General features: G+C 51.7%; 2 protein-coding genes, 1 long non-coding RNA gene and 2 pseudogenes across 4 annotated transcripts; 2 read left to right on the top strand and 3 right to left on the bottom strand.

Moving 5' to 3' along the window:
- Positions 1 to 411: 411 nt before the first annotated feature.
- On the bottom strand, positions 412 to 2,767 carry LOC138723295 (cell division cycle protein 20 homolog). Its single transcript, XM_069862241.1, has 6 exons — positions 2,678 to 2,767; positions 2,370 to 2,464; positions 1,937 to 2,168; positions 1,702 to 1,827; positions 1,425 to 1,542; positions 412 to 771 (listed from the first exon to the last, which is right to left on the bottom strand). The coding sequence occupies exons 1-6, from the start codon at positions 2,765 to 2,767 to the stop codon at positions 572 to 574; spliced, it is 861 nt and encodes a 286-aa protein (XP_069718342.1). The 3' UTR covers positions 412 to 571.
- An 11,773-nt stretch (positions 2,768 to 14,540) lies between these two features.
- On the top strand, positions 14,541 to 16,903 carry LOC138723413 (uncharacterized). Of its 2 annotated transcripts, none has more exons than XR_011337865.1 (3): positions 14,541 to 14,653; positions 15,165 to 15,709; positions 16,200 to 16,903. XR_011337865.1 is itself a non-coding variant. In XM_069862365.1 (3 exons), the coding sequence occupies exons 1-3, from the start codon at positions 14,551 to 14,553 to the stop codon at positions 16,615 to 16,617; spliced, it is 663 nt and encodes a 220-aa protein (XP_069718466.1). In that variant the 5' UTR covers positions 14,541 to 14,550; the 3' UTR covers positions 16,618 to 16,903. The 2 variants fall into 2 exon arrangements, 1 of the variants encoding a protein (XP_069718466.1); XM_069862365.1 differs by having other exon boundaries at positions 15,165 to 15,306.
- An 85-nt stretch (positions 16,904 to 16,988) lies between these two features.
- On the top strand, positions 16,989 to 36,578 carry LOC138723294 (serine/threonine-protein kinase PAK 6-like; annotated as a pseudogene).
- Positions 36,579 to 40,725: 4,147 nt separating this feature from the next.
- Positions 40,726 to 55,782, bottom strand: LOC138723291 (1-phosphatidylinositol 4,5-bisphosphate phosphodiesterase beta-2-like; annotated as a pseudogene).
- On the bottom strand, positions 48,248 to 49,697 carry LOC138723136 (uncharacterized). Its single transcript, XR_011337820.1, has 3 exons — positions 49,617 to 49,697; positions 49,437 to 49,533; positions 48,248 to 48,301 (listed from the first exon to the last, which is right to left on the bottom strand). It is a non-coding gene; the product is annotated as an uncharacterized lncRNA (long non-coding RNA).
- Positions 55,783 to 69,285: the final 13,503 nt, after the last annotated feature.

Genomic DNA, 69,285 nt, shown 5'->3' with positions numbered 1-69,285 from the left:
AACTGCAGGATTTCTTCTTGGTGCTTGACAGGGGATCCTCGTGCAGTTAACAGTCCTCTTCCTTTCCATATTGCCCCATGGGCATGGACCACCCCAAAGCATATTTAGAGGCCATCCATATATCTACCTTATGAAGGCTGTCCCGATTCAATGATTCCTCTGTTACCTTTATCCCTAGAAAGGCAGCTGCATTTCCTCCCGTAGCTGTTTTGAGCTCCTTCAATCAGGAGCACTGGTGTCACCCCTGCCCGCAGGCCCTGGCTACCCCAACTCACATTATTCAGTTCCTTAGAAAAGGACCCCACCAGCCTTTTCCCATCTCCTGCTCTCTGGGCTAAGACCCTCAAAGCTCGATGCTGTCTTTCCTGCACAAACAACTCTTGGCTTTGAACGCTCTCCTTGAGTCCCCACACGAGCAGCCCTTCCCCAGAGGCCTTAAGGGCCTTCTAGAGATGCTTTACCACAAGTCCATCAGGAGGTATCCCCAGGCAACATCATCAGCCATTCCTATGAGGTCTCTCAGCTCCCACACTGCTCTGGGCTCAGCAGTTCTGCAGATGCTTCCCTGTGATCACTCCCAAGTCGCTGACATCCCAGTCGTCGCCCCAGGGCTGTCTCTGTGACCAGCGCGCAGGGTGCTGCAACCTCCTCGGCATGCAGGAAGGCAGGGGACCCAGGCTTGGAGACTGTCCTGCTGTGACAATGCAGGACTTGTCCACTGCATCCACACTGGGCTTGCTTCTATCAGCCATGGCCTTCTCTTCCAGCAGACTCCATAAAAAAGACAAATTAAAGCACTTCGTTAATTTTAAAATGTTAATTAACATTTAATTACATTTAAACTATGTACAGGGTAAACCAGGTTTCCCCGCTCCTCCCACCACCCCCATGCCCTTATTGTATGGCCCGGCGAATGAAGCTGCTTTTGACTCTGTCTGCCTTCTCTTTCTCCTTATTCCTGATCGGATCCATTGCAAAACAGTGCCAGAGTCGCAGCATTTCATCACCAGCAGCCATGGCCACTGTTTCGCCATCAGGGCTCAGAGCCATGCTCAAGACTCTCGCTGTGTGACCTGAAGAGGAGGTGTGCGCTCAGGGATGGGCCACTCGACGAACGCCCTGGTCCCTCTGCTTCTGCCACCATGCTTACATTTACTCTGTGGGCCCCATGAACTCTACTAGCTCACAGAGCTGTCCCTGCACTGTGCTGCAGCAGCAGGAATTCACAGCCCAGGTGGGCATTTGGAGCAACAGCATTCCTTCAGCAGCCGCCAGGAGGGCCTCCCTCGAGCAGCACACGCCTCTGCTCACCATCCTGCACCAGCCGTGCTGCAGTTTGGGCCACCCCTCTGCTCAACCCAAGGATCACATCTGCCTTCAGCTGCCAGAAGCCCTCCCTTCCCCAGGCAAAGGGCCCTGCCTACCTTGCAGCTCAGTGACCTTGGACATCGCTGGATACTTCCAGATCACGAGACGATTCTCTCCAGAGCCATAGCCTGAAATGAGCTCCTCGTAGTTTGTTGACCGCAGGATGGAACCGATCTGGGAGGAGGCAGGAATGCAGGGGAGACGAGCTGCTTGTGCACTCAGAGAGGAGCACGGCCCCCTCCTTTTCCCTGCCTCTGGGCCTCAGGAGCCAGCAACTCTGCTCAGGTGTCCCACCAGAAGCTGTTTACGTCCAAGCCGACGGTCATGTCTCACCTGGGAATGGGCATCAATATTGCTGAGGCAGATGCCAGAACACACGTTCCAGAGGTGGAGGCGTTTGTCACCGGCTCCGCCTCCAGTGGCCAGAACGCTGGGCTGCCACGGACACCATGCCACAGCCTGCCAGAAGAGGGTTCATCCTAAGGTGTGCAACAAGCAACCTGTGCACAGGCAGTGCTGCACAACTGCCTCGCACACAAACGCATGCCCACAGCTGCCCCGTGCTCACCTTGACAGCACCCTGGTGCTGATGGAAGGTCTGGACTGGAACAAATCCTCCACGGCCCCCCTGGCTGCTCGGCCAGATGTTCACCAAGTGGTCGTCACCACCACTGGTGAGGAAGCAGCTGTTTGGAGACCACTTGAGTCCACACACCTCCTGCGTACGACCAGCAAGCATGGCCACGTGGTGCTGAGCGACTCTGACATCATGGAGCTGGATGCAGCCGCTGCATGCCCCACTGCAGAGAGAAGGCTTACAGGGTCAGGCTGCACACATTGCTGGGAAAAGCCACCCTGGAGCTGAGGCAGGACTGCTGGACCTGCCGCAGGTTTCACACCAGTGCTACCAGCAGATCCAGGCTGTTGGGGTGAGCCAAGCAGATCCAGAAGAATCTGTAGCAGCTCCACTCCGCTCTTCCCACCCCCACCCACTGCTTTACCTGGACAGGACGTGGCTGTTCCAGCTGAGACACCCCACACGGGACACATGGCTGGTCATAGTGCAGAGACGTTTCTGATGCTGGATGTCCCACAGCTAGAGAAGCAAAGCAACAAGTTCTCCAGCATACCAGGAAATGCCAGCCCCATTGCTTTGCCCTAAAGACCTCACCACGCAGGCTCTGGCATTCAGCCTGGTCACTCTTGGAGCAGGGATCAATTTGTATCTCGTGCCCACAGAACAGAAGGAGAACATGAGGGGTCAGAAACCCCAATCCCTAACAGCTTCCAGTTTGACTCCTGCACTCACCTGGACCTCACCGTTGCTCAAGCCAACAGCGAGGAAGTTGCCTCCATTACCCCACGACACAGAGGAACCATAATCAGCTATGTGCTCCATCTCCATGAAGTTGATGATCTCCCCAGAGATGTGGTGCCACAGGTAGACAGTAGTGTCCAGAGCCAGTGCCAGGAGGTTTTGAGGGCTCCAGTGCCAGGAGGTTTTGAGGGCTCCAGTCCAGGAGATTCAGATCTACAGTTTGGAAGAGCAACGCGATGCAGGCCACACTGTGCTGCCCTGGAGGGCCCTGCCCTTCACCGGTGCTGATGCTGCACCTTCCACTGCCACCAGGTGTGTGTGTGCACACGCACAGACACACAGGCAGGGAAGGGGCAGCCTTCTGGGTGTCACTATGCCCAGCTCAGGGGCCCCTACCCCCCATCCAAGTCACCTGCACAGCACTTGGGACCACTCTTCCTACAAGGCTTCACCCCAGAAGTGGCCCATGCCAGCCCAAGGGCAGAAGAGACTGAAACAGCCAGGCAGAGCTCCAGCTCCTCGCACCATGCTGGCCTAGGAACTGCACTGCGCTACACAACGATCTCAATGCCCAGCACTCACCATTGCAGCCCACTTAACAACAGTCATCACGGATGTCTGCGGTATCCAGGATCTGCTCTGCCGCGGAGCGAATGTGTCTGCCCTTCCTCATGATGGACCCAGGCATCACCTCATGCCTGTAGAGCGCTTTGAGGTTGTTTTGAAAGCCTGTATGCAGAGAAACACTTCTGTTGACCTGAGTTCCCGTTTCCTCCCAGCTAAGCCCATCTCACCTAAGGAGAAATCCCTCCCAGAGGAAATGCAGCCCTGAGAGTAAAGCCACGCTTAGAAGAGTGCAGCGCCCTAACAGCACTGGTGGGGCTGACAGCTGAACCAGGGGCAGCTCCAGAGCTAGAACTCAAAGGAATGAGTGTAACTGACCAGCCCGTGGTTTTCTGTGTCCTGTTACGTTTAGAGACAGTTAAAGGTATAAAAGGAACAGCAGGGAGTTGGAAGCTTGTGCCGCCATCGGGAAGGTTTGCCACATGTAGTACCAGGAAGCACCCAGCAGCTTTTGTAAATCAGTTCACTGGAGCTGTCACACAGCCCCTCAGCTGCTGGACACCTAAGGATTAGGGAGACCCCAGTGTGCACAACAACTCCCAGAAGCCAGTCGATGCCTCCAAATGCGGAGCCTCTGTGCCGCTGTTCCCCTGCCCAGGGCTCTCCAGCTGAGTCGACTCACCCAGACCCTGTCCCTCACCTGCCGCAGGGCTCTGAGCCTTTCCACTGAGGCTCAGGATCTTTGCCTCTTCCACATCAAAGCCGTTCAGCCTCACTGTGTAGGCTTTCTGGTGCTCCTACAGAAACAATCCACCCTCAGCGAGAGGCATTGCAAACACGAAGCCCGTGCTACACTTCAAATTGCAGCCGGCAGAGGACACGGCTCCCATTGGTTGGGGCAGGAATGGGCCCCTCCCATTGGCTGGGGCGGGGCCTGAGGGTGGGGCTAGTGGCTTCGCATATGCAGTGTTGGGGAGGCGGGGTGGGGGGTTCGTGAGATCTCGCGAGGTCTCAGGGAGTACTAGATTACGCGAGATTTTAGCAGTAGCTGAGGAGGAGCTGTTCTATGATTCTATGACACTTGAGGTGTTCAATGTCAGGTTAGATGGACCTGATCCAGTGAGAGGTTTTCTTGCCCATGGCAGGGCTTGGAACTGGATGGGCTTTGAGGTTCCTTCCAGCCCAAAGCATTCTAGGAGTCTATGAATCCAAAGTCCGTGAGGACTGTGAGTCACAGAGAGCGAGCCCCGAGCGGCAGCTCTGGCCATAGAGCGGTGTCGGCGTCGTCCAGAAAGTGCGAGCGTGGAATGCAGAGCGCCCCTGTCGGCGACCATGGAGTGTTGCCCTAGGGGGCAGAGCGGCTCTGGCGTACTGTGTCTCAGTTCCCACGGTGTCCGGTCGCGTCTTTCCCGAGCGGAGCCTGCGCACAGTGGGGATCCCGGCAAGCGGCAGCGCATGAGTCCCGGGATCGGCGCTGCCTCCCTGCCGGCCCTGTTCATCGAGGCGTTGGTACAGGGGAAGGGTTTGTCACCGTGGCTGGGTTTGTTCCTGCCCCGTTGGGCTCTTGCTGTCCGTTCTCGGCTGAGGAACTGCAGGGCGGGATGTCACCCAGAGGGACCGGGACAGGCTGGAGCAGTGGGGCTGTGCAACCTTCATGGGGTTCAACAAGACAGTGCAAGGTCCTACACCTGGGTCGAGGCAATCCGCAGTTTCAATACATGACAGGGAATGACGTGATGGAGAGCAGCCTGTGGAGAAGGACTTGGGGTGCTGGTCAATGAGAAGCTCGACATGAGCCGGCAGTGTGCACTCGCAGCCCAGAAAGCCAACCGTGTCCTGGGCTGCATCAAAAGAAGCATGGCCAGCAAGGTGAAGGGTGTGGATTCTGCCCCTCTGTTCCTCTCTTGTGAGACCTCACCTGGAGGATTGTGTTCAGTTCTGGGATCCTCAACATAAGAAGGAGATGGAGCTGTTGGAACAGGCCCAGAGGAGGCTACAAAGATGATCAGAGGGCCGGAGCACCTCCCATATAAGGATAGGCTTGTTCTGCCTGGAAAAAGGAAGGCTTTGAGGAGACCTTAGAATGACCTCCCAGTACCTGAAGGGGTGACAAGAAAGCTGGGGACTGTTTACAAAGGCTTGTGGTGATAGGATGAGGGGCAATTGCTATAAAAAAGGGTTTAGATTTAGACTAGACAAAGGAATTTCTTCACAATGGGGGTGGTGAGACACTGGCCCAGGTTGCCCAGGGAAGTTGGGGCTGCCCCATCCCTGGAGGTGTTCAAGGCCAGGTTGTACGAATGGAACCGGATGGCAAAAGTCTCACAGAACAGTCCCACTTTTTCAAAGCCTGCTATTCTTCTGTCCATCACAAGGAATAGCAGTGAGTGAGCTGGCACGGCACGGGGCGGGAGAAGGAGAATGAACTTTACCTGCTTTTCACTGGCTAAATGAAAAGGCCTCGATCTGGCTTTTGTGGGACCGTCTTCATGTGCTATTGACTAGCAAGCCCTCCTGTGGTTTCCCTTTAGCGTTTGCTTGTGCACGAGTTGATGTGTCACGGTTGCTGTGTGAAAGCCCCAGTGAAGGCGATGGCCAAGGGAAATGTGGCAGGCCAGCCGATGCAGTCCTAAGAAAGTGGTTGGATCTCTGATGAGCCTGTAGAGGCACCGCAAGGCCTAGAATCAAAGTGGAGAGAAATGCTGATGCCTGGTTACTAAAAGGAAGAGGTTCTACTGCTGAAACATGAGAATGTACTGGTGCTGGGAATGCCACGCTGTGCAGCGCAGGCTTCGATTTAGCAGTCCACTTGGGTGTATCGGCAGTCGATTGACTTCGATGGGCTCACTTGCGTGCTGAGGGAATTCACTGGAGCATGACTGCATGACTGTGTGCTATACAATTATCTCTTCTGGGCCAGAGAGCAAAATGGAGCAAGGCACAACCTGCATTCAGGAGCTAAGACGGCACATTTAGAAAGACCGTACAGAGCCAAATCTGAGCACAGTGGCAAGCCATGTTTGTGCTCTGAAGGACTGGCCATCACAGAAACAGCATTCAGGAGATATGAGGTCAAACTCCTTCTAGATGTGTTTGGAGCCTAGCATTCAATTGGAGAAGCAGCTTACAAATCGCACAATCTCCTTCCAGGGTAAAGATGACCCTCAGTGAGTATTTTTGAGCTATTATTGAACACTTATACTCTTCTTCTCTGACCCTGCACCCCCTGCACAGGCAGGGTGTCCCCAGTGCTCAGAGGTCAGCATTAAATGAGGACTTGAAAGTTCAGCTTCTTACAGAACAGAGTGAAGACAAATACAGTAATAGTAATTTAATTGCCTTCAAACTGAAACTCCCCTTTAGATTTCAGAACTGAGTCGCACAACATAGAATTAATGAATTGACTTTTTCATTTGCTTATGCTAGTGTGAATTCTAGACAAAGAATCAAAATTCCAGATTGCCTGGCCTCATATTATTTGGCTTAATTTTTTAGACGCATGTTTAACAAAAACACAAAAGACTTCTTGTTTCTCACAACCCCTTCATCTTCTGACTACTCAGCTGAAGCTATGTTAGCCATTCACCTGTGATATGTGGTGCAATCAGAATGCAGAGGAAGTAGCAGATGAGATTTGGTGACATTCTGCTCCCGTCTGTTGTCTTTTCCCACATTCATACCCTGTTGGAAAGCTCAGAAATTTGCTTTCCTGGATAGGAAGCCCTATCTGAGCCAGCCATGATGCGACTGAAGCAAATATTCTGGGGGAATATTGCAGCCACCACTTATCTGTCTGCCTGCACCAATGCCAAGGACATATTATACTCACATTGTTTGTAAGGGTGTAGTTATGGGGAGTGCCAGGGTAATCTGATGCCAGCATTTCTTTACAGGTCTGTGCAGCTGTCCAGCTAGATGACATAACGCTGTTTCACTTAGTTAGTAATTCTATGGATTAAACAAAGACATTATAAGGGGGGAACAGGATGCATTGGATATTTCCATGTATCATAGAATAGTTTGGGTTTGGGTTGGAAAGGACCTCAAAGATTCAGTTTCAACCCCCTGCCATGGGCAGGGATACCTCCCACTGGATCAGGCTGCCCAGGCACCAACCAACCTGGCCAACCAACCTGGCCAGGGATGAGGCAGCCACAACTTGCCTGGGCAACCTGTGCAAGTGCTTCACCATTCTCACAATGAAGAAATTCTTCCTTACATCTAGTCTAAATCTGCCCCTGTCCAGTTTATACCCATTGTCCCTTGTCCTATCCCTACAAGCCTTCGTAAACTGTTCCTCCCCATCTTTCTCGTAGCCCCTCCAGGGGCTTCCCTCGCTGCTCTAAGCTCGGAGCCTTCTCTTCTCCAGGCTGAACAACGCCAACTCTCTCAGCCCGTCCTCGGATGGGAGGTGCTCCAGCCCTCCAGCCTCCAGTTGTTTATACAACTGTAGGTATTATATCCCCCGGTATTACCAAGGCATGTCTGTAACCACAGAGCTTACACAAAGGACTGGTGAAGTTCAGTGTGTCTCTGGGCTGGCAGAAGGGAGTTGTGTGATCTGATTTATCTTCAATTACTACCTTATGAGGAGCCACTGAGGGAACTGGGAATGTTTAACCTGGAGAAGAGGAGTCTGAGGGATGACCTTATCACTGTCAATCATTGCCTGAAAGGAGACCATAGCGAGATGGGTGTTGGTCTCTTCTCCCAAGGGATGGGGTGAGAGGAAATGGCCTCAAGTTGCACCAGAGAGGGTTTAGATTGAATATTGGGAAAAAATTTCTTCATCGAAAGATACTGGCAGAGGTTGCTGAGGGATGTGGTTGACTCACCATTCCTGGAAGTGTTTAAAAGGTGGTCAGATGAGGTACTTAGGGATATGATTTAGTACTGGACAGGTATGGTCGGGTTTGATCCTAGAATCAAAGAATAGTTAGGGTTGGAAGAGACCTTAAAGATCATCTAGTTCCAACACCCCTGCTATGGGCAGGGACATCCCACTAGATCAGGTTACCCAAGGCCGCACCCAACCTGGCCTTAAACACCTCCAGGGATGGGGCATCCACAACTTCCCTTGGCAACCTGTTCCAGTGTCTCACCACTCTCATGGTGAAGCGATGCTGTGCTGAATGCAACCCAGGGCATGGTTGCACCCTTTGCTTGCCAGGGCACAGTTCTGGCTCATGTTCAACTTGCCATCAATCCAGACCCTCAGATCTCTATCCATGGGGCTGCTCTCCAGCCTCTCATCCCCTAGCTTGTACATGTAACATGTACATACACCCTATCCCAGGTAAAGAATCTGGTACTTGCTCCTGTTAAATGTACACTTGTTGACTGCCCAGCTCTCTGGCATACCCAGATCTCTCCACAGACCTATGCCCTTGGGGAAGTCCACAACACCTCTAGGTTCAGTATCAGGAGTGGACAGACAGTGTACATTTGATTCCTGCCTCCAATCATTTATAAAAACAGTGAGATGCCCTAGGTATGCTGCTGGTGACAGGTGACCAGCCTGGTGTGACCCCACTCACTGGAACTCTTGCAGCCCAACCTATCAGCTCATTGCTCACCCAGCATACAATGGGCTTGTCTGGTGGTGTGTGGACATTGTGTACAGGAGGATATGGGGAAAGTTGGTGTCAAAAGCTTTGCTGAAATTGAAACCAACCACATGAAGTCATGGGGTGGTTTGGATTGGGATGATTTGAGCTGGGGCTCAGGGAGAATCAAGGGGGCTTCTCAGTCCTCTGCCAGGCACAGCACAGCTGTGGAGTCCTGGCACTCTAGGAGCTCCGAGATCTCCCTTGTTTGCCAGCGGAGATTCCCAGTCAAAGGGTTTCTGGACAAATGCTTCTACCTGCTGCAGGCTCTCCTGGTGCACTCAGCTATTCTGAGCCATGCTGTGCCCCAGCACTCTGCGAAGCAAGGTTGGAACAGAGAGGCTGTGGGCTAGGACACAGTCAGACCTAGGGAATGAGGTTCCCCAGGAGCCCCCTGCACTACGGCCAACCCTGAGGGAAAAGTTTCTCCCAACCTTTAAGGAGACTGCTTGTAGCTGGCAGCCTCTGGAAGTGCCATGTTCATCCTCACCCACTGGAAGTGCCACACTCATCCCCACCTCTGCCCGAGCCAGAGGTTTTCTATTGGTTTGCACCATCATGACTTGCTTATGGAGCTGTTGCCTGTCTGGGTGCAAACCCATGACCTCTTCCACCAACCATGCAGAACTGTCACTCAGGGCTGGGGCTGCAAACTTGACTCATGCACACCTTCTCAGTACAGAACATCACATTTATTATAACAACAACAACACCACAAGCACCAACACTCACAAACAAACACGTATGACAACTCATCTAAACTCACACCCATAACCCCAGCACCCCTCCCCCACCCCCTCTAAAGGTCTGACTTTTCTTATGGAGTCTGCTAAACATCCACTCTTCAGAGCTTCACCCAGCACTGCTCCGTGGTTGGAAGGAGCCGAGGATTCTTTTCTATCCCAGTGCATCTCAAATAATGATATTTCTTCCCTTGGCTCCCTTAGGACATGTGAGGATGGTACTCTCAGTCTGTCTAGGGAGAAAGAAGAGATGAAAGTGTCTGCTGGTTTGGGCTGTATATGCGTGAAATGCCTGGGGTCTGTGAAAAAATTCTTTACAGAAAGGGTCATTGGGCACTGGAACAGGCTGCCCAGGGAGGTGGTTGAGTCACCTTCCCTGGAGGTGTTTAAGGCACGGGTGGATGAGGTGCTGAGGGATATGGTTTAGTGTTTGATGGGAGCGGTTGGACTCGATGATCCGGTGGGTCTCTTCCAACCTGGTTATTCTGTGATTCTGTGTGATTCTGTGATCTTTTCAAGCATCACTGAAATCAGAAAAAAAAATCCTGATAGATTAGATGGAAGAGCAGGAGTAATGTCATGGTGTTAATCCTCTCCAGGAGACATCCTCTGCCCAGATGCAGAGAATGGTGGTGTTTTCTAAATTAGCAAAGCTGACCTCATTGCTGTTCCAAAATCAGTGTTTCATTGCCCAGTGGGAGCTTGGCTTTCCTCTGGCTGCTCCTCAGTTTTCCAGCGATTTAAAAGCCACCTGATATTTACAATGTAGTCCAGATCCTCCTCATGTGTGCGATGGCATTTCATGTGTGCATTCAGTCCATTTTGCTTGGAAAACACCCTGGGAGTCAGAGGACAAATGGGGATCTCTTTACTCCAATAAACAATATAACACAAGCTACGTTATTTCTACTTCTGTGACTTTCTGACACATGGTGTTACAAAGTTTCATCCCTTCATTGTGCCGTACCCCTAGTCGTGGGAGATGTGAGAAGTTAAACAAGACAGATACTTGTGTTGGAAAGGGTTGTATATTTCAAAGGGGAAGGGGTAATCCTCAGCCTGCCCTAAACTCTGCTTCCACTTCCCCCAGGAAGCTTGGGAAAGTGAAATCTCTTCTAGCAGAAACCACGGTTCTTCCAAAAAAAAAATAAATGCTATCTTTCACATTCTGGACATGCAAACAGAGTCTGAGTATCTCCATTTCCCGCATGGCATGGTAGCCGGCACAGATCACTGGTTGGGCAGCTGGCGCTGCGAGGTCTATTCTTGAGAACTCTCTGATGTGCATCTGGGCTCCCCTCCCACACATGCCAGCCCGATTTCCTGGGTCCACAAACAGACTTTAAAGCTTTAGGAAAATAGAATAACTCTCGCAGGGAAGATGCTAGCAAGGAATGCTGCTGAATCTGAATGTCTTCTCTTAGAGCGTGTTCACTGCAAAGCATGACTTGTAGAACTTTCAGTCTCAGCTTGTGCACTGTAATATCAGAATGGCTATTGAAGGTCCACTTCAAAATTTCAGATTGTACAGCACAAGGACCGCAGGGAAGCTGCTACAATCAAATGCTGGCTCTTGTTAGAGTCTTCTCGGGAAGCGCTTTCACTGCAAGCTGCAGAAGCACGACTAACAGAACGTTTCAGTACAGTGTACCGAATCATGACTTAACTGTGCCTAATAACGCGATTTTGGAAAAGGGAATAACTCCCACAGGGAAGATCCTAGCATGGAATGCTGCTGCTTCTGAATGTCTTCTCTTAGAGCGCTTTCAGTGCAAAGCAAGACTTGAAGAACTTTCAGTCTTGGCTTGTGTACTGTAACATCAGAATGGCTATTGAAGGTCCACTTCAAAATTTCAGATCGTTCAGCACAAGGACCTCAGGGGAGCTGCTACCATCAAATGCTGGCTCTCGTTAGAGTCTTCTCTGGAAGCGCTTTCACTGCAAGCTGCAGAAGCACGACTAACAGAACGTTTTAGTATAGGGTACTGAATTGTGACTTAACTGCGCCTAATAACGCGATTTTCGGAAAGAGAGTATTTCCCGCAGGAAAGATGCTAGCATGGAATGCTGCTGCTTCTGAATGTCTTCTCTTAGAGAGCTTTCAGTGCAAAGCAAGACTTGTAGGGAGCTGCAGGCAGACGAGGTGCTCAGGAATGTGGTTTAGTAGCAGACAGTTATGGTTGGACTGGATGATCTCCAAGGTCTTTTCCAACCAAACCACTCTGTGATTGTACGACTCAGGTGGGATGTCCCATTCAGGCCTCGGAGCTCCTAACGAGCAGCATCCTGACTCCTGCTCTGCTGTTGCTTCTGGCTTCTCAAGGAGTTGTAGCCCCAGGCATGCTGAGCCCGTGGTGCCGCCTTGGAGTACTGTCTTGGTTGGTTTGGCTGCTGGTACCTGCACCCGGCACGGCTGCTGTCACACCCCGAAGGTAGACAGAGTAAGACCCAGAATTGTATTTAAACATTTAGTTTATTGCCTATAATGGTCCAATTCGAAGTCAAGAATAGAAGCTTAAATCTAGACCAATATTAGCATCCTGTAAGGGTTTGGCTCCTGGTGCCTGCGCCCGGCACGGCTGCTGACCCTCCGCATAGACGGGCCCCTCTTTGCATGCTGTTGCCTGCAGGAATCGTGGCCTCCTCACTGGTGATGCTGTCTTCTCCCAAAGGAAGATGGGATGTCCAGTTCAGGACTGGGAGCTCATGCCTCGTCCCAACCCCTCCTCTTCTGCTGCCCTCACTGTGCTCTCTGGGTGCTGCAGGATCTGTGCTGGGAATGGCTCCTTCACACTAGCCGTTCCCTGCGGGATCTGTGTGGGGAACGACTCCTTGTTGCCTGTCGTTCCCTGCGGGATCTGTTCTGGGAATGAGTCCTTGAGGCCTGTCGTTCCCTCATTGCCTCCCTTTGTTCCATGGGCTCTGACCAGTGGATGTCTCAGCTCCCCTCTGAAGACTCTGGTTCGTCCCGTTCAGGCCTCGGAGCTCGGCCAGCGTCACGAGCAGCATCCCAAGCCGAGCTGTGGCCATCGTGGTGCTGCCTTGGAGATTCTCTTTGGAGCCCCTCGAGGGCCGCCCTGTGACTGGCGTCCTGGCCTCTTGTGGAAGGGCTCGCGCGACACCACCACATGCTTCTTGTAGCAAAGAGGGGTTGAGGCCTCAGCCTGTACTCGTGGCATGTGATTTCATGGATGTCGTAGCTGCAGGGTCCCAGCCTGTGCAGGATATGGTGGAAAGCCTGCTGGCAGAGGGGACACATGGCTCTTCGGCAGCCCCAGTCCCAGATGCAGGGAAAACAGAAACGGTGCTGGCACGGGCTCACGCGGGCCTCATCACGGATGGTGTCCAGGCAGATCATGCAGTTTGGGACCTCGAAGGCATCCAGCACCACGGCCTGCATCAGCCGGCTAGTGCTGGCCACCGTGGAAGAGGTGCCCTGCTCCGATGCCATCTCACGCGGCAAAGGAAGATGATGCCAAGCTGACGGCCGGCTCTGGGGACGCAGCCTGCGGGAAGCAGCCAAGGGGATGGAGGGAAGCGCTGAAGAGGCGCTTGCTCGGCCTCGAGGCTGGGCTTGTGGTGCCATGAATGCCAACGATGTCCTGGAGCAGACGAGTCACACCAGGACTATCTCTGTGAGCTCCTGCTCCGCGGGCAGGACACTGACTGCTCCGACACGTGCTGGCAGCAATCGGGAAGGCAGGAGAGTGGTTCCTGCTCCACAACGGCAGCACAAGAAGGGTTGGGGTATGGCAGGTCAGGAGCAGCGGGTCCTCGTCCAGCAGAACCTCTCTGTGCTCCTGGCAAAGAGCTCGCAGGACGGGGTGTCCTTCCTCTCACCGTCAGACGTCTGCCCGGGGCTGCTGCAGCCTCAAGAGGAGGAGAGTCACGGGGGTCTCTGTGACATCACAGAGCTTTGGGGGACCATGCCCAGACTCGGCCAATCACGGCACGGTTTGCACCTCAAAGCCCACTGAGTTCCAACCCCACCCTGGTTCTTCCTGGAGAGCTCAGCCTCCTGGGCTGCAGCAGTGCTGTGCAAGGTGAACTCCAGAAGTCCCTTACCACCTCCTCGAGTCCACGATTTGGGGCAGAATAAAGTCTAGGCAAGACCCAAGTGTCCTCATTCTCCTAAACCCTCCCTGGAATGGTTAGCAAGAAGATGAAGCACTCACAAAGGGTTCCAGCTGATGGTGGGAAAGTTACACCTTGTCTGCTGCCTCTCGTGTGCATTAAATGAAATTCCTCGCTCAGCAGGCGAGGGAAAGGCAGCAGACGGGGTGAACCTGGGCGCTGGTAAAGCCTTGGACACCATTTCTCACTGTTCTGCTTGAGAAACTGGCTGCCAATGGTCTGGACGGACGCCCTCCCTGCTGAGAGCAAAACTGGGCTGGATGGCCAGGACAAGGAGTGCTGGGGCCACTTCTGTCCAATGTCTTTATCCATCACCTGGATGAGGGGATCGAGAGCTCCTTGAGCAAGTCTCCAGATGACACTAAACTGGGCAGGAGTGTGGATCTGCTGGAGGGTAAGGAGGCTCTGCAGAGGGATCTGGGCAGGCTGGATCCACGGGCCCAGGCTCTGCAGGGGGATCTGGGCAGGCTGGATCCACGGGCCCAGGCTCTGCAGAGGGATCTGGGCAGGCTGGATCAATGGGCCCAGGCTCTGCGGAGGGGTCTGGACAGGCTGGATCCACGGGCCCAGGTTCTGCAGGGGGATCTGGGCAGGCTGGATCAATAGGCCCAGGCTCTGCGGAGGGACCTGGGCAGGCTGGATCCACGGGCCCAGGCTGGATCCACGGGCCCAGGCTCTGCAGAGGGGTCTGGACGTGCCGCGCGATGCATCCTGGTATTTGTAGTCCAGGTCCTATTGCAGGGAGCGGCGGGGCAGCGCTTCGGGACGACATTTCCCGGCGTGCCCCGCGGCAGGGGGCCAGACCGTGCTCGTCAAAATGGCGGTCAGGGGTTTTCGTCGAGATGGCGGTCGGGAAGGGGTTCCTGGAGCTGGACCTGTACGGCCTGCTGGGCATCGGCGAGAAGGCGACGGAGAAGGAGGTCAGGGCCGCGGGAGCCTCGCGGGGAGCGCGGAGCGGGGCCCGTCTCATCGCTGCTGCCTCGTGTCGAGCTGGGCGATTGCTGCTCCGCAGGGGCTGGGAAGCTGCCTGTGAGAAGGGCCTGGGGGGCGGCTACAGCGGCTGAACGTGAGCCAACGGCGGCCCCGGTGGCCGGGAAGGCCAGTGGTGTCCTGGCCTGGGTCACCGTGGGGTGGCCAGCAGGAGCAGGGCATGGCAGGGATCGTCCCCCCGTGCTCAGCGCTGTTGAGGCCGCGCCTTGAATCCTGGGTTCAGGTTTTGGGCCCCTCACCCCAAGAAGGACATTGAGGGTCTGGAGCGCGTCGAGAGAAGGGAACCTCAAAGCCCGTCCAGTTCCACCCCTCCCACTGGATCAGGGTCTCCAAGCCCCATCCAACCTGGCCTTGAACCCCTCCAGGGATGGGGCAGCCACCACTGCTCTGGAAAACCTGGGCCAGGGCCTCCCCAGCCTCGTCTTTCTCTCTCCACTGCAGGTCCTGGTTTCTCCCGTAACAGAAAAAGGCCTAACGTGGTGAGACATCTACCTGCCTGGAGCAGGGCACCTGTGGATGGACACCAACACCGCCCCCGTGTTCGACAGAGGCACCGTCCTCAGGAATTTCTCTGCGAGCAGAGGTGCCAGTGTTTGTAAAAACCTCCTGAATTCACAGACTGCTGCAGCCTTGGGACAGGTGACCTCCTTCAGAGCGGCGCTGGCCAAGCGTGCCTGCTCTCTCTTGAGACTATTTCAGCCCATTTGCGCTTTTCCAAGGACTTGGGGGTTTTTATTTCAGCAGGAACTGTTGGAATCTGTTGTAATTTGTTGTTCTAATGCAGCAATGCTGCTGCCCCTTCATCGCCATTTGGTTTAGGAATTTCACCCCTCATCCATGCTCCTGTGTAAAAGGCCACGGCCACCTTTGACCTTTGAGGCAGACGAGGTGCTCAGGAATGTGGTTTAGTAGCAGACAGTTATGGTTGGACTGGATGATCTCCAAGGTCTTTTCCAACCAAACCACTCTGTGATTGTACGACTCAGGTGGGATGTCCCATTCAGGCCTCGGAGCTCCTAACGAGCAGCATCCTGACTCCTGCTCTGCTGTTGCTTTGGCTTCTCATGGAGTTGTAACCCCAGGCGTGCTGAGCCCGTGGTGCCACCTTGGGGACCCGTCCTGATTGATTTGGCTCCTGGTGCTTGCGCCCAGCATGGCTGCTGACCCTCCACGGAGACTGGCTCCTCTCTGCATGCTGTTCCCTGCAGGAATCGTGGCCTCCTCACTGGTGATGCTCTTCTCCCAGAGGAAAATGGGATGTCCAGTTCAGGGCTTGGAGCTCATTCCTCATCCCAAGCCCTCCTCCTCTGCTGCCCTCGCTGTGCTCTCTGGCTGCTGTGGGATCTGTGCTGGGAATGGTTCCTTGATGCCTGCTGTTCCCTGCATGATCTGTGCCGGGAATGGATCCTTGACGCCCACTGTTCCCTGCAGGATCTGTGCCAGGAACGAATCCTTGACGCTTATCGTTCCCTGCAGGATCTGTTCTGGGAATGAGCCCTTGAGGCCTGCTGTTCCCTGGATCCTGCCTGATGGAGGTGCCGGCTCCTCTCTGAAGACCCTGGTTCGTCCCGTTCAGGCCGCGGATCTCGGCCGTCGTCACAAGCAGCATCCCAAGCCGAGCCATGACATCGTGGTGCCTCCTTGGGGTCTTGCTTTGAGCTGCCCTGTGACCGGCATCCTGGCCTCTTGTGGAAGAGCTGCGGCTTCAGGTATGCCACCACCCCCTCCTTCCAGCAGGAGAAGGCAGACATCCCTTACTGTGGTCACAGACCGTGACACTGCAGGCCTCATAGCTGCATGGTCCCAGCCTCTGGAAGAGGTGGTGAAGAGTTCACCAGCAGAGGGGCCACACAGCTCCGTGGCGGCTCCGCTCCCAGATGGTCCCAGCAAGTGACTTTGGAGAGAGCTCCATGAGCTCCGTCCTTTGAGATCATCAAAGCCTGCCTGGACGCTGCCCTCGCTCAAGCAGCAGTGCTGTGCAAGGTGAACTCCAGAAGTTCCTTACCACCTCCTCGAGTCCACGATTTGGGGCAGAATAAAGTCTAGGCAAGACCCAAGTGTCCTCATTCTCCTAAACCCTCCCTGGAATGGTTAGCAAGAAGATGAAGCACTCACAAAGGGTTCCAGCTGATGGTGGGAAAGTTACACCTTGTCTGCTGCCTCTCGTGTGCATTAAATGAAATTCCTCGCTCAGCAGGCGAGGGAGAGGCAGCAGACGGGGTGAACCTGGGCGCTGGTAAAGCCTTGGACACCATTTCTCACTGTTCTGCTTGAGAAACTGGCTGCCAGTGGCCTGGACGGACGCCCTCCCTGCTGAGAGCAAAACTGGGCTGGATGGCCAGGACAAGGAGTGCTGGGGCCACTTCTGTCCAATGTCTTTATCCATCACCTGGATGAGGGGATCGAGAGCTCCTTGAGCAAGTCTCCAGATGACACTAAACTGGGCAGGAGTGTGGATCTGCTGGAGGGTAAGGAGGCTCTGCAGAGGGATCTGGGCAGGCTGGATCAATGGGCCGAGGCTCTGCAGAGGGATCTGGGCAGGCTGGATCAATGGGCCCAGGCTCTGCGGAGGGATCTGGGCAGGCTGGATCCACGGGCCCAGGCTCTGCGGAGGGATCTGGGCAGGCTGGATCCACGGGCCCAGGCTCTGTGGAGGGATCTGGGCAGGCTGGATCAATAGGCCCAGGCTCTGTGGAGGGATCTGGGCAGGCTGGATCCACGGGCCCAGGTTCTGCAGGGGGATCTGGGCAGGCTGGATCCACGGGCCCAGGCTCTGTGGAGGGATCTGGGCAGGCTGGATCCACGGGCCCAGGCTCTGCAGGGGGATCTGGGCAGGCTGGATCAATGGGCCGAGGCTCTGCGGAGGGATCTGGGCAGGCTGGATCCAGGAGCTGGGTCCAAGATATGATCCCTGCAGAGCTCTGTGCTGTTCCCAGCAGGTTCTGCACTGGGATCAGCTGCTTGCTGCACGCCTTTCCCTGGAGGAACCTCTAGCTCCGCCAGGGGAGGTTCAGGCTGGACATTAGGAAAAAATATTTCACAGAAGAGTCATTGGGCAGTGGCAGAGGCTGCCCAGGGAGCGGGTTGAGTCACCTTCCCTGGAGGGGTTTAAGGGACGGGTGGATGAAGTGCTGAGGGACATGGGTTAGTGTTTGATAAGAATGGTTGGACTTGATGATCCGATGGGTCTCTTCCAACCTGGTGATTCTATGATTCTAGGACCTCTGGAAGCTCCCGTGGGAGCTGAGAAGGCCTAGGATGTTCAGCTGTCATACAGGGGAGGGAAGAGGAGAATTTGCAGAGAGACCTGGTTTAGCAAGTTTGTCATCCTTGTGGGTGAGGAAATTTGGCTGGTAATTAAGTTGACAGGGAAGCCTGAATGGGAGGGAGAGAGCCGGGTAGCGCTTGCTTGCTGTTCATGGATGGCCAAGTGAATGAGAGGCAAGGGATTCAACAAGGGGTTTGGCTAAAAGGGTCCATAAAACAGCAGTTGAAGAGAAAACGGAGCAGCACAGATAGAATTTCTTTGAACAAGTCCTTCAGTAGGGAGGAACAAGGACCTGATCCTGTAGATGGATGCGTTTAGGTGGCTGTCTTCGTAACGGTGACTGGAGACTGTGTGTCCTGAGGGACCATGAGGACCAGCCGTGTGCAGAGAGAGAGATGTGGGGCGAGCTCTTGGAAAAGGAAATGAAACACAATAATTCCATCACCATAGAATCATAGAATCACCAGGTTGGAAGAGACCCACCGGATTATCGAGTCCAACCATCCCCATCAATCACTAAACCATGTCCCTCAGCACCTCGTCCACCCGTCCCTTAAACCCCTCCAGGGCAGGTGACTCAACCCCCTCCCTGGGCAGCCTCTGCCAGGGACAAATCACCCTTTCTGTGAAATATTTTTTCCTAATGTCCAGCCTGAACCTCTCCTGGTGGAGCTTGAGGCCATTCCCTCTTGTCCTTGGGAGAAGAGGTAAAAGAAAATGGAAGGAGGTATCATCGTGGTAGGAATGGTTGGACTCAGTGATCCAGCGGGTCTTTCCCAACCTAGTGATTCTGTGATCTCCTGGTTTATGGTGGTGAATGTGCTTTGAGATTTGAAATAAAATAGGAGATAGGTCCGTGATCCAAAGAGATAAAATGTGTAATAGGAGACAAACTTTGTTACATCAGGAGCTCTGTAATGAGCTTAAACTGCGAGAGGATTGCTCAGAAGTTTTTTTTTTTCCAGTGGAAACTGGATCAAGTTATGCAGGGCAAATAGAAATTTATGTACAGACGAAACTGGAAGCCAAAGCACAAAAGGAGATGTTATTCTCAAAGAACATACAGGGCACTAAGGGGACACTGTAAGTAAACTGAGCAGGAGGGTGAAGGAAAGAATTTGTTCACTGCTTATTTTGGAAGACGGTTAATAACAGCTCACACTCAATTCTTAAATGTTTAATGATTGTTCTTCAGTCTTTATGGAAAGGATTAAGTGTGATCAGCGGGCTCATGCGGTTAACACGGGCACGATGGGGGAAGAGTGTAGGCTGGAATAAGGAAACATGAGCAGAAATGAGACTTCTTAGATAAGTTAACTGCGTGCAGTTCTGGAATCTCAAATAAAAGAAAGGTATGGAACGTGTCCAGAGGAGGCCACGGAGACGATCCGAGGGCTGGAGAACCTCTGCTATGAGGCCAGACTGAGAGAGTTGGGGTTGTTCATCCTGGAGAAGAGAAGGCTGCGGGGAGACCTTAGAGCAGCTTCCAGGACTGAAAGGGGCTCCAGGAAAGCTGGGGGGGAGCTTTTTACAAGGCCATGTGGGGATAGAATGAGGGGGAATGGCTTTGAAGTGGGAGGGGGGACACTTAGATGAGATCTTGGGAAGAAATTCTTCACTGTGAGATGGAGATATCCTGGCCCAGATTGCCCAGAGCAGTGGTGGCTGCCCCATCCCTGGAGGGGTTCCAGGCCAGGTCGGATTGGGCTTGGAGCCCCTGATCCAGTGGGAGGTGTCCCTGCCCAGGGCAGGGGTGGGACTGGATGGGCTTTGAGGTCCCTTCCAAGCCAAACCATTCCATCATTCTGAGTTCCATATTTTCAAGCCAGCCAGGCCTAATGGAATTCAAGGAATTGCAGATCAGTCGGAATAATTTCAATTCCCAGAAAGAGGCTGGAACAAATGAGCAAGTAATCTGTTCGCAGCCACTTCCTAGGAGATAGCAGGGTAATAGCTAGAAGCAGCCTGGATTTATCAGGAACAAATCATGTCAAGCAGCACTATTTCCATCAATCACAGGGTGTCAGGCTTTGGGGCAGGAAGGAATGATAGCGCTCTCCGACATCGTGACTTCACTTGAGGTCTTGGTTCTGTACCTAAGGCATTCCCAGAGCAAACTGGGCAGGTTTTCCTAACTACTGGGAGAAATATATTGCAAACGACTGTGTGAGGCATCACTGCCAAAGCAGAAACGTGCAGGAGATCGACTGGAGTCTGTCCTGTGTCTAATCCTGGTCAGGACTCTCATCGATGACTCATTAAGCCTGTAGATGGTGAAAGCTGAAATAAGGTTCAAGCCCTTAAGAGCAAAAGGATGGAATACCCAGCAGTCTTTTAAAAGCTAGAGAAGAATCTTAAAATAATGTTGGGTTTTATTGTAGAATTATGGAATGGTTTGAGTGGAAGGGACCTCACAGCCCACCCAGTCCCACCCAGACACCTCCCACTGGATCAGGGGCTCCGAGCTCCATCCAACCTGGCCTTGAACCCCTCTAGGGATGGGGCAGCCCCCACTGCTCAGGCCAACCTGGGCCTCCCCACCCTCACAGAAAAACATTTCTTTACAGAATCTCATCTCAATGATGATCCTGTGCTGTGAATTCCCATGAGGAAGCAAAACATTTTGATTTCCAGCACTAAAAAATCTTCCGTAAGCTTTTGGGTTCCAGAACAAACAAGGTAGAGCACAACGTAATATACCAGCAGCTTCAAATGTCTTGTTGTATAGAGCTGTTGCTTGCTTGGACAGAAGCCTTGTTCTTGCCAGTTTGCTTACAAGGCAGTTGTGAGTTGCCATGACCCTTTTTTCATCATTTTTAATTAGAATAGCTTGGCAGACGGGCAGAGGGATGCAGAGTTGGAACAGTGTCATCTTTGCTGGGCAGGAATAAGATGCACTAGCAGAAATCCACAGAATCACCAAATGGTTTTGCTTGGAAAAGAACTTTAAGACTTTTTGTGGGTTGGAACAGAGGATCTTCAAAGTCCCTTCCAACCTTAACTGTTCTATGGTTCTGTCATAAAGGAAGTCCAACCATCAATCCAGCCCTGCTAGGTCCACCACCTGACCATGTCCCCAAGTATGAAATCTACTCATCTTTTAAACACCTTCAGGGATGGGGACTCACCCACCACCCTGGGCAGCCTCTGCCACTGTCTGAGAACCCTTTCTGTAAAGAAATTCCTCCTAGTTTATAACCTGAATCTGTCCTGGTGCAACTTGAAGCCATTTCTCCTTGGCTTGTCCCAGGAAGAAGAGCCCAGCACCCACCTCACCCCAACCTCCTTTCAGGAATTGTCCAGAACTAGACTAGGGGAGGCTGATTACAATGTTAGGGGGGTAAATGGATCTTGGGTTGGAGCAGCAAGGTGATTTTTGCAGATAGAGCTTCGGACGTGTAACTTGGGGCCACAAATGCTCTCAGGAGCTTTTTGGACCCCAGTTGGTGATGCAGCGTGGCGCAGTTTCAGCACAAGAGGGTCAGGGCTGCTAAACACCTTGGTTTTGCTCTAGAATTGTCCTTTCCAATGTGAGCGCAGCAGCAGAATTCCCTGTTCTGGCTGAAAGCTCTGCTGCCTCTGAAGGAAGGATGTGACCCAGCATCTCTTCTTTTGAAGGACAATAAAACAAAGACAGAAAGCGACATTTCTGTGTTTCTCCTAAATTCCCTGAGTAGTCTTTGTCTGGACGCAGCCTGACCTTTTGTCAAGATAAGCTGAGCCCTCATTTTTATGCCTCTAACCCTTGTGTTTCACAGACGGTGGTGAGAGGCAGCACAGTGGAAGTGGAAGGTTACATCTCCGGGATCCTCAATGACATCCAGAAGCTTTCTGCCATCAGCTCGAACACGCTGAGGGGCAGGAGCGCCACCAGCAGGAGGAGAGCTCAGTCCCTCGGGCTCCTGGGGGAAGACAGACCCCCAGACGTGTATCTCCAGAGTCCCAAAGTGGACTGGGCGGACAAATACGGCAACTACCTCAATTGCAATGGTGGCACCAAGGTGACCCGGGGGCAGACAATGTGGCTGGATTATAAACCCCGCTTGGAAGGACAACCTCATCCCAACAGTTTGGTCATGAAAGCCCAGTCCCTCGGGCCTTCCGAGTTCCAGGACGCCGACGGCAGCTGCCTCCAGCGCTCCTTTGGTTTGCAGCACATGCCGATCCTGCTGGGGGAGAACGAGAAGATGGGAAGAAAGAGCTCAGAAGAGTGTTGGCCTTAGCCTTGTCTCCTATGCCATGCAAACTCCAGACCCTCCGGGGAGGGCAGCCCTAGCTCCAAATAGAGGGAGAACAGCTTGAAGAGGAGGCTGTTGCACAGCGTGTTCCCGTTCTCCAGTGGCTTGAACAAGTCGGGCCCCTTCCTGCAGATGAAGGTACCGTTATCCAGTATTTCTGAGCAAGGGCACAGTTGACTTTGCAGTTGCAGAGGTTACTTAGGCAGCTGAACAAAGTGAATTGCAAGCAGCCTGCGACCATCTGTTATTGGTATGACTAATGCTGAAATCAAAATAGTCCTGGACAGGGGGAGCGCGTGGCCTGCCTAAGCTTGTAGAATCACAGAACAGTTTGGATTGGAAGGGACCTCAAAGCCCATCCAGTCCCACCCCTGCCATGGGCAGGGACACCTCCCACTGGATCAGGGTCTCCAAGCCCCATCCAACCTGGCCTGGAACCCCTCCAGGAATGGGGCAGCCACCACTGCTCTGGGTAGCCTGGGCCTCCCCACCCTCATCATGAAGAATTCCTTCCTAACATTTAATCTAAATCTTCCGCTTTCCAATTTAAATCCATTCCCCCTACTGCCCCTACACAGAGCTGGAAAGTGTAGCTGGGTCTACAGGAGAAAGGCTTCTTGGTGGAGCCGTACTGGCAGGAGCGTAGGTTGGGAAGGAGGTAGGGGACTTGCTTATTTTTGCCCTTCTGTTTCAGTAGCATAGTTGGGCCACACAAAAAGCAGCTTCCAGGACTTCCAAGAGGCTCCAGGGAAGCCAGGGAGGGGTCTTGATCAGGGAGTGCAGGGGTAGGATGAGGGGAAGGGTTTTCAGCTGAAAGAGGAGAGATTGAAATAAGATATTCGGAAGAAATGTTTTCCTGTGGAGGTGGGGAGGCTCTGGCACAGGTTGTCTAAAGAAGTTGTGGATGCCCCATGGAGGTGTTTGAGGCCAGCTGAGGTGAGGCTGATCCAGTGGGAGGTGTCCCTGGGGTTTGGAACTGGACATGCTTTGAGGTCCCTTCCAACCAAACTATTCTATCCTACGTTTCTATGATCTGCTGGCTGGTGGCCCGTGCCCGAGTAGAGGAAAAGCAACCACTTCTTTCTCCTCTAGCAAGAGCCTCAGCTCTCTCACAAGGAGGAACAGAGGCTGGAAGTCAAACTGTGTCCCTGTGTGGCCGTGTTTGGTTGTGCTTGAAGCCGCCTGTGAGAGAAGTAGGAAGGTTGTGGAGAGGAGGGAGCTGGGCTCTTCTTCCAAGTGACAGGGGACAGGATGAGAGGGAATGGCCTCAAGCTCCACTAGGGGAGGTTTAGGCTGGATATTAGGAAGAAATATTTCACGGAAAGAGTCACTGGGCGGTGGCAGAGGCTGCCCAGGGAGGGGGTTGAGTCACCTTCCCTGGAAGGGTTTAAGGGATGGGTGGACGAGGTGCTGAGGGACATGGTTTAGTGGTTGATGGGAATGGTTGGACTTGATGATCTGATGGGACTTCTCCAACCTGAAAAAAAGTAGAAGTAAAGTAAAGAAAGCTCTTGAGGTTGCCTAGTAAGTCTCCCATCCCGGTGATGGATCTGTGCCATCACTGCTGGTTGTTTATCTAAGCTGCTCTTAACGGCCTCCAGTGATGAAAACCTTTGTCTTCCCTACAAATGGAGATGATGATGGGTAATTATAACATGTAAGACATGCACAGTCATAGGTGGAGAGGGGATGCAGGTGTTTGAATGTGGTGGGTGGTGGGTGCCTACAGTCACAGAATCATAGAATAACCAGGTTGGAAGAGACCCATCGGATCATCGAGTCCAACCATTCCCATCAACCACTAACCCATGTCCCTCAGCACCTCGTCCACCCGTCCCTTAGACCCCTCCAGGGAAGGTGACTCAACCCCCTCCCTGGGCAGCCTCTGCCAGTGCCCAATGACCCTTTCCATGAAAAATTTTTTCCTAATGTCCAGCCTGAACCTCCCCTGGTGGAGCTTGAGGCCATTCCCTCTTGTCCTGTCCCCTTTCACCACGAGAAGGTTGGTTGCTCTTCTCTTTGGTACAACATGGGGAGGTGGGTGCCTCCAGTCACCCTGAGAAAGTTGAGTTCTCTTCCCTTTCCCCCAAATATGAGGGGAAGGAGTTGAAGAACCAACGACATCTCAACGCATCCAGAGATCGAGGAGGTGGATACCAGGGCTGTCAAAGGAGCAGGAAATAACCTTACACGTGGTTGGACAGACGTGTGTGAGCTTGCGTGCATGTTGTGTTCCCTTTCGCATGCTTTAGGTTATATAAGAGTTTTTTTTGCCCCCTTCTCGTGAAACAAAACGAGAGTTGGGAAACAAATGCTTCATTGCCATGAGCGTGTCTGCACAGGATGGCAGGGGTGGAGCTGGTGAATGGGGAGGAAGTCGCTTGTGACAGGCAGTTGGTGTTTGCGCATCCCTGCACCCCGATGCCAGCATCTGTAAATCATCCTTTCAAGGCCTTCGTGTGTGGAATGAGCTCTGTGTGTGTTGGGCTTATGCAGATTGCACTGTTGGCAAAAATCCTTGTTCAAGAAGTGCACAGAATTAAATTCTATCCTCTCCAAGCTTGGGGAAGAGCGGCTGGAAAGCTGCATGGAGGAGGAGGACCTGGGGGTGTTGATTGATAGTTGGGTGAAGATAGTTGGCCAAGAAGGCCACCAGCATCCTGGCTTGGATCGGGCATGGGGTGGCCAGCAGGAGCAGGACAGGGATTGTCCCCCTGTGCTCAGCGCTGGGGAGCCCACACCGCGAATCCTGGGCTCAGTTTGAGCCCCTCACTCCAAGAAGGACATTGAGGGGCTGGAGTGAGTCCAGAGAAGGGAACGGAGCTTGGGAAGAGTTTGCAGCACAGGCCTTATGAGGAGCAGGTGAGGGACCTGGGGCTGTTTAACCTGGAGAAGAGGAGGCTGAGGGGAGACCTCATCGCTGTCTACAACTGCCTGAAAGGAGGTTGTGGAGAGGTGGGAGTTGGTCTCTTCTCCCTGGTGAAGTGATAGACAAGGGGAAACAGCCTCGAGATGCACCAGGAGATTTAGGTTGGACATTAGGAGGAATTTCTTTACTGAAAGGGTTCTCGGGCTCTGGCAGAGGCTGCCCAGGGTGGTGGTGGTTGGGTCACCATCCCTGGAGGTGTTTAAAGACAAGTAAGTGTTGTATTTGGGGACTGTTGTGGACCTAGCAGGGCTGGATTGATGGTTGGACTCAATGACCTTAAAGATCTTTTCCAACCCAAACCATTCTGTGGTTTTATTTTCTGTCTGAGACAGAGAAAATGAGCACTCTTTTAAAGATTTCTCTGCTGGCACTTTTGGGTTCCCGTGCCCATATTATTAAGTTTGCTCATAATCTCTCTGACTCTAAGAGAGAAAAAGCTTCCTGCTTTGAAGTTCCCATTTTGCCCTATAATATAAATGATTGGCTTGCTCTTTTGGAAGCCACGACTCTGTCAGATCCACTGTTACCTTTTGTATAACTACATAGATGATGTATTTTATACCTCGATGTTGTTGAGTTTTAATTACTCAGCATTTCCAGGGTGAGCATTAGCACGTCAAGATTTATCCTTCCTGGGAGCAGCGCAGGCATGGGAATGCATATCCCGAAGCCACCTTCCCACAGGCTCTGATCTCACTCCATGGCTTCAAGCAAACAGGGTTGGATGCATGAGTGAGAGGTCTCCAAAAGGCTGGAGTGCTTTGGGGAGCACTGGCAATCCCAGTCATAGAATCATAGAATCACCAGGTTGGAAAAGACCCACCAAATCATCAAGTCCAACCATTCCCATCAATCACTAACCCATGTCCCTCAGCACCTCGTCCACCCATCCCTTAAACCCCTCCAGGGAAGGTGACTCAACCCCCTCCCTGGGCAGCCTCTGCCAGGGACAAATCACCCTTTCTGTGAAAATTTTTTCCTAATGTCCAGCCTGACCCTCCCCTGGTAGAGCTTGAGGCCATTCCCTCTCGTCCTGTCCCCTGTCCCTTGGGAGAAGAGCCCAGCTCCCTCCTCTCCACAACCTCCTTTTAGGTAGTTGTAGAGAGCAATGAGGTCTCCCCTCAGCTTCCTCTTCTCCAGGCTAAACACCCCCAGCTCTCTCAGCCGCTCCTCTTGTTCTTCAGCCCCTTCCCCTGCTCCGTTCTCTTGTCTGGACTCGCTCCAGAGCCTCAACATCCTTCTTGTGGTGAGGGGCCCAGAACTGACCCCAGGATTCAAGGAGCGGTCTCACCAGTGCCGAGCCCAGAGGGAGAAGAACCTCCCTGGCCCTGCTGGCCACGCCATTTCTGATCCAAGCCAAGATGCCCTTGGCCTTCTTGGCCCCCTGGGCCCCTGCTGGCTCGTGTTCAACCAACACCCCCAGGTCCCTCTCCTCCAGGCAGCTCGTGGGGCAGGTTTGGGGCTGTAGAGGTGACACGTGGCTCTGAGCAGCCTCACGCTGGCCACCCCCTGCAGTCCTGGTGCCCAGGGCTTTTCCCAAGCCTGAGCTCTCCTTCCGTGTCTGATGAGCAGGAACGCTCTGCAGGGACCAGTGGGAGAGAGTTTTCAGTAGGCAGCGCAGAATTACCCAGAGGGAGTTAGGCCAAGACATCAAAGTGATTTACAGCGTTGGCATGAATCCTCTTTCCTTTTATACACAGGAAGATCAGAGGCACAGAGGGAGGAAGGATTTTCAAACTCTGCAGCACAGGTTGCCCCTGAGTTTTGGTGGCAAGGCTGGAATGCTTGTGAGCAGCTGGGTTTTTATTGTGGTTTTTGTGGGTTTTTCAAAGCATGTGCTTTAAAAACTGCTTCAATTTGGAGGTCCTTAAAGCACCATCCTGTAACTGATTCTTGAAAACATGCATCTACCTGGCTTTCCTGAGTCCTGCAGCATGTGCTGCTCGGACCTGGAGACGAGAACCTAGAGCTCGTGACTCCCTTCTCCTACTCATTACTGATGCTTCTCGTTAATCCGGGTTAACCTGAACCAGGGTTGGGACAATCCCAATCCCAAGTAAAGGCTGGGCGGCGAATGGATTGGGAGCAGTCTTGAAGAGAAGGGCTTGGGTGATGAGGGAGGAGAAGCTCAACAGGAGCCAGCAATGTGCGCTCCCAGCCTAGAAACCCCCTGTGTCCTGGGCTGTATCCAGAGCTGTGGGAGCAGCAGGGAGGAAGGGGATCCTGCCTCTCTGCTCCCCTTGGAGAGACCCACCTGGAGCCCCAAGTCCAGTTCTGGATCCTCAGCACATGGAGGACACGGAGCTGGTGGAGTGAGTGCAGAGGAGGCCACGGAGATGATCCGAGGGCTGGAGAACCTCCAGGCTGAGAAAGTTGGGATTGTTCAGTTTGGAGAAGAGAAGGCTGTGGGGAGACCTTAGAGCAGCTTCTAGGACGGAAAGCGGCTCCAGGAAAGCTGAGGAGGGGCTCTGGATCAGGGAGGGCAGGGATAGGATGAGGGGAAACAGTTTTGAGCTGCAAGAGGGGAGATGGAGATGATATCTTGGGGAGAAATGTTTTGCTGAGAGGGTGGGGAGGCCCTGGCCCAGGTTGCCCAGAGCAGCATCTTTGATGTGTTTGGGAGGCACAAGAAAGCACGTTGTCCTTTGTAGCCCCTACAGCCCCACCTGTAAGGAGTGATCTTGGAGATGCTTGGATGGTCGAGCCTTCCAGCGCTGTGTTCAGGGGCATCTCGGGCTGTAAGAATCACATCCTGGGCAGGAGAAAGAACATGTGCTCTTCAAAAGTGCTGAGCTGGAGCACAGCAGATCTGGAGAAGCACTCGTAGCTCTCAGCTGGTGGTAGAACCAAAGCTGCTACGCACAAACCCACCGTTCTGAGTTGGTTTATGAAGGGCCTGTGGAGTTTCTACCCACCAGTGCCACTGAATTTCAGGGTGGGACCTCAGTGTAGATTTGAGTCCTCTATGAAGGCTTCCTCCGAGTGCTTGTAGAAACAAGATCTGTTATAACCATAATGTTTATCAAAAGTGAGCTGCAAGCCGTTATCTGTTTTTCACAGGGCAGAAAATCCACTCATTAAACATTTGCTGAGGGTGATAACTGATTTGCATCTCCAGGAGGGAGCTAATCCTCCAGTCATCTCTTTTACACCATGCAGACGCTTGACTGAAACCAAATTCCATGCATGACTAGCTGGAAGTTTACCTTGTAGTGGAGCTCAGAAGGGGCTCTGCTTTTCTTAGAACTCAGGCGCTATGGAATGAAAAGGTTCTATGTTGGAGAAGTCCCATCTCCTCTTCGAGGTTAAATCACAATGGCAAAAGAAGCCCTCTGCTGTCCTTCAGGTGTATTTGTGGTCACCAGATGGTGTCCTGGTCAGATGACATTAGAGCAGCTTCCAGGACTGAAAGGGGCTCCAGGAAAGCTGGGAGAGGGGCTCTTGAGCAGGGAGGGCAGGGAGAGGATGAAGGGAATGGCTTGAGCTGCAGGTGGGGAGATCAAAATGAGATCTTAGTCCAGAGCAGTGGGGGCTGCCCCATCCCTGGAGGGGTTCAAGGCCAGGTTGGATGGGGCTTGGAGCCCCTGATCCAGTGGGAGGTGTCCCTGCCTATGCCAGGGGTGGGACTGGATGGGCTTTGAGGGCCCTTCCAACCCAAACCCTTCTATGATTCGGTTACTGAAGACACTTTGCTTTTCTACCATTTTCACTCATATTTGGCTGTGAAGGTTCTTGTGGTGGTATTCCAAGTGGAAAGAGCTTCTAAAGATAGGGTTCTTGGTGCTCAGACGCAGAGAGGGGGGTAAAATTCCAATGTCCTTCCTGCTTGGAATCTGCTACCATTTGTTAGCATCCAAAACCTGGGCTAGGACCTCCCCGCCCTCACAGCAAAACATTTCTGCCTAAGGTTTCATCTCCATCTCCCCTCTTTCAGCTCCAAACCCTTCCCCTTGTCCTATCCCTGTCCTCTCTGATCTAGAGCCCCTCCCTAGCTTTCCTGGAGCCCCTTTGAGTTAGTGTGAGCATCCGAAGTGTCTGATGCACGAAACCTGTAAACGATCCCTCTCTTCTCTACCAAATTACCTGTTTAGATGCTTTCTGGATAAAGTTGCACAATTTGCCTGGTGAACAATAGCTTTATTATCTTTGCTTTAGAAAAAAAGCTGTCTCAACAGTTACTGTGGCACCTTGGCAGGGAGAAGCCTTGCCTATGGGAATTGCTTGAGACAGCATCTTGCAGAATGAACTTAGCTGCAGGCTTTAAAATGCAATTTCTCTGGGTTCGGCTGATGGAAATGTAAAATTGCTGAGCAGCAAGACAAAAATGTTTTCAACAGGGAAAGGCAGCCCTAGAAGAACTGTTAGAGTGAGTCCAGAGGAGGCCATGGAGATGATGCGAGGGATGGAGAATCTCCTGTATGAGGCCAGGCTGAGAGAGTTAGGGTTGTTGAGCCTGGAGAAGAGAAGGCTGCGGGGAGACCTTAGAGCTGCTTCCAGGACTGAAAGGGGCTCCAGGAAAGCTGGGGAGGGGCTCTGGATCAGGGAGGGCAGGGAGAGGAGTAATAGTCACAAGGAACTGAAATATTCATCTTCAACTCAACTTCAGAATTCCTGGGTGCTTTTAAAAGGACATGTGAATGAGCACTGCCCGCTGCCCAGGATGATGCCGTTAACTCCTCTGTCTGTAATTTCAGGCTAAATGAAGAGCGAATCGCAACCGTGTGTGATTCCGTGCTGCAGGCTCTGTCCTACCTCCACTCGCAGGGGGTCATTCACCAGGACATCAAGAGCGACTCCATCCTCTTGACCCTGAATGAGAGGGTAAGTTTGAATCCATTCTGTTGATGCTGACTGGAAGGGTCAGTTTCCTGAGCCAAATTGTCTCCCGTCATCTGTGCTGCAGCCTTGGTCTGTCTCCTTGTTTCATAGAATCAGAGAATCACCAGGTTGGAAAGGACCCACCGGATCATCGAGCCCAACCATTCCCATCAATCACTAAACCATATCCCTCAGCACCTCATCCACCCGTCCCTTAAACCCCTCCAGGGAAGGTGACTCAACCCCCATTCTCTTCTCTGGACTCGCTCCAGAGCCTCAACATCCTTCTTGTGGTGAGGGGCCCAGAACTGACCCCAGGATTCGAGGAGCAGTCTCACCAGTGCCGAGTCCAGAGGGAGAAGAACCTCCCTGGCCCTGCTGGCCACGCCGTTTCTGATCCAAGCCAAGATGCCCTTGGCCTTCTTGGCCCCCTGGGCCCCTGCTGGCTCCTGTTCAATTAACACCCCCAAGTCCTTCTCCTCCAGGCAGCTTTCCAGCCAGACTTCTAGTCTGGAGCTGCCCAGGGTTGTTGTGCCCCAAGTGCAGGACCCTTTCTGTTCAGCCTCTTGTTTGTGCCCTGGCCTCTTACTCCCTTTGCCTTTGGTGTTTCCTTCAACGTTCTTTAAAAGCGATCCTTAAGGTTGGTTGTTTTTCTCTTTGGACAGGTCAAACTCTCCGATTTTGGCTTCTGTGCTCAGATCAGTAAAGATGTGCCCAAAAGAAAGTCCCTGGTGGGAACTCCCTACTGGATGGCCCTAGAGGTTATTGCGAGGATACCGTACGCCACCAAGGTAAGAAACTGAGTCCCTCCCATCAGGAGAGGCAGCAGGTGATATTCCCAGATGTCTCGGGAAAATACCCATTGGCTTTGCTAGGAAGAGCCTCTGAAGTCTGTTTAAAATACAAATCATAGAATCACCAGGTTGGAAGAGATCCACCGGATCATCAAGTCCAACCATTCATGTCAAATACTGAACCATGTCCCTCAGCACCTCGTCCACCCATCCCTTAAACCCCTCCAGGGAAGGTGACTCAACGCCCTCCCTGGGCAGCCTCTGCTAGGGACCAATGACCCTTTCCATGAAATATTTTTTCCTAATGTCCAGCCTGAACCTCCTGGTGGAGCTTGAGGCCATTCCCTCTCGTCCTGTCCCGTGTCCCTTGGGAGAAGAGCCCAGCTCCCTCCTCTCCACAACCTCCTTTCAGGTAGTTGTAGAGAGCAATGAGGTCTCCCCTCAGCCTCCTCTTCTCCAGGCTAAACACCCCCAGCTCTCTCAGCCGCTCCTCTTGTTCTCCAGCCCCTTCCCCAGCTCCGTTCTCTTCTCTGGACTTGCTCGATCGCTACGATGACAGGTTTTATTGTGATGGTATCGATATTTCCTAAACCAGTAGAAAATCAGGTTCCTCTTCCGGGAACACGGTGTAAACCTGCAGTCTTATACCTGAAGCTTCGGGGTGGTTTGTATCTGCTGAGGTGAGGACAGATGTCAGCGAGGAGCAGCCCGTGGCCTGATAGGGATCAGTAAATCCCTTGGTGGCACTAGGGGAGGAGGCACAGCTGGGAGCTCTGGATTCCGGGCTGGTGGGAGCAGACGGATTAGCCTCGGTTACCAACCGACCAGGTGAGGTGAAGCTGTTACTTGCAGAGCTTTGCGTGTTGCATCAGCATTGTGGCAGGGGCAGAGGTGGGAAGATGCCTTCTGAACTGTGGTGGGGAGTCCAGCAGCGACCCTGAGTACCAGTACAGGCTGAAGAATGGATCGGGAGCAGCCCTGAGGAGGACCTGGGGTGCTGGGGGAGGAGAAGCTCAACAGGAGCCGGCAATGTGCTCTCCCAGCCCAGAAACCACCCATGTCCTGGGCTGCATCCAGAGCCATGGGAGCAGCAGGGAGGGAGGGGTTCCTGCCCCTCTGCTCCGCTCGGGGACACCCACCTGGACCCCCAAGTCCAGTTCTGGATCCTCAGCACAGGGAGGACACGGAGCTGGTGGAGTGAGTGCAGAGGAGGCCACAGAGATGATCCGAGGGCTGGAGAACATCCTGTGCGAGACCAGGCTGAGAGAGTTGGGGTTGTTTATCCTGGAGAAGAGAAGGCTGCAGGGAGACCTTAGAGCAGCTGGGGAGGGGCTCTTGGTCAGGGAGTGCAGGGACAGGACAAGGGGAGCAGTTTTGAGCTGCAGCAGGGGAGATTGAGATGAGATCTTGGGGAGAAATGTTGTTTTGTGAGGGTGGGGAGGTCCTGGCCCAGGTTGCCCAGAGCAGTGGTGGCTGCCCCATCCCTGGAGGGGTTCAAGGCCAGGTTGGATGGGGCTTGGAGCCCCTGATCCAGTGGGAGGTTTCCCTGCCCATGGCAGCAGGGCTAGAACTACATGGGCTTTGAGGTCCCTTCTCACACAAACCATTCTGTGATGTTTTCTTCTCTCGGTACCATTAGTGGTGGGTGTTGTGGTCTTTGTGCAAGCGACAAAGCAGGTTCTTTTGCTCTGAGCTGTGTGCACTGATGTGGCGTTGGCTCCTGCAGGTGGATATCTGGTCTCTGGGGATCATGGTGATCGAGATGGTGGATGGAGAACCCCCTTATTTTAGTGACTCTCCAGTCCAGGCAATGAAGAGGCTCTGGGACAGCACCCCTCCCAAGCTGAAAAACTTCCACAGGGTGAGCATCCGGGCACACGCTCTCAAACCTGATGGTTATTGTGGGGAAACGTCTGTCTCAGCCCTTCCTGGTACAGCTGGATGTGAAAGCACCTTGCTAGGACATGTTTCCTGGGGAACCTCCTTGGCCTTGGTACCTCAGTGGACTGAGCTGGTGCTGACAGCTAGTGGCTGGCTGGGAAACAGCCCTGGTGCTGGGAAGTCACCTGGCACAGACCTGAGAGCAACTCAGAGCTGCCTCAGGCAGACCCAGTGGTTAATATCTTCTTGATAGAGCAGCTCATCTTCTAGGGAAGCAAACAGGAGGTCCTCGCTCTTGAGATTTTCCAGCTTCGTGGCTTTTGGGACTGCAAAGAGTGTGTTCTGGTCAGAGCAGGAGAGCTCAGTGCAGGCAGAAACTCATGGAGATGCTGCAGCTGCTTTGAAGATCAACTCAGCTTCACGATTTCTTATACAAGAGTCGCAGTGACATGAGAAATACAGTGATTACCTTTTAGTCCCCAATTTGAGCGGTCCTCCTCTCATTTCCATCCCAGATCAAATAGCTTCTGCAGCGTTCCAAGCTGTCCAGCCTTCCCGATTAATCAGAATATCTGCAGCTGCTAAGACTGAATTATTTAACAGAGGAGACCGCTGAGCCGAGAGCGAAGGCTCCGCATCCACAGCTGCTCTTCCCTCCCTGCCTTTGTTAGGCTAATTACAATTCCAAGGTCACATCCTGGACCTGGTGCTTCACTCCTTTGTGGTTGCAAAGCCCCTTCTGGTCTGGCTTGGTGAGGTGACTACCACGGGCTGCAAAAACCCTTTATAGTCTTGTCCTGGGAAGCAAAGTGGCTTCCAGAAGACCTCGGGATGGCTGGTGAGCATCCTCCCTGTCTCCCTGCTGAGTGGAGCTCAGGACCCGCTGTGGACCCAGCCTTCCGTTCACGGCTCGCTGAGGTCAGTCGTTATGGTCCTGGGTGCCCTCAGTCTGCATCAAAATAACTAAATATATACTGAATTCATTTTTGATTCTGTTTTAATGATGCAGAGGCTTTACCACCAGCAGGAGATGTGCTGTGGGTGTGGGGTCTGGCTCCTTACTAGGCTTTAACCGATCTTTCAAAGCAAAAACCCGCTGAGGTCACGTAGCTTTTGGGTTCTGCGGTTCCTTTATCTTCTCGTAGCGGCGCCATCAGACTTCTGGACTCTCAAGCCCTGTTTGGGAATTATATTTAACTACTTTTTCCACAGTCTGTGTCCAGAAAAATAATGGATCAAACCTTCAACCCCAAGCGATGAGCCTTGGGCAGCAGGAATTCTGTTGAATTTTTGAGCTGAAAGGCAGAAAAGATTAAATAACATTTGATCCTTGTGAGTCCCTTCCAACTCAAGACACTCAGTGATTCCATGAGCAAAATGGGAACCCAAATTCACGTAGATGGAAGGGTGAGGCAGGTGGTCTTGTCTTAATTTGCTGCTCCCTGTTGAAAAGAAAGCCACACGGGTAGATGTTGTGGCTCCCAAGGACAGAAAAGTATTATTCTAGCATAAATCTCAACATTTCTGAGCAAAAATGGGGTTAAAAATTGAGCTGTAGAGCATCCTTTGTAACCAACCCCACCTTGCGTGAGCTGTTGCCTGGTCCTCTCGGGGCTTGACTTGGTTGCTTGCTTTTTCACAGACCTCCCTGGTTCTGAGAGACTTCTTGGAAAGGATGCAGACCTGGCATCCGCTGGAGCGAGCGACGGCCCAAGAACTTCTGGATCACCCTTTTTTGCTCCAGATGGGACTCCCAGAGTGCCTGGTGCCCCTCATCCAACAGTACAGGAAACGCACCTCCACCTGCTGACCTGGCAGAGGAGAAGGTATGGGAGAAAATCATATTTATATACCTATAAAAACATAATCCCGAGGCCAGGCGGCCTCACCCTGCCAATGGTGTTTGGAACTGGTCAGCGATCTCTTTAGAGGATGACATGTGACTGTTGCCCTCGTGTCCTCAGCCCTTGGTGGCTTCTCTCTTGCTGAAGACAATCAACGCACCCTGGACCCCAAGGGGACTGAGTACGTCTTGAGAACAGAGCGGGTGTTTCCTGATGAGGGGATCGCTTCTTCCAAGGAGCCGGTGCTGCAATGTGGTGTGTCCGAATGTTCCTGCAAACTTTGGCTGCAGACTACTGAACCAACCAATAATTCCCCATCAGAAATGTGATCTTTGTTTTGTTGGTTTTACACTGGAGTCTCGACCCAACCTGAATCCACGTTTATGGGGCATGGACCCCTCCAAACTCTCAAACGATGCACAAAGACTTGATTTTTTTTCCCTCTGAGACTTTTTCACGGATGATTTTCATTCCCTTCAGTTAAACATGGACCTAGAAACCTGTTTTCCTAGGGAGCGGATGTGATGTGTGTATATTTGTTTTGGAATGGCTCTCGTGCATCCACACGCTTCTCTTTGGCTGAGGAATTCGGCTGAGGTTTAGTGGTCAATCTTGAATCCATTTCATGATCTTAAGCTTTTTGGAGGAAGAAACCTCTGGATACGGGGCTCAAAGCGGACTCGGTGAAGACGCTTTTCTTGCTACCAGGCTCTGGTGCTTGAGAAGCCGCGTATGCAACAACTTCATCGCTGGTTGGGCTGGAGAGTCTGAGAGCTCATTTCTACATTTGTTTTCCAAGCACCTTTTTTCCCAAGCCCTTTCTCCTGAGGAACGCCGCTCCGGAGATGCTGTAGGAGATGGAATGAAACAGCTCCAGCTCTCCTGCACATCCCAGGAGAGGGTTTTGTGTCCCCGAGAGGCACTTTGAGCCCTTCCTCCCCCACCCAGGGAGGAAAGGAACTCTTGCTCTATGTTTTGTCCTGGGAATGCCCTGCCCCTCCATCCCACTGCTGGTATGTTTGGAAGGTGGCTGGTTGTCTGAACAGCTCTTTCGGTTGTTTTAAAATGGATTTAGCTGTTTTGTACGATGCCCTTTGTGCTCAGCGAGCTGCTCGAGGCAGTTAGGTCTCGGTCAGGGCGTGATGTTGTACAGTGCTGGTGTGTGTCGTGTGCGGTCTCGAGGAGATCATCTTCCATGTGGAACTGGGATCCTGTTTTGAAACTGCAGATACGCGTTTATTGGGATTTAAGTTATTCCTGGGACAGCCCCACTGTCTCAGAAACGAACCTCATCGTTGAATGAGAAGGTGTTAATAGTCTCTCTCCTCTGCCATTCCCTCCGGTTACAGATCCTGCTTCAAAATTGAAGCCGCAGTCAATTACTTGAAGTCATTTGGGATGGAATTGGTCTGCACTGATCCAGCCATCTCGCTGCTGGGCACCTCTCGGTTGGCTCTGGAGGCGAGAGGGATGCCTGCAAGGGGGATCCAGCTCCCTCTTCTCTGCAGAGGGAGATCCAGCTCCCTCTTCTCAGCAGAGGGGGATCCAGCTCCCTCTTCTCAGCAGGGAGGGATCCAGCTCCCTCTTCTCAGCAGGGGGGGATCCAGCTCCCTCTTCTCAGCAGAGGGACATCCAGCTCCTTCTTCTCAGCAGAGGGACATCCAGCTCCTTCTTCTCAGCAGAGGGACATCCAGCTCCTTCTTCTCAGCAGAGGGGGATCCAGCTCCCTCTTCTCAGCAGAGGGGGATCCAGCTCCCTCTTCTCAGCAGAGGGGGATCCAGCTCCCTCTTCTCAGCGGCCTCTTCTCAGCAGAGGGGGATCCAGCTCCCTCTTCTCTGCAGAGGGGGATCCAGCTCCCTCTTCTCAGCCCCCTCCTGCAGAACCGAGCGTCTCCATTGCTCTATGGGCGGCAGAGGGACCGCTGGGCTCGCCTGGGCTGGCTGGGGGAGTTGGGGATGATGAAGTTGCTCGCAATGAATTCATTGAGCTCCTCCTTAGCTGCACTGGAAAATTTTGATGTAAAATGTTTCTGTATTCCAGGTTTACTGCCTTTTTTTTTTTTAATTAAAGGTAAAAGAGCAGGGCTTTGAAAAGATTTATAATTTGAAACAAACGATCCTGCTCGTCTGTAGTTGTGAATCCTTTGCACTTGTGTTTTAAATTAAAGTAGATCTTGATTTATTCATAAGCTGGTGCGGTGCCCGGATGCTTTAAAATTTGTCTGCAGTTCAGAGGCAGAAGGGAAGCGTGAACCTTGAAGTCTGGTCACACTCACCTCTTCTGTGGCTCTTGAAGCAAGAGGAGATTCCAGGGGAGGCCTGGATCCTGAAATAGGGACAGGGATGGTTAACATTTAACACCATTTTATTCCTTGGCCTAAGTCTGACAAGAGCAGGAAGTGAAAGCTGTGAAGATTGCATTAAGGTATGTTATAACGTTCTAAAAATTCTTTTATCAGAAGCAGTGGGAACAGCAGGGAGGGAGGGGATCCTGCCCCTCTGCTCGACTCGGAGACAACCACCTGGAGCTCCGAGTCCAGTTCTGGATCCTCAGCACAGGGAGGACATGGAGCTGCTGGAGCGAGTGCAGAGGAGGCCACAGAGATGATCTGAGGGCTGAAGAACCTCCTGTACGAGGAGAGACTGAGAGAGTTGGGGTTGTTCATCCTGGAGAAGAGAAGGCTGCGGGGAGACCTTAGAGCAGCTTCCAGAACTGAAAGGGGCTGCAGGAAAGCTGGGGAGGGGCTCTGGATCAGGGAGGGCAGGGACAGGATGAGGGGAATGGATTTCAGCTGAGCGAGGGGAGATGGAGATGATATCTTGGGGAGAAATGTTTTGCTGAGAGGGTGGGGAGGCCCTGGCCCAGGTTGCCCAGAGCAGCCCTCAAAGCCTGTGCATGGCACGTCCCCAGTTAATTACTCTGTTACTTGGCTAAGGGTGGAATCGAGCACAAAGCCTCAGGTAATCCCAGATTAGCTAGAAGATTGCAGCTCTGCCTCCAGGGCCAGGAGCATCTCCAGCACCAGCAGCCCCTCAGGAGAATGGGATGAGCAGAGCAGGTTGGGGATGGGAATCATCAGGAGCAGGATTTCTGGTGTGCCAAGCACTATCCAAGCACGTAGCTGAATGCGGCCTCTTCTCTGACGAGCTCCTCCCCTTTTCAGTGGGTGATTGCGCTCAGAGATGCTCTTTCCTCTAAATGTCTTTTCATCTGCGCTCTCAACAAGGTTATTTCTTGTTGGGTTGTGTCATGTTTTACCTGAACCGCTCCCTTTCCTTTTTCCGTCCTGTCAGCCTCTCCGGTATCGACTCTTCTCAGCGCTGCCACAGCCCTGGCAGGCGGGATGGAGCAGAGCTTTGAAGACAGGAGGTTGCATTTGAGGAACAATTTTCTGGATCAAACAGGGAGGCTGGGGCTGATCTCATCTCGCAGTTGTGCTTGTTGGAATGGAGTGGAGCTCGGTCTCCTCGAGCAGGGCTCTGCAGAACGAGACAAACCTCTCTAGAGGTGCCTGTATCCCAGCCAGTGATGGGAAACGGCCTCAAGTTGTGCCAGGGGACATTTAGATCAGATATGAGGGAAAATTTCCTTCCCAAAAGAGCAGGGAAGCCCTGGCAGAGGCTGCCCGGGGGAGTCCCCATCCCTGGAGGGGTTTGAAAACGTGTAGATGTGGCACGTGGGGACACGGTTTAGTTGGCACAGTGGGGTTGGGCTGATGGTTGGACTGGATGAGCTCAAAGGGCTTTTCCAACCTCAATGATTCTGTAATTGCAGGACCCTACAGCAAAGGAGGCTCCTGGCTTTTAAGTTTGTTCTGTCTGGTGAGAAGAACCCTAGATTTCCTGTAGCCTGGAGAAAGCAAGTGCTGGGCTCTAGATGCTCCTCTGTCAGTGAAGACTAAGTGGTGAATCTTGACTCCGTAGGACACACGTGGGGCAGGGAGAGGGTCTCTAACACAGCAGCTCCTGAGCCTCCTGGAGTAGCAACGGTCACATCAGCACCGTCTCTTTATTAAGGAGCAAGCAGAGAATTTTTGATCATTCCGTGCAAACGGAGCCTGAGCTGCTGCCCCACGTGGCACATGGGGGGTGGGACGTTCAAAGGATTCTGCTCGGGGAGACCCACCTGGAGCCCCGTGTCCCCTTCTGGATCCTCAGCACAGGGAGGACATGGAGCTGCTGGAGCGAGCGCAGAGGAGGCCATGGAGATGATCCGAGGGTTGGAGAACCTCCTGTACAAGGAGAAGCTGGGAGAGTTGGGGTTGTTCAGCCTGGAGAAGAAAAGGCTGCGGAGAGACGTTAGAGCAGCTTCCATGGCTGAAAGGGGCTCCAGGAAAGCTGGGGAGGGGGACACTGGCTTGGGCTGAGGGAAGGACACCTGGAAGGCAGGAGGAGCGGGATGGGGACTGGAATTTGCTTGGCTCTGTTTGGTCAGGAAGGGCCACACAGAAAGGAACAAACTCACGCCGAGGAGAACGTGTGCGAGAAGAGTTTTAAAAACTAACCTCCCTACCTGTTTGAGAACAGGAGAAGCTGAAAATGAGAACTTGCGGGCAGGGCTGGTGGTGTCTCTGCCAAGACGTGCAGGCAGCGCCTGCGGCTGCTCCCTCCCCACCAACTGCAATTAAATAAGGTGATCCAGCTCTTTAATAAACGCAGCGGTTTGGGTTTTGGTGAAAATAAATAAGTCAGATGGTTACAACACATGGTTCCAGTATCACCAAGCACCTCAGTGGGGGACAGGCTGTCCTGGGGAGCCAGACCAGGCCTGGAGCATCGACTCTCACCAACCTCCTCAAGTAACCCCAGAATGGTCATCAGAGACGTTCTTTGACCTCAAGTAACCCCAGAGCCTAATTGGTGACCTCAGGTAACCCCAGAATGGTCATTTGAGATGTTCTTTGACCTCAAGTAACCCCAGAATGGTCATTGGAGATGTTCTTTGACCTCAAGTAACCCCAGAATGATCATCAGAGACATTCTTTGACCTCAAGTAACCCCAGGGCCTAATTGGTGACCTCAAGTAACCCCAGAATGGTCATCTGAGATGTTCTTTGACCTCGAATAACCCCAGGGCCTAATTGGTGACCTCAAGTAACCCCAGAATGGTCCCCAGAGACGTTCTTTGACCTCTAGTAAACCCAGGGCCTTCTTACTGTAGGTCAAAGAACGTCTCTGGGGACCATTCTGGGGTTACTTGAGGTCAAAGAATCTCTCTGGCAACCGTGCAGGGCTCTGCTCTCTTTATAAAGAGCTCTTCTGGGCTTCAATGTGTAAGTGTCAAGGTGACCAAGAGGAACTTGGAATCACGGAGTGGTGGTGGTTGGATGGGACCTCACAGCACATCCAGTTCCACCCCCTCCCACTGGATCAGGGGCTCCAAGCCCCATCCAACCTGGCCCTGAACCCCTCCAGGGATGGGGCAGCCACCCCTGCTCTGGGCAACCTAGGCCAGGGCCTCCCCACCCTCACAGGAGAACATTTCTCCCCAAGATCTCATCTCACTCTCCCCTCTTTCAGCTCAAAACTGTCCCCCTCCTGCTATCCCTGCTCTTCCCTTTTCCTGTTGAAGGCTAAGGTGGCGGGACTTGGCCCCTCAGCGTGTTCTGCTGGAAGGTCTGTGGTCAGACAAGCTCCAGCGCCGGTGTTGCCCATTTCCACTGTGGGAAATGCTGGTTGATGTGCTGGATTCACTGTCCTGAAAAGGATCCTCAGCGCTGGGGGGGGACGGAGCCAGTGCTGGGTGTGAAGGAACTGGCGTGAGGTTCTACCAACCCAACCCTTCCTCCCGCAGATTAAGTGTTGTTGGAGGGAACAGCACTTCAGGAGATCAGTGTTTGAGGGCACCCAGCCCTGCGTGTGCCCCGAGGCTTTATTCCAGGCTCTCTCTCAGCTGGGCTACTGGAGAGCGGCACCTCATTAAATTGATTCAGAGATCCAGCTCTGATGGGGAGAGAGGTGTGTGATGAATGGGGGGGTTACTCTAAAAAAAGAAGTCTGAATCCAGACTGAACTCTCAGTGTCAATGCCACCGTAAGTGCCACCAACAAGCCCATCGTCAGCCAGGGTCCCTCACGCTGCTTAAACTCCTTCGTGCTAAGGCTGAAGGACGATCTCTTCAGCCTCCTGCTTATTGTCCTGTCTAGGACAATAAGTACGTTCCTGAAGGATTCAGGAGATCCCCAGAGCAGGAGAGGAGGAGTTCGTCAAGCTGGTCTTTAACTCCTCCATAAACCTCCCTGAGGTAGAACAGTAAAGGAAGCCTCTCTCAAAATCTGCTTTCTTCAATCTCAATGTCTGTTTTGGCTCCTGGGGGCCCAGGCATGGCAAATGTGAGCCTTGACACCTCTGCCACCAGGCTCTTTTCTTCCAGTTGGTCTGTAGGGCCTTGATCTCCCTCAGGAACGCTCTGAACAGCTTCCTTCTGAGTCTCTGGCTCTCCAGGAAAGCCTCCTCTGGCACAGCTCTTCACCATTTCCTGCACCTCCACACTCAAGTCTTTCCAACTTCTCCTTGTACTCCGCCAGTGCTTCCTGCTGGAGCTGCAAAGAGAGACCTCATGTCATTCTCCAAACACTGGAGCTAAGTCAGGCTGGGAATGATATTAAAACCTACACTGAGAGAGACTGATGCGAGGAGATGTTGGCACGTGACAGTTTTGGTCTCGGCCCTGGGCTGAAGGACTTTTCTCCATCCTCCTGGCAAACTCTGCCCTCCCCGAAGGTGAAAGGGGGGAGGATCCCGAGTTGGGTCACTCTGATCTGCAGCGAGATGAATCCAGACTGCACACCCACCTTGAACGAACAGGAATGCCTTTTGTGCGCTTGGAGGGGTGAGATTTGTCTTGTTTAAAGACGCGTTTCCACCACAATTTCAAGTCAGGGGGAGGTTCTGTGGCGAGGTGAATGCTCCTGCTGGCACGGGGTGTGGGGGCTGTAGCAGCGCTGACCTAGAAGGTGGTTCTAGAGGAGCCTACGCGGATCTAAGTCATTCATACAGCGCCCAGAGGAGTGGGCGGCTGCAGTGTGTGTGCAGCATGAGTGAGGCATTAATTAAAGAACAAGGAAGATGAAACCCCTCGAGGGTTCAGGATTTATTGTACAGCAACGACCCTGAGCCTTTACCTGGCCTTCTTTCTCCTTGATTGCTCTCAGATTCTCTGCCTGCTTCTCTTCCAGTTTCTGCTGATACCTGGCTGTCTTTTCTGTTACCTTTAAAAAGAATACATTAAAAAAGCACTTAAATTTAAGTTGTTTGTAAGGAAATGCTTTAGCCAGCCCAAGCTTCCAGCAGCAAGACACAGAGTTGGAGCACAAGACAGAGATTTACACAACACATGGCATTGTACCCCTCTCATTCCCAATTCTGACCAATTTCTGCTGGCTCCAAGGTGTTTGTGCCCTCCTCGAGGCCCTGAACGAGGAAAGCAGAGCAAGAGCGAGCACACATGTGCACACGAGTCTGCTCTACAAGGGGCTGCATCTGAAAAGGGCAAAGATGGGAACCTCTGGATCTTCTCCTCCCTTTCTCACAGCTTTGTGCATCATCCAGTAGATGCGGGGGGCAGATGCTCATTAATTGTGCTGCAAAAAGATCCCTGTAACATCACTGCAGAATATTCCAGAGGGCTCCATCTGCACTGCAGCCCTGACCAGGCTCGGGGATCGGCTGCACCCTCAAGGACTCGCAGGTCGTGAGTAAGGACAATAAGTGTCAGAATTAAAATCCTGGAATGGTTTGGGTTGGAAGGGACCTCAAAGCCCATCCAGTCCCACCCCTGCCACGGGCAGGGACACCTCCCACGGGATCAGGGGCTCCAAGCCCCATCCAGCCTGGCCTTGAACCCCTGCAGGGATGGGGCAGCCACCCCTGCTCTGGGCAACCTGGGCCAGGGCCTCACTAGTTACTCAGAGATCTTGTCGCAGCAGCAATTCAAGGGGTTCTAAACACCTCAGAGCTTGCACTCTGTCTGGGAGCCTTGCTGGTGCCACCCACCAGCCACCCCTACTTTACAGGAGAGCGATGCTGGGGCAGGGGCACACGCCTTACCATTTTGATGGTTTGCACCACCTCCTGAATGTGAGAGTTGTTAATTTCTTTCTTCAACCTTTAAAGAAAGGAAATCCATGAAAACCTATAACCCACCTGTTATCTCTATACAAAATCTGTTTATCGATGCCACAGAATCATGGAATTGTTTGTTTGGAAAACACCTTTGAGATTATTGAGTCTAACTGTCCCTGCCCACTACTAAACCAGATCCCTGAGAACCTCGCCTACCTGGCTTTAACCCCCCCAGGGCTGGGGACTCCACCACTGCCCTGGGCAGCCTCTGCCAGGGCCTGAGAACCCTTTCTGTGAAGAAATCTTTCCTGATGTCCAACCTGAACCTGCCCTGGTGCAACTTGAGGCCATTCCCTCTTGTCCTGTCCCTTGTTACTTGGGAGAAGAGCCCAGCACCCACCTCACCACAACTTCCTTTCAGGCAGTTGTAGACAGTGATGAGGTCTCCCCTCAGCCTCCTGGGCTAAACACCCCCAGGACCCTCAGCCACCTCTCATAACTCTGTTCTCCAGCTCCTTCCCCAGCTCTGTTCCCTTCTCTGGACGCGCTCCAGCCCTTCAATGTCCTTCTTGGAGTGAGGGGCCCAAAACTGAACCCAGGACTTGAGGTGCAGCCTCACAGCACCCAGACCATGGGGACAATCCCTTCCCAGTTCCCTCCTAGTACCTCTCCTGAGCAGCCTTGTCGCTGGTGCTCCTCATCATGGCCTGGACTGGGTCCACTCTCTTTGCCTCCAGCTTCTTCTTAATGTCTTTAATATTGCTGGGGAGAGAAGAGAGCGCTGAGAGATTGATTACAAACCTCAAACTGATGCAGCTCTCCACATCTGCTCTCTGGAGCGCTTGACTGCCTGGGAGAGCAAAGCTTGAGCAACTGTGCAGCAGAAAGCCCTAAGTCTGCAGAATATTTTAAGTCCTGTAATGTTTTCTTCTTTTCAAAGTGCGTCATAACAAAAGGCAGGAGAAAATCCATGTGTTACAACTGGGTTGTACTGGGTTCTTCTGGAGCAGCAGGAGACTTGCTGGAAGGATTTACACTGCTAAATGAAAAAGAAAAACCAAAGAAGGAGCTATGTGGTTCTGTAGGAGAGTTCAAAAGATGACGTGGAGCACCAGAAAGGCAGATAAACTATGGGATGTGACTTGCAAAGCAGAACCCATTAACACTTAGAAAGCATTTGACCAACCAGTAGGAACAACGGAAAGAACAAAACCTCAGACCTGTGCCCTGCGTGGCATCAAAATGCTAACTACAAGGTGTTAGCTGGGCACCTGAGGCTGCTGGGCACCTGAGGCTGCTGGGCACCAGCAGAACTTCATCCCAGCCACCTCTTGCAGCACAACTACACCAGGACAGCAAGAGTGACCCATCAGTCCGGGGTCCTGCTTCCAACAGCAGAAGAAATAAACACGTAAGGGAAGCGTAGGAAAGAGAATAAGCATAGGGCGATTTTCCCCCTCATCCACCCTCCCAGTTTCCAGTGTCCTCCAGCTCCTACACATTTAACTCCCATGGATGTCTCTTAGCTGGGCGTTCAGCTGGACTGCAAAGCTCCTTGCCCTGAGAGGACAAGAGCTTCATTTCTAAGCTGTGTGACACTAGTCACGCTCCCTGAGAACCTCACTGGGTGCTCCACAGGTCTCTTACAACAGACCATGAGTAATCACTTCCCCATTCATTTTCTTACACCACTCATGATTTTATGCACTTTGGCGCATCCCCCTCACTCATCTGCTCTCCAAGCTGAGTCCTGCTCAGATACTTTCTGTGCTGAAATGAGTCCTCGGTGCTGACTCTCCTTGCCGCCCCCTTCTTGCTCTTTTAAAGCCTTTTGTTCCTGATCACATACTGAACAAGTGACTTCACGGTGATGGATGTGGTGGCACAATGCTGACTTGGCTCTTGGTTTTCACAGAATCACACAGTAGTTTGTGTTGGAAGGGACCTCAAAGCCTATCCAGTTCCACCCCTGCCACCTCCCACTGGATCAGGAGCTCCAAGTCCCATCCAGAGCGGAGCAGAGGGGCAGAATCAAGATCTCCTTCCCGAATGACAACAGCTCAGCCCTTGTACAGTTTGGTTTTCCGTTAGCATTCGTTTCTATTTATTCATCCCAAATCTAAGTGCCATTTTATTGCCTGTTGCTCGAGATCTTTAAATCTTCCTGGAGTTCCTCACAACCAGCTGTTTCTCTACTAAATGACACTGTACTATTAACGACCCATTACTCCTGGCTTGCCCTGGTTTTCTTACCCTTGTCTGAATATGCTGAATAGCCGAGAGAAAACGAATCTGTCACAAAAAGAGGAACCTTTGTCTGATTTAGCAACTAAAGGCTGAGAGAGGATACAATGGGAAGCAGGAATGAGTGAGGATTTTAGCTTCAGGACAAAGTTATTGCAAGAACAAATGGACAAGTGCCTGGCTAGAAGTCAGTGAATTGATTCTGCCAGTTTATTTAAGCAGCGGGGCTCGATTCTCTTAGAAGGCTGAGCTGATCAGTCCCTGGAAGGGATTATATATGATGGACTGACCACAGCAGACAGATGACATCCAATAACCTGCAGGGTTCTTTCCAGTCTTTCTGAGTTTGTCAGTCAAGGCAGCTCGACTGCTTGTACCCTGTTGGTGTCTCGGGGCACAGACACTGTTCTGGAGATAACAAGGTGAAAGCTCTCGTCCCACCCCTGCTGCTGGGCAACTGTGTGAGACCTTGAGTCCCATCACTTCTTCCTCAGTTTCTCACCAAAGTAAAAGACTCTGCTCTCGTGGGATCCCACCTGGAGTTCTGCATCCAGCTCTGGGGCGCCCAACATAGGAGATGGAGCTGTTGGAGTGACTCCAGAGGAGGCCACGAGATGATCTGAGGGCTGGAGCACCTCTAGCAGAGGCCAGGCTGAGAGAGTTGTGGTTGTTGAGCCTGGAGAAGAGAAGGCTGCGGGGAGACCTTAGAGCAGCTTCCAGGACTGAAAGGGGCTCCAGAAAAGCTGGGGAGGGGCTCTGGATCAGGGAGGGCTGGGAAAGGACAAGAGGGAACAGTTTTCAGCTGCAAGGGGGAAGACTGAGATGAGATCTTGGGGAGAAATGTTTTTCTGTGAGGGTGGGGAGGCCCTGGCCCAGGTTGCCCAGAGCAGGGGTGGCTGCCCCATCCCTGGAGGGGTTCAAGGCCAGGTTGGATGGGGCTTGGAGCCCCTGATCCAGTGGGAGGTGTCCCTGCCCATGGCAGGGGTGGGACTGGATGGGCTTTGAGGTTCCTTCCAGCACAAACACTTCTCTTCCCGTGTATACCCCTCCTTCCTGTAGCACAGGGCGCTGTGATCCAGCAGAAAATGCTACCCCAGGCAAGATTATTATTGCTTCATTATTCATGCATTATTACTTTATTATTCAAATACCAAGTCTACCTTTCTGACGAGTCCTTCAGCGCCTTCAGCTCAGCTGCCTGCTTCTCTCTGGCCAGCTCTATGATCTTGGTGACTTGCTGTTCAAGGGATGAAAACAAGATGAAAACCAAACCGAGATGACACACAGCTCAGGACCTCTACTTAATTACCAGTGGATTTAGCTTTATCCCTCCCTGTGCCAAATCCCAGAGGGCAGCTCATTTCAGAGGCTCTGTGCAAACCCATGCACCATGACAGCGAGGTCAGATGTGCCCACAGACCATATCGTGCTTTCAGAGTGACCTACCAAGGCCAGAGGCTGCTCTACGAGCCATGTCACCGCCCCTAGGCTACCTTTATGGTCAGTTCCTTCTCTCTGTGTAAGAGGCAGCACCAGATTCGCTGTGCTTTTGGGTTGATGGGAAACAGCAACAGATCCTACCTTCTAAACAAGAGGCTGAGCCTTCTCGTGGGAGCTCCTGGCAGAGCCAACGTGCAGTCGGACTTGCCTGCAGAGACAGCCCAAAAGGGAAAACCCCGCCTCTCCAGCTTCAGGGTTGGATTTCCTTTTTGTAGCCTTGCCCACTACATCTCACAGTCTTTGACAGAGTGAGACAAGGATGTCTTATTCCTTTGGTTTCTCTGCCGATAAGCATGACTTCCAGGTAAAGCTGCTTCTCGAGAGCAGGTTTTCTTCCCTCTCAGGGTTGACACACGCTAGACCAGCCAGTCTTGGAGACAGCTTGCCAGGTGCTTGTCAAGCCAAAGTGCACCAGGGGACCTAAGACTTAAGACATGATGCCAGGTCCTTTGGAAAAGGCCTTCAAATCCTGGAACTGTCCCCCTTTCACTGGAAGAGATGCCCTATCCCATATTTCTCATCTCCACCTTGTGGGCTGCACCTTGTCTACAGGCATTGCTGTATCTCTTGCTGGAGAGGTCCAAGGGTGTGGGAAGCACCGATGAGGTTTCAGGACTCACTGGTGACACCACGCGTGGACGCTTAAGTCTTTTACCAAGCCAAACAGCAAACACTTCCTGGATTCCAAAAGGAATGAAATCCAGGCCTGCTAAGAGGTGGTCCCTGGAGGTCTGCTAAGAGGTGGTTCTTCAACACGCCTGCGTGTCACCTGGCTGGTGGCACAGCAAGTGGGAGCCGTGAGAAGTGTGGTACAGCCTCACACACCCAGAGATGGGGCACTGGCAGAGCACAAAGCCAATAAAGACCACGTTAACCACAGGCCAGGCTCTCAGAGGAGTTGAAGATGGAGCCTGATGTGCTCCAGGGCAGCGCTGCTCAATTCCTCTCAAATTACAGACCTATAAAAATGTTCCTGTTGGATTTTTGCTGCTTCTAACAAGTAAGAATCAGTGTCTACAGTCTCAATTATCTTGTGTGGACCTGACAGTGGTTCTGAGAGGGGGTTTCTGCCCTGTGGCTACATTTCCAAGCTCACGGTTTAGTGAAGAACTCAGTTTTCAGGCTCTCTTTGCTCTCCTGGTTACATTTGCTGTTGGCTCTCATGGTCCTTACCTCTGTGGCGTGTTGCTCTTTCTGGAGAAGAAGAGGAGCGGCTGAGAGAGCTGGGGGTGTTTAGCCTGGAGAAGAGGAGGCTGAGGGGAGACCTCATTGCTCTCTACAACTCCCTGAAAGGAGGTTGTGGAGAGGAGGGAGCTGGGCTCTTCTCCCAAGGGACAGGGGACAGGACGAGAGGGAATGGCCTCAAGCTCCGCCAGGGGAGGTTCAGGCTGGACATTAGGAAAAAGAATTTCTTGGAAAGGGTGATTGGTCCCTGGCAGAGGCTGCCCAGGGAGGGTGTTGAGTCACCTTCCCTGGAGGGGTTTAAGGGATGGGTGGACGAGGTGCTGAGGGACATGGGTTAGTGATTGATGGGAATGGTTGGACTCGATGACCCATGTGGGTCTCTTCCAACCTGGTGATTCTGTGATTCTATGACAACTGCAGCCAGAGGAGCAAAGCTCTTATGAACTCCCTGTGCCGATGAGAGCGGCCCAGCTTGTGTAAGACCATGGGACCCCAAGCTCTGTTCTCCTCGAGACCTGCTGTGAGTTCAGCCTGAGAGCTTGTCACGCACTGCGGCCGTGGGGCAAATGGTGCCACAGGCAGGGAAACCAGGACCCCAGAGACACATGGGATTGGTCTTTAGTGCTGACTACAACACGCAGGGTCGGGTCAGGTCTTTTTTAAGTTGCAAGCCAGGCTTTGTCTTCATCACACTCAGAAATTTGGGAGAGGGAATGCGAGATGACTGCCAAGGCCACAGGAACAGCACGAGAGGAGTTACCTGTAATCTGTGTCACTTCTATCACACTTTCATCCTTGGTGAAAGCTGCTGCTCCTGAAATCACAAAAGAGGTTCCTGTTTACGTTCTATCCTGGACTTTCAGGTTGAAAACAGACACTGAAGGGAATGTGGGCCATGGGAAGGATGTTGGTGTGAAGCCACAGGAACTAATTAAGCTGCCGAGATGCTAAAGTGCTTGGGAACTTTGTTAACAGGCACAGCAGAAAGGGAACAGGATTCTCTGCCTTTGCAGAGAGCCTGCCCGAGCTGAACATTGCTGGTGGTGGCTTAGAATCAGAGAATCATGGAATCGTGCTTCTTAAACCTAGTAATAAATTATAGAATTGTGGAAGTTTTGGCTTGGAAGGGACCTCAAAGCCTATCCAGTCCCACCCCTGCCATGGGCAGCGACACCTCCCACTGGATCAGGGGCTCCAAGCCCCATCCGACCTGGCCTTGAATCCCTCCAGGGATGGGGCAGCCACCACTGCTCTGGGCAACCTGGGCCAGTTTCAGAAGTCTAAAGTGTTTCCAGGGGGATCTAAACATACTTAAAATGTTAGAAATCAACAACAAAGTACAGAAAGAGACCCTTGAAAAGAACAACGAAGAGGTGAAGAACAGTAAGATACGGTGGGATAAAACAAGCCATTTGTCTCAGAAATATCCATATTATCCTGTCTTTGCTCAAACTCATCAACCTGCCATTTCACACTGAAGATGTGGCTCTGCCATGAGTCAGTTCTTCTATGGACAGTGGTTTCTCTTAACATAATTTTCACCCAGGGAACTCTGTGCTGAACCTGGAAAACGGAGGTTGCCCATCAGAGCCTTCAGGATCATCCAGGATCACACAGGGAACAGCAGCGCTACCCTGGCCCTGCCTTGGAGGGGAGACACAATGCTTGTGCTGGCTGGGCCAGCAACCCGTCTCCTGGTGGTCTCAGGGGTCTCACCTGGCATGACTTTTTTTTTGTGGATGAAAAGCCCTGTGCATGTCACACTTGCCCCAGCCACAAGAGTCCCAGTAACTACAACTTCTCCCAATAATTCCAAGCTGGTGACTTGGCTTGAGAGGTTCTGACTCCATTACCAAGGATCCTCACCCTCCAGCGCTGTCTTTTTCCAGCCTGTTGAGTGCACAGGCTTTCCCTTCTGCTTTGAGGTCCCCTCAAACCCACACCTTTACCTGCAGGCCCATTTGAAACAGGAATGCTGCATCTCCCAGCAGAGTCTGGTATCCCATTACTTTCAGCAGATGAGAGGTTCTTCTGTGGGCCAAGCCTCTAAAACAAACATCAACTCCATTATTTCAGGCTGGAAACATGCAACCTGTTTAGAGACAGCAAAAGAACCTGGAAGAGCTTACGTCCACTGAGCCATCCTTCAGCTTAACTGATCTCTTGTATTGCAGGCTGAAGAACTTAATGGGGTTGGAGAGCCCAATTGTGGAAGTTTTGGCTTGGAAGGGACCTCAAAGCCTATCCAGTCCCACCCCTGCCATGGGCAGCGACACCTCCCACTGGATCACGGGCTCCAAGCCCCATCCGACCTGGCCTTGAACCCCTCCAGGGATGGGGCAGCCACCACTGCTCTGGGTAACCTGGGCCAGGGTCTCCCCACCCTCACAGCAAAACATTTCTCCCCAAGATATCATCTCCATCTCCCCTCGCTCAGCTGAAAACCATTCCCCTCATCCTGTTCCTGCCCTCCCTGATCCAGAGCCCCTCCCCAGCTTTCCTGGAGCCCCTTTTAGACCTGGAAGCTGCTCTAAGGTCTCCCCGCAGCCTTCTCTTCTCCAGGATGAACAACCCCAACTCTTTGCACCTGTCCTCATATGGGAGGTTCTCCAGACCTTGGATCATCTCCGTGGCCTCTTCTGGTTTCGGGGGTGGTTTGACCATTTCCTTTTGAAAGGGAAAATCCCTTTATCCCAGCACCAGCAAGAAACAGGGAAGAACATGCCTACGCTCCCTCGAGCCCTACTGCTGTCAGGCTCTGATAGTGACCACCTCCACGCTCCCCCTGCCACTGGATGAAGCAGGAAAGAGATGACCCCATGCCAAACGGGACACAGTTACACCCGCTCTGCCTCAGGTGCGTGTGCCTCGGCCCCTACAGGGATCCAGTCACAGCCACAGCGCAAGCATCCAGCCTCTTCCAACAAAAGCAAGGGTGTGACAGGATGCTGGCACGCACTCAGGTCCCAGCCTGTGCAGGAATTAAGGAAAGCAGCCCTCGGGGCTGGAAAATTGCTGCTGGATCACAGTTTGGATAAAGCCAGAGCAACCCTCACGTGCATCCTACCTGCCCAAGTGTCGGGAACGTAGTCCTTTACTTCCAGGTACACGAACAGAGAAGGCATGGTGAGCGGCATGTTGCTTTCACTGCGGAGACAAACGTGGTGGTAGCCTGGAAGCAGAAAGCAGAGGAGGTGAGCTGGGTTAATCCCTGTCCTGTCTCGTCCACGTGCTCCAAGTGCAAAACAAATTCCATGCGGATGCATCATGGAATGAAGCCAAGGCTGTGACAGGATGAATTTGACGCCTCCACTGCTGACAGGAATGGAGATGAGGAACATCTGCATGTTTTGCCTCTTCTTCACAGCTTCCAGTGGAGAGACTTCAAGGGTGCAAAAGCTGAAGGAATTGTGACCGTGCTTACCTGAATGCACTGCAATAACGGGGATGATGCGATGTCCAATGAACTTCCCTCCTTCCTCCCAGGCCACAATTTTGAGTCACGCCAACTCAGGCATCATGATCTAAGGGAAAAACAGAGTAAGGCACCAGCATCCTCACCTCTCACTCCTAACAGCAAACCAGCTTCGCCAAGGAGAACTTAATTCTCTCCTCCTTCCATCAAAGCACGGCTGCCTCTCCAAGGAAGACCCTGCCTATTTAGTTTACCTAAAGAATAAACGGGGAGAACAAGCCTCCAAACCTCAGCTTCCATGAACCAATTCACCAGTGAAGGGAATGAACTTGTCAGAAGGGCTCCTCCCTCCTCCCCGGTTTTCTTCTCCCACAAAATTAATTAAAAAGTATTCTGCTGGATCTGAAGCCTGGAAAGTGTGTGGAAGAATCACAAAATGGTTTGGGATGGTTTGGGACCTCAAAGCCCACCCAGTCCCACCCCTGCCATGGGCAGGGACACCTCCCACAGGATCAGGGGCTCCAGACCCCATCCAACCTGGCCTTGGACACCTCCAGGGATGTGCAGCACAAACTTTTGATGCCTGATATTCCCAGAAATCATAGAATCATAGAATAACCAGGTTGGAAAAGACCCACTGGATCTTCGAGTCCAACCATTCCTATCAAACACTAAACCATGCCCCTTAGCACCTCATCCACCTGTCCCTTAAACACCTCCAATGTTCCCGTGTCCATTCAGGGAACTATTGATGGAGAGTTGCTTGGGCCAGTGTGGTTTGGATATCGTCAAGAGAACACCACACATCACCTCGTGTGTCTCAAGCCATGACTGAGCTCTCCAGAAGCCAGTCCCTGCCATCACCACTGACCCCTCAGGAGGCAGCACTTGTGGCCAGCCAAGGATTCTCTGTCTAAATGACTATCAAATGCTATTACCTTTTCAAAAACAAAAGCCTCCTCTTTCCACACAGGGTTAATGGAGTTGGCAGTGGAGGTCGGTTTGGTTCTGTATTTGCGTTTCGTGTCCCTGGGGAACCCAAACAGCTCCACTTCCACATAAGTCTTCACACTGTGGTCTGAGAGGAACTGGCCAGAGAGTATCTACCAACAAGAAGAAACAGAATTAGAAACTGCTGAAAAGAATTAAACAGAAGACCTCACCCATTCCTTCATCCCAAAGTCAAACCATTCCCACCCCAAACCATCGTTCCTGATGCAGCTTCCAGTCCACAAGAGGCTTTTCTTTCACTTCCACCCATGTTTCTTGCTGCAGCGCTTCCTCCAAGCTCCCCGCTCCCCATCACCGCAGCCTTGGCTACTTCTGTGTGGCAGATGGTAATTTTCCATTTTCATGTGATGATGATTGATTTAAGATAGCGAAAAGGCTGGGAATTGCCATGGAAACCCTCTGCCACAGGACTCTACGGGCTCATTTGCCCCCAAGAGCCCTGCTGAGTAATACATAGCAGGGATGGAGATGCCAGTTCTGTCCGCGGTGCCAGGAAGCAGCTGTCAGGGAGGAACAACCGCGCCACTTGTACTTGCCGTGACAGACAGGGTACTGGCCACCACCACGTCAATGCGGTCCACGGAGAAGGGGTCAAACTGCTTGTCCGGGCGCCACATGAAATCGTGCTTGAGCAGATACCCACACTGGCCGTTGAACACAAAGAGGGCCATGTTCTGCTGCATGGGGACATCTGAGATACAGAGGAGACACCGAGGAAAATGTCACCTCCTCAGGTGGCTACCAGGGAGCTGGAAGACGATGTACGTCTACAGCCCCTGCTCGCTAAAGGCTCACAAAGCTGTTTCAAAAACTAATTAAGCCTCTCGGCACCCTATGGGGAGGAATATCACAGCAGCTGTGGTGAGAAAGGTGAGGCGTTTGCTGATGCCTGCACCATAAAGCACGAGTGGAATGAAACCAAAACCTACTGGTGTGGTTTGAGCTGAAGCAGAATCAGTTTCTGACTTCAGCAAAGTCTCGTCTGAGCAACTTCAGTTTCTGAATGATAACTGCATGTTTTTCAGATGGCTTCTCTAGCAGTGATCACACGGGGCACAGGGATGCAGAAAGGCCAAGGCTTGTTCTTATTCCTACGGAAACCAAGGCCACCCTGAGCTGATGGAGCTCAAAGAGGTGAAAAAGGTCACACGTGCAGGGAGGGGTGGGCAGGAGAGGTGACCCCAAACAGACCAGCAGAGGATTCCAACCCATACACATCCTACTTAGGATGAAACAGAGATCATGAGGGCCTCGCCCTCTTTTGCGACGGCAAACGCCCAGCGAGAACCTTGCCTGTCTATTTACTCCTGACCCTGGATCCGTGCAGTCCCAAATCCAGCTCCTGAGGCCAGCTACCTACCCCAGACCCTTCCCCTCGTGTCTGCTCTGCGGCATTTGTGGGGATACAGTCAGTGAGGAGTCGGGGCCTGATGTCATATAGTTCTAGATATTTTATTATTTCCTGGTTATTTTCTGTCTTATTATTATTATTTCATTAAAGCTGCAGTTTTAGTTTCTAACCCACAAGTCTTCTCTTCTCATTTCCCTTTCCCTGGGGGTAGGAGAGGAGGGTATCGGGTGCTCAACTGCTTGGTTTTAGCTGCCAAAATCAGCCAGGCCAGGGCTAAACCCTGACACTCTGCTTTAAGAAGCACCTGCTGTTTTGGGTGTGAAGTCAATAGTTGTCTGAACTTCTCTGCTCCTCACTTTAAGCCTCCTCTCAGACCATGCTCTCCCCTTCCAGTTCTCTTGACAACACTGCCTTGTGCTTTCTGCACTTGTCTTGACTACGAGATCCTCTTTGTAACCAATCTCTCACTCTCTCCCTTTTAAAGTTGATTTTTTTAACCCTACAGCTGGTCCTGCACACTCTGTACACAAGACACTCCCCTGAGGAGAGGAGTAAAGAATAGCTTACTCTGGAGGCTTTTCTCTACTTCTCGTGCTGCTTGTGCAGCAAAGAAAGGCTTTTCTGCCCCGTTCAGGTCAAAGTAGCGGAAATTATAGCCCAGACGGGCCAGTGCCGTAGCCAGATGGAGCCCTGCCAGCTGCTTTCAAGAGAGGGAGCAGCTCAGGAGGAGTAGGAGCTTCTGATGCATTCGTGCACATTATTCTCTCTGACATCCCATAACAGGACAGCCAGAGAAGGCACCTGGATGCTGGGTGAGAGGAGAACGTGTCTGTGTGCGTGCACCAGTGGGACCAGCATCCGTGTGTGCTGGGCCTAGAACAGAGCTTTTGGTCTGCAGGAGATGGAGTCAAGGAACAACACTCTGGGAGAAGGCAGGCAGAGTAAATGCACCCAGGGGAAAGGCAGCAGAAGGGAAGAGCAGCAGAGGAAGAGACAGGGAAGGCGAGCACGCAGCCTCACCCACCCAGCAGCTGGAAGCCAACATGACGCTCACCCATCGTCTGGAAGTTGAGGGCCACCATCTGACAGCCGACGTTGCAGAACATCTGGGGCATGTAATTGGAGGAGTCCATCTGGGTGCCTTTGGGGTAGATTCGGCTCATCTGTCGCTTGTTGTATCTACAGCCGCTCTATCAGAAACAACTCTGGAGAACTCATCATGTACCCTGGGGCTGGCTTGTGCATTCAGATTGTGAAAATTGTTTAAGTTCTACTACCAAATGCTCAGAGCCTTCCAGACAAGAGAGGCCCCAGCAACATCAGGCTCCCTTCCCATGCCCTTTGCACTCAAGCAGCCTTGGTGTTCACTACAGCAGAACATATCCTCTCAAGAATCTCTCTGAATCGGTCCCAAGCCACTTTGGAAGATCCTACCTCTCCAGCACCAACCCACTTTACATCCCTAACGAAGAGTTCACCTGGTTCTGGAACCAGAAGCCAGCTAGATATTCCTCAGCCTCACGCAATCCTCACAGGACCCCATGCTCCTTATAAACAACTCAGTTGGACAAAGGCTGCCAAAAGGATACTCCACAAATTGTACTGGAAACTTGGTTAGCAGATCATAAGCCTTCAGTTCAGTAAAGGAAGAGATGACATAGCTGCGGCTCTTCTCTAGAAAAGGGAGATAAGAAAATGTTTAGAGGAAAGGCATTTGCAGGCCCCCATTCTGTGTGTGTGGATTGACAGACCCAGCAAGCACTTGGCCCATTTATTACCACTTTCTATAGGATCCCGTTTCCTATCACAGAATCCTGGAATGGTTTGGGTTGGAAGGGACCTCAAAGCCCATCCAGTCCCACCCCTGCCATGGGCAGGGACACTTCCCACTGGATCACGGGCTCCAAGCCCCATCCAACCTGGCCTTGAACCCCTCCAGGGATGGGGCAGCCACCCCTGCTCTGGGTAACCTGGGCCAGGGCTTTGAGGTCCCTTCCAACTCATTTTCTATGATTCAGTGATGGAATTACTTGGGATTCTGAAAGGACTGAGTTGACTTACAGGCAGAGACTTCAAAGGAGTCGAATTTGATCGGCTGTATATAATTAACCAGGCTGGACATCTCCTTGTACGCTGTCACTTCCAAACCAGCAGTGCCCTGTGCAGAAAACAAAACCCAAGAGAAGATGAATGTACAGACTCGTCCTGGAGATGAAACAAAACACTCTTGGGCTTCACAACCAAAGGACTCTGGTGGCTGCCCTGACCAAGCGTCCCCTGCAAAAGCAGTGTTGTGTGGGGGAAGGAAAGACCCCATTTTGGGTTCATCTCTATTCAGTGTGGTGAGGCCCCAGAGAAAGCTGGTGGCCAGGAAAAAGACCAGAAAGGTACAGAAAATCAGTGACAGTACCTCATCTGACTGCATCTTTTTAATTTCCTCTTCATCCAGGTTTCTGAGAGGCTCCTCCTCTTGCTCTGGTTCCTTTTTGGCCACATCACCTGCCCAGACTGAGCACATGCAGCCCAGGTCAGTGCTTTGTATCACAGAATCACGGAATGGGTTGGGTTGGAAGGGACCTCACAGACCATACTGTCCCACCCCGGCCATGGGCAGGGACACCTCCTGCTAGATCAGGGGCTCCAAGCCCCATCCAACCTGGCCTTGAACCCCTCCAGGGATGGGGCAGCCACCACTGCTCTGGGAAGCCTGGGCCAGGGCCTCCCCACCCTCACAGCAAAACATTTCTTCCCAAGGTCTAATCTACTTCTCTGGGAAAAATAAGGTTCTATAAACTTTTAAGAACCTCACAGTGAAGAACCGGCCATGGTGAATTTGTGGTTATGAGAGAGTTACAAGCAGTAAAAAGTCATCCATCAAACCAATGATCGGTGTGTTTTAATGAATTATGGCCTCGTGCAGCCACATGCCTTGGAGCAGGCAGGAGGGCTGATTAATGGACATAACTCGATCGTCTTTTTTGGCTGCAATTAAGTGTTTGAGAATATGGTGAAGATTTCATAGAATCATCAGGTTGGAAAAGACCCACTGGATCATCGAGTCCAACCATTCCCATCAATCACTAACCCATGTCCCTCAGCACCTCGTCCACCTGTCCCTTAAACCCCTCCAGGGAAGGTGACTCAACCGCCTCCCTGGGCAGCCTGTTCCAGTGACCAATGACCCTTTCCATGAAAATGTTTTTCCTAATGTCCAGCCTGAACCTCCCCTGGCGGAGCTTGAGGCCATTCCCTCTCATCCTTGGGAGAAGAGCCCAGCTCCCTCGTCTCCACAACCTCCTTTCAGGTAGTTGTTCCCCATAAGGAGAACGATTCTAGACTTCACCATGCAAATCTTTAAAGCCCAGGTGACATTTTGGCCCCAGCCAGCGCAGTGGCAGCATTCCAGCAGGTCCATTTGCATAACCAGAGCCACCACACTTGGGGATTTACATTAAATCCCTACCCCTGACCATCAGCCCCTGGACCACATGTTGATCCCACACACCACAAGGTGCTCCCTGAACCCAGAAAGCATCATCTGCTAAGTCCACGGCCAATTCTAGGGTGAGGAACTGACACGGCCAGCCCCTACCTTATTGGTTTCTAATAGACATCTTAAAAACAACCAAATGGAATCAATTCCAACACCACAACCCGCCGGGTACCTGTGACATTTGCTTTATCCAGCATCAATCTTTGCTCATAAAGACGCCGCCGTAGCAGACAGGTGGTTTAAAGGAGCACTGCACCCAGAGCAAACAAGATTCACACGCTAAAAATAGTGATTTGAAGTGCAACAGCTCATAACAATCCATGTAGATTTTGCATTTCAGTGAGAAGGGCTGGATTTAAGCAGCCTCCTTGCACCTTGTGGTTTGCAGGCAAGAGCTATTTACTTCTATTTCCAATACCCAGCGCAGACTGTTTAAATCAAACACATCAAACCAGGCTCTTTTCTAATTCAGACAGAAATTCAGCACAACATTTGATGCACACAAGATTCTGCAAATCAAGCCAAACCTGTATTTAAACATAGGCAGCGTCCCTTTAATATGATAATACAAATACGGTGGCTCTGATTTTATAATCATCGACTCAACTTGAGGCTCTCGATCGCTGCTGACAACTGTACGGTACCAAATGTCACAAACAGAAAGAATAAAAGTCACTACCACGAGACAAAAGCCGCTGGAGATTGAGATTCTCTCAGCAATCCGTTCCTGCTGCCTGGGAAACCACGCTAGGATTTTTTCCGACTCCAGCTAGAGCTGTTCCTGGACAAGACAGTCCCCAACGCTGCCACATCTGCCGGGGAGCGTGAGAAAAAATCCCCCAGATCCAGAACAGGGGGAAAGATCGGCGGGGAAGGAGGGGCGAGAGGAGAGCAGGGTCAGGCTGGGATGAGAGGAAGGGGTGGGAAGATGAAGGATGGGAGAAGGAACAGGAATGAGAGTTAGGAAGGGAAAGAGAAATGGCAGGGAGAGAGGCACCAGGAGGAGCAGGGCAGGGAAAAGGGTTGACCCTGCTGGGAAAGAGAAGTAGATAAACGTTATCAAGGATTGCTGGGTACGACACGGGAGTGTGTGCCCTCTCCTTCCATCTAACGCACTCCCTTCTTGCAACTGACATGCCCCATTCTTCCACCCAACGTGCTCCATCCTCCCACCTGACGCGCTCGTCCTTCCATCCAACATGCTCAATCCTCCTGCCGACGTGCTTCGTCCTTCCATTCAACATGCTCCATCCTTCCATACAACACACCCTGTCATCCCGCGGAACGTGCCCCAGCCCCACACCCCCTGTGACACACACCAGCCCCATTTTCAGCCCCGTCTCCATACTTAACCGTGCTTAGCCGCTCGCTCACACACAGGCTTGGTGATGGCAAGGCGGCAGAGAGAGCTATTCCAGCCTCACTTGTGTCACTTCCAGTTAAAAATAAGCCTTCCCTCCCCCTCCTCACTGTAGCAACTAAACTCGCTCGTCAGGGCTGATTGCACGGATCTGGAGACAGCTCGCTATGCTCCTCCTGCCCCGGACAGGAGATAATGCTCCGTCCCCAGGCTGAAGAGAGCGATTCTCATAACTCCCAAGCACTCCCTCGGCTGATAACACCAAATTACTCCAGAGGGGGAGGAGGAGAACTCTTCTTCCAGGACCAAAGAAACTGATGTGCACATGGAGTTTGGAGCTGGAAGATGGAGATCCCAGAGAACCCATCAGTTAAAAGGAAGAAGACCCTGCTGGCCAGGTCACTGGCACAGAACACATCTCAAACTCAGCACAGGTTAAACAGACCATTCTCAATGTATGTTGTGTGCAGGGATGGATGCGTTCACGTACACAGAATCACAGATGCCTTAGAAGGGACTTTAAAGATCACACACGCCTGTGAATGTGCACATGCAGCATTTCACTGGATTCTTGACCTTCCAAACCCCTCACATTCATCCTCCTGAGCTTTCTCACATGATTGGTATTTAGAACAAGCTATAAACATCCATGGCAGTTTGCAGACAAAGAAAAATGATGGGTTGCCTCCCCGGGGACCTTAAAAATCCAAGTGGGACTGCACGGAGCAAGAAATGACAATGAAGGGGCAAGGCAAGTGAAACCATCTGCAATCTGGATCAGGATCTCAGAGCATGGAGCCTTGCACGACGACACCTTCTGCATCCACCTGTGATGCCAGCATTAGAAATACTGGTTTAGGGACATTTTTTCTTCTAAAGGAAGCATCAATATTTGCTGGTGGCACTATTGCTTCTCCTGGTTTGAGTCCTTTGCTTCCCCTCCTCTCTCCCTCACCAGCCCCCAACAGCAAAGCTGCACAACGGGAACAAGGAGAATGAAAACTGCTGTAATGCTCTAAACCCTGTGCAAACACACACACGAGCGCATGGATTAACATTGAACTAGAAGTGGATTGGGAGCAGCCCCGGAGAGAAGGACTTGGGGTGCTGGGGGAGGAGAAGCTCAACAGGAGCCAGTAACGAGAGCTCCCAGCCCAGAAACCAACTGACTCCTGGGCTGCATCCAGAGCTTGGAGCCCCTGATCCAGTGGGAGGTGTTCCTGCCCAGGGCAGGGGTGGGACTGGATGGGCTTTGAGGTCCCTTCCAACCCAACCCATTCCATGATTCTATGAAATAAGAGAGCCGTATTTGTTATCTTGGGGGGTATTTTTGACAGATGACAACAAGAATGCAACTGCTTGATGGTTTTTGCCCCAGCTCTGCTGCACAGGGTCTAAAGGCAATGGGCTGAGGTGTTGCCTCTTTCTCCTCTGCTCCAGCTCCTTGCTCATAAATTAGGACTAAAACACAGTGAACATCTATTTGTACAGCCGGTTTTGGATGCTGCTCAGTGGTAGTATTAGGTGTGTTTTAGCTATATGAGAACAAATTCATTCTGAGACACAAACATGGCTTGCAAGAAGAAAAGACCTATTGAACCTTCCAAAACCAGTATGGGCATGTCCCAACTGCTCATGGGCTTTTTCTCTTGACAAATAACAAATTCTTCCATTCTCTGCAGTCCCCTAAGAGTCACAGCAAAAGTCACTGTCCCCAGTCTCTGAAGTTGGGCCCCACCCTCCAGAGGTTTCATCTCAACAGATGAAAGGTAAGGAAAAGGAATTATTATCCTTGTTTGCAGACCAGACAGAAAAGGAATTACTAGCTCAGTTTCTGCCCAGCTCTGTCTCAATTTGTGAAGCTAAAAGAGCTCCCAGGTATGTCTCCTGGCTGCTTTTTAACTTCACAGCGAGGCCAGACCCAAGCACAACACACCTTGGCTTCCACGGGGAGAAAGCCTGGGTGATGGCACCAGCGAGAGCCCAGACGAGCTCCAACCCCCCGATTGAACTTGACACCAGCACGTAGGTCTAAACACCACGACAGAACCCAACTGCACAGACACATCACACCCAAATCTCAACAGCAACCCGATGCTTTCATTACAGGATTAACCTTTGCCCCACCAGTGCTTAGTTTGTGAGGGGCTTACAGCAAACTCAACCGCAGCACCATTAGGAAAAAATTTTTCACAGAAAGGGTCACTGGGCAGTGGCAGAGGCTGCGCAGGGAGGGGCTTGAGTCACCTTCCCTGGAGGGGTTTAAGGGATGGGTGGACGAGGTGCTGAGGGACATGGGCTAGTGATTGATGGGAATGGTTGGACTTGATGATCCTGTGGGTCTCTTCCAACTTGGTGATTCTATGATTCTATGACCTTGAGAATGCTGCAACTGGGCATCGTCTTCACTCAAGGTGTGTGCTGCAAGTCACAAGGCCAAGACCTGAGCCACTACAACAGCTATGATCCCTTTTCCCCATCTTTCAAACACTCAACATGTCCGCGTCCTGTTCCCTGTGTACAAAACCATTCATCGCTGTGTCTGTCCAGAGGGCCACAAGGCTGGGGAAGGGTCTAGAGATCAACTCTTGTGAGGAACAGCAGAGAGAACTGGGACTGTTCAGCCTGGAGAAGAAGAGGCTGAGAGGAAACCTCTTTGCTCCCTACGACTGTCGGAAAGGAGATTGTGTTAAGGTGGGTTCTGGTCTCTTCTCCCAAGTAAAAAATGATATAAAGAGAAGAAACAGCCTCAAGTTGTGCCATGGGAGGTATAGATTGGATATAAGGGAAAATTTCTTTACCAAGAGAGTGGTGAAGCAGTAACAGAGGCTGCTCGGGGCAGCGGTGGATCCTCCATCCCTGCAGGGGCTCAAAAACTGTATAGATGAGGCACTTCGGGACATGATTTAAGAGGCACGGTGGGGTTGTGTTGATGGTTGGACTGGGTGATCTTAGAAATCTTTTCCAACCTTAACGAGTCTATGATATCTTTGGCTCCTGCCAAACACACGGACATGTCACTGTTCCATGTCCAAAGAGTCATTGTCCCAAGTGGGTTTATTGTCATTATTTTGCCACAAAGGACGTTTCAGGGTTAAAACCAAGAGGGTGTATTTTGCTGTTAATCCAGAATAGCAAAGAGCTTCAAGACAGAGTAGGATATGGAGCTCCACGCTCCACTGTCATGTGCAACAGATCCATTTAAAACAAGCACAAAAGTACCATCAACCTGGTGATTCTATGATTAACTTGGGAACACCAGGTGCCATGTCACTGTCTGAGCATTGTCACCTCACGGTGATTCAAGGGTTAAACTTCCTTCCAAACAACACTAAGCAATCTCAATCCCTATTTACAATCATCATGCTCTCCCAAAGTGAGATCCACGTATTTACTTGCTGTCAACAGCTCGCAAGGCGGTTCACTGGGGTTTTCCTCACAGGAAAACTGATGTGAAACCTGCACCCGAACCACAGAACAGACCAACTGGCTCGAATCCACCACCTGGCTGGCTCTCGGTGCCTTGCTACACACCAACACCGACAGGGAAACTTTAGAATTGTAGAATCACCAGGTTGGAAGAGACCCACCGGATCATCGAGTCCAACCACTCCCAACAATCACTAAACCATGTCCCTCAGCACCTCGTCCACCCGTCCCTTAAACCCCTCTAGGGAAGGTGACTCAAGCCCCTCCCTGGGCAGCCTCTGCCACTGCCCAGTGACCCCTTCTGTGAAATATTTTTCCCTGATGTCCAGCCTGAACCTCCCCTGGTAGAGCTTGAGGCCATTCCCTCTCATCCTGTCCCCTGTCCCTTGGGAGAAGAGCCCAGATCCCTCCTCTCCACAACCTCCTTTCAGGGAGTTGTAGAGAGCAATGAGGTCTCCCCTCAGCCTCCTCTTCTCCAGGCTAATCACGACACGTCTTCTTCTGGGGAATATCAGTTATCCCGCTCTTTTTGGAAAGGAAAAACGCTCACTTGGAACACCAACGCTCACTAGGAACACCAACACTCACCTCGCTCTCCGTCTACCTGAGGTGCTCTGGTAACACAAGCACAGATAAATAATTGTTTTTGTCTACAGCTACACTCTCTTCATCAATTAATTACCAAATAATCTAATTACTAATGCTACAAGTTAAAATGTCTCAGCCCAAGGGTAAATATTTTGATTTGAGGGCAGTAGATTCCAACTCTTGGTCTATCATCACCCTGCACCCCATTGCTCTCTTGTGCCAGGAGAAAGGAAGATCAGTCCCAAAAACAACAGCAGCATCACTAGTGACTAAATCTCAGCACATCGGTCCTCGAGCCACGTGGTGATTATCCTGCAATTTAGAAACCACGTTGAGAAATCCCTTAAAATTGAGCCCTGTGCCAGCCAAGCCCTGGCTCTGTGCTCCTTCGCACCGAGTCCACACGATAGCAATATGATCGGCATGGAAGGACCTGGAGCTGCTGGAGAAAGGCCAGAGGAGGCCACGGAGATGATCTGAGAGCTAGAGAACTTCCTGTACGGGGCCAGGCTGAGAGAGTTGGGGATGTTCATCCTGGAGAAGAGAAGGCTGTGGGGAGATCTTAGAGGTCTGCAAGGGGGCTCAGGGGCTCAATTTCCCCTCTTGCAGCTCCAAACTGTCCCTCTCATCCCATCCCTGCCCGCCCTGATCCAGAGCTCCTCCCCAGCTTTCCTGGAGCCCCTTTCAGTGCTGGAAACTGCTCTAAGGTCTCCCCGCAGCCTTCTCTTCGCCAGGCTGAACTACCAAGTCTCTCTACCTGATCTGTACAGGAGGTTCTCCAGCCTTCGGATTATCTCCATAGTCTCCTCTGGACCCTTTCCAACAGCTCTATATCCTTCTTACGTTGGGATCTCACGAGATCATTGGGGAAGAATCCCCTTACTCCCTGCTCGGGATGCAGCCCCCAAGTCCATTTTTGTGAACATTAGTTAACAAGAAAGCCGCTGCTAATTCTTTCCCATAAGGGCCTGGGGAAAAATCCAAGCTGATGGGTGAAAGCTAAAAAACCAAAGAGAAAGCAGGGGAGGGCGGGAAGAGAGAAAATAACTGGGGAGTGAGTCAGTCCTGCTCCTCCTGCTTAGTCACCTGAGTACTGCTCTCCAGCCACATGGAGATGGGGAGGAAGGAGCCTCCCACCCACCTCCTCCTGACTCCAGAAAGAGCAGCTGAAGCAGAGTTGCAGGACACAATCCTTAGGGATGCAGCTTCCCAGGAGCTGCCAGGAGCCCATTTGCTCATGTGTCTCACCCCCTCCGCTCTCTCTCAATTAAATCATCTCCAATTAACCGGTGCATTCGTCAGTTGAAGTTTCTCTGCTGCTGCTCGGCAGTTTGACATCACTGGGAGTTGCCATGGAGAAGGGGGTGATGTCACTGTCACAAAAAGCTCTGAATTTACAAATAGAGCAGGAACAGGGCTATTCATAAAGAGCTGCTCCTCTCCCCCCACTCTCTGCTGGGGTGGGTGGAGGAAGAGGCAGCAGCTCCATTCTGGATGTCGCTGTCAACAAGTCTCAGAAATGAGTCGTAGTGTGAGAAAATATCCTGAGCCTGTGAAATCGCTGAATGCCCTCAGACTTCACTCATTAGAGCTTGATTTAGCTTTCCAGCTCCGAGCTATTTTCGAGGTCATCGAACACTTGTGCTTGCGGAGGAACTTCTGGCCTGAAAAATCTGTGCAGCGTAACTTAAATACAGCTGCTTCCAAAGGAAAAAAAGAGAGGGGACAGGCACCCTCTTCTATATAATTGCTGCTTGTAATCACTGGAATGATAACAGTGACCGTGGGGCTCACCTTGACTACCTGGGTGCCATCACACATCAACCCAAACCTCGTAGAATGGAATATTTAGAGCGTATAAAAACTGCAAAACATAGAAAAGATAGAAAAGGGAAGATGCTAAAGTTAGACCTGAACTAAAAAATCAGTTTAGAATGCAGCTGGAGTAAACTGGGAGGGATAAAGGGTGGTTTGAGAACATGAGAAGCTGTCATAGATGTCAAGAGAGGATTATTTATGTGTATGGTGCCTAAGCCAAACACGCTGGCATCTATCTCTCCAAATGTGACAGGGCAGTGATGCTCCTGAAAGGTGGATGCTGAGAACTGTTCCACCAAGATACAGGTCAAGGGCAAAAATTCAGTTTGGAGTTGAAAAAAAAAAAGCTTCATTTTTAAAGAAAATGGTGCAGATCAGGAGAGTTGGTGGAAACCTGCACCCCAGCCTGAGCAGCAGCAGCAGCCAGAGTAAAGGTTCTGCTTTTTCACCCTCTGGATACTCAGATCAACACCAAACCCTGGCTTCTCCTCCACAGAAGTGAACAGTTATAAATAGGTTGAGTTAAATATAAACCCATACATTAAGGTATAGCACCAGTTTGATAAGAAAGCCCCAGGATTTGCATGATTTGTCCAATATCACATGAAGAGTTTAAGAAAATGGACTTGGGGTGCTGGCAACATGCGCTCCCAGCCCAGAAACCCCCTGTGTCCTGGGCTGTATCCAGAGCCGTGGGAGCAGCAGGGGGGGAGGGATCCCACCCCTCTGCTCCACTCGGGGACACCCACCTGGAGCCCCGAGTCCAGTTCTGGATCCTCAGCACAGGGAGGACACGGAGCTGCTGGAGCGAGTGCAGAGGAGGCCACGGAGATGATCCAAGAGCTGGAGAACCTCCTGTGTTAGTCTGGACTAATCCAGGCTGGCTCTTCAGGATTAAGTGCAGCTCTCGTGGTGGCACAGAAGGTCCAGAGAGGGTCCAGAGGGTCTGTTTCCGCTGGATATCAAGGAATGTCCCCAGCCACCACTGAATTTTGCGATACTCCAACACTTTTTTCCCCCTATGAATGATTCCTAAGTGAATGATTATTTCAAGTATTCCATCAAAACATGATACTGGTTGAGCTTCATGAAAGGATCTGCACTATCACTATCTGGGAGAAGAACTCTGCATCAAGAGGATCCAAAGCACTGGGATAACAAACAAACTCAGGTACTGAAGAGAGACAAATGCTTGTCTTACCTTGGCTGCTGATTCTGCCTTCTAGATCCCACTTCCCTGCCACCTGGAGCCCCAGGATCCAGAATGGAAGCACCTTGGAAGGTGTTTATTGCAATGAGAGAGCAGGGAGCAAATCTTTCTGGAACTAGCAAAAGGAACAGGCTCTTCCCTGGGCTCACCCCGTGACCTCGATGTTCCTAGACTCGTTTAATCATTAAAAATATCCCATCAGATAAAGAATGAATAGCAATGAAGCCTTAATCCTAAGTTTCTAAACATGGTATTCTGCTAAATTAACAAGCAGAGGGGCAAGGAGCATGAAACAATAAGAACCAAGAGCAGGAAACGGTTAAAGGCATTCAGCCTTCCTTCAGAGGGCTTTAAGCAACCGCACATTAATGTGACCAGTGCCCATAGCCCAGGGCTAAACGAGAGACTCAGCCCCCAGTTCTCAAGGTCACGGTGCAAGAACTTGCTCAAAATAAGAACACCAAGTGTTTGTGCCCCAAAGCATCGCTGGGGAAACCCCGGGTGCACAGCAGCACCTCAGAACTATGCTTTAGCCCCAAGGCATTTGTGGAATATTTATTATTTGGGAAATCAGCAGCAGCGCAGAGGAAGGATTCAGATTATTTGCTGATGCGCACGCAGGAGGTGGCATTTGTCTGCTTTCAAAAGCAGCGACAAGTGTCATGAACTGAAAACCAGTTACAGGTGATTTAGAGTAGGTTTGGTAGAACCGAAGCAGGGTTAATTAATCAGAGAATCATGGAACAGTTTCGGTTAGAAGGGGCCTCAAAGCCCCTCCAGTCCCACCTCCTGCCATGGGCAGGGACACCTCCCACTGGATCAGGGGCTCCAAGCCCCATCCAACCTGGCCTTGAACCCCTCCAGGGATGGGGCAGCCACCACTGCTCTGGGTAGCCTGGGTCGGGGCCTCCCCACCCTCAGCGTCAAGAATTTCCTCTTAACATCTGATCCAAACCTTCTCCCCTTCCAGTTTAAAGCCATTCCCCTCATCCTGTCGCTACAGGCCCTGGTAATACTTTGAGCAGTTATCTCAGGTTTAGGGGTTGTCAGATTCCATACCTTTTTAGGGCAGCAGGAGATGAGAGCTCCTCACAGACACATTCCCTCAACGCGATCTCTGATGCTGTAAAGCATTAGCAAGCATTAGGGATGCAGAGCTTGCAGCAGACACACTTTAAAATCACTTCTAACTATTAATATTTTAGACTTCTGATTCCTATTGATGACTCCAGCAGCTTCTTTTACTTACTTTTCTGTGCTTTGCTGTCAAGATCTGCCTTCTCTTCTCGTTTGCACTGCAGAGTCCAGGAGGAGAAAGAAGGTTGAGTAGCTGTGGTCACCACAACCCATAATAAGAAGGAATGGGTGTCACCTGTTGTTTCCGAGCTGCAGGCAGTGACCCTGATGAGCTCTAACAACACTGCACGAACTCCTTCCAACCCAGGTGGCGCTACCAGAGCTCAGGGAGCAGAAAATGGCTCAGAGCTGTGGCTCCCACCCCCACTCACAGTATCTGTACATCTCATACACGTTTAATCAGCCTAGATTGTTTATCTGTAGCATTTGTTGGGGCTCAGTGAGTTCAGTTATTGTTTTCAGAACTCTTCCCTCTTAATGCAGAGTGGACAACACGATTGACCAAACTCCTTTATCATTTCTGAATCACAGTGGAGGGTTTATACCAAAGCAGAGGAAAAGGGGGTCCCTACAAATAGCTTGCTTCAGAGAACAAACCCTAGAGTCCCAGAAGCAGACAAGCAGACCATGTTTTCCATGATCCGGGATGAAAGTATCTGGGTTTGGGTGGGTTCCTGCCTGCAGGGCTGCTTTGCAGTGTCCATCCGGAGCATCAGTCAGGCTGCTCTTCATTGCTGCAAGAGTTAAATCATAGCTCTTCCATCCCCATACCCTCCCTGTAGCCTCTGGAGAACATTCCACTGCAGCACTATTCTAGGAATAAGAAAGGAGCAGGGGTAGGCATTGTCTCCTGTTCCCACCCAACTCTGGCCAAGCAGAACTCTAGGATCAGATCTAGAGCTCAGAGAGCTCCCCTTTAAATCAAGAAGCATTTAGCAGCAGCTTTACAGACCTCACTGTAAGGAACAAACAAATATAACAAAGAGGAACTGGCAGCAACAGAAAGAGCAGACGCGTCTCTGCTGCCTGTTCCTGGTTCTACACTCAAGGAACTCTGCGTCTCTTCCACACAGGTTGGGCTCCATTCTATCCTATGAATTCATCCCACCAATATGCAAGGAGCTCAGGGAGGTCTTTCAGGCCTCCACTAGTATCTCTGCTCAAGGTTTGTTCTCCAAGCAACTGGGATCCATTACATTCCTTGGGCTTCTTTTCATATAAATTACAGAATAATTGAATCACAATGTGGATACCAAACCAAGCCTTTTGAAACCATCCGACAGTAATGTTTGACATGACAGTTGCTCTCAAAAATACAACTTTATTGATGAAACACTGATTAAAAGACCAACTAAATGCAGGACAGAGATGTTTCTGAGACGGCAGCATGAACTGGGTATCAAACACATATAGGGGAACGGGAGGGCCAGTTACAACAACCGATTTTCTCTGGCAAACTGCTCAGACAGAGCAGTTCCCAGCAGGTGGAGGTGGCTAATCTCACATCAGCACACAGCTACCGCTCCTTAGTGAGTCCCAGGTATTGCAGAAACTTCTACAATCATTTGAAAAACAATAAATAAAGCTAAAAAGAAACTGCTTTCCATAACACAAAATGGATTTGTCCTCTATGGAATCACAGGAAGGTCAAGCGGGAGGGCAGCTAAGGATTCAGAGAGATGTTCTTGGAAACTGCTGTCAAACATGTCACCGATTTCCTCTCTCAAGTCCCTCAGCAGAGGCACCGTGGACTTACCGCCCGCATTCAGAAGTTGCCCAAAAAGTTTACTCCAGAAGTCACCGTTAGGAGTCCTAAAGCAAAGAAAGCAGCTTTCAGTGAAAGAAGACACGTGCAATAGGTCTGTCAAGATGTCCATTTATATTTGGCACTGGACACCCTGAGAAAATGAAGTCTGAAGTAATAATTTCATGCAGTTGTCATCCCAGAAGGATGGGATGTCATGCAGAGGGACCCAGACAAGCTACAGAAGTGGGGCTGTGTGAACTCAATGAGGTTCAACGAGGTCAAGCGCAAGTTCCTACACCTGGGTCATGGCAATCTGTGGTTACTATACAGGCTAGGAGACAACAAGATTGGGAGCAGCCCTGAGAAGGACTTGGAGCTGGAGAAGAAGCTCCACATGAGCCAGCAACATGCACTCACAGCCCAGAAGCCCGATCGTGTCCTGGACTGCAAAATCAGTGGGACCAGCAGGGCGAGGGATGGGACTCTGGTCTTCTGCTCCACTCTGAGACCCCACCTGGAGTTGTGTCTCCAGTTCTGGAATCCCCAACATAAGAAGGATGTGGAACTGTTGGTACAGGTCCAGAGGAGGCCACAAAGATGACGCGAGGGCTGGAGCACCTCTGCTGTGAAGCCAGGCTGAGCGAGTTGGGGTTGTTCAGCCTGGAGAGAGACCTTAGAGCTGCTTCCAGGGCTGAAAAGGGCTCCAGGAAAGCTGGAGAGGGATATTTTACAAGGGCCTGGAATAACAGGGCTTTGAGCCCCCTGGTCCAGTGGGAGGTGTTCCTGCCTACAGTATTGGGTAGAACTGGACTGGCTTTAAGATCCCTTTCATTCCAAACCATTCTAAAATTCCACAATGGCAATAAAGCCCTCTCTCACTGATCTACCCACAACGTGAATAAAAAGTTAACCAACTCATTAAAGTCTCAGAAAACCGCTCTCAGAGTTAATCCTTTGCTCCTCAGCCTGGCACTGAATGCAGAGACTGCACCACCGCTGACTACTGCAGCGCGTCTCTCTCAAGCCAGGAGCTACATCGGCTTTTGAACAAGTTCTCAGCCTCAGCTTTCTGGAAGTGATTCAGAACAGCAGCAGCCGCAGAAGGAATCTGGCCTGTACTACAATATAAGCCACTTTTCTACAACAATGAGATCACGCAGAACCTGACAATAATAGCAACACGCAAGACTTGAGGCCCTTCCCTTCATGGACTGAGGTAAGCAAGAGGCATAGCGGTGG

The sequence above is a fragment of the Phaenicophaeus curvirostris genome, chromosome 8 (assembly GCF_032191515.1).
Source record: "Phaenicophaeus curvirostris isolate KB17595 chromosome 8, BPBGC_Pcur_1.0, whole genome shotgun sequence".
Taxonomy (NCBI): domain Eukaryota; kingdom Metazoa; phylum Chordata; class Aves; order Cuculiformes; family Cuculidae; genus Phaenicophaeus; species Phaenicophaeus curvirostris.
The sequence above is the reverse complement of the archived record's forward strand: the minus strand, read 5'-3'. Positions and strand labels throughout refer to the sequence as shown.

What these genes read in the sequence shown, in the direction of transcription:
- LOC138723295 (XM_069862241.1), bottom strand. Translation starts at nt 2,767, where the DNA reads ATGGAGCACATAGCTGATTATGGTTCCTCTGTGTCGTGGGGTAATGGA. An exon ending in AGCACCAGGGTGCTGTCAAG is followed by an intron (nt 1,828 to 1,936) that starts GTGAGCACGGGG and finishes CTCTTCTGGCAG; the next exon opens with GCTGTGGCATGGTGTCCGTG. An exon ending in CAAGGTCACTGAGCTGCAAG is followed by an intron (nt 772 to 1,424) that starts GTAGGCAGGGCC and finishes TTTTTTATGGAG; the next exon opens with TCTGCTGGAAGAGAAGGCCA.
- LOC138723413 (XM_069862365.1), top strand. Translation starts at nt 14,551, where the DNA reads ATGGCGGTCAGGGGTTTTCGTCGAGATGGCGGTCGGGAAGGGGTTCCT. An exon ending in AGAAGGCGACGGAGAAGGAG is followed by an intron (nt 14,654 to 15,164) that starts GTCAGGGCCGCG and finishes TCTCCACTGCAG; the next exon opens with GTCCTGGTTTCTCCCGTAAC. An exon ending in GAATTTCTCTGCGAGCAGAG is followed by an intron (nt 15,307 to 16,199) that starts GTGCCAGTGTTT and finishes CGTTCCCTGCAG; the next exon opens with GATCTGTTCTGGGAATGAGC.